General features: G+C 42.7%; 1 protein-coding gene across 1 annotated transcript; it reads left to right on the forward strand.

Annotated features, from left to right (window-relative positions):
• Positions 1-10,390: 10,390 nt before the first annotated feature.
• On the forward strand, positions 10,391-49,502 carry GDF10 (growth differentiation factor 10). Its single transcript, XM_029609650.1, has 3 exons — positions 10,391-10,757; positions 32,894-33,798; positions 48,735-49,502. Exons 1-3 carry the CDS (start codon positions 10,526-10,528, stop codon positions 48,924-48,926), a joined length of 1,329 nt encoding a protein of 442 aa, XP_029465510.1. The 5' UTR covers positions 10,391-10,525; the 3' UTR covers positions 48,927-49,502.
• Positions 49,503-72,089: the final 22,587 nt, after the last annotated feature.

The following is a 72,089-nucleotide window of genomic DNA, read 5'->3' on the forward strand; positions in this document are numbered from 1 at the left end:
AACAAATAATGCTGAAAGTATTAGGCTGAGACTTACAGACCGATACAGTAAAATTTGCGGGAGAGTGGGCGAGCGCCTGCTCTCCCGGCACGCGCACAGGCCAGTCTCCTGTGCGAGCAATTCACTAAAAAAAATTATTCAAATTAGGGCCCGCATCCCTAGCACCTCTTTTTTGACAGGAGCGGTGGCTGTCAGTGAGTTTGACAGCCGACGCTCAATTTTGCCAGCGTCGGTTCTCAAACCCGCTGACAGCCACGGGTTCGGAAACCGGACGCCGGCATAATTGAGCGTCCCTTACTGAATAAGGGGTAAAGCTAGCGCGTCGAAAATGCGCATCCAAACAGTGTGCTCACCTATTAAAATATCCAGCATCAACTGCCAGAAAAGCATAAAATAAATTATTTCCTCACCTCGCTGTGCATTTGCCATTATCTGGAGAGGGATTTTCAGAATTTGCTTTTGAAATCACAACCCAATGTTCAATGTCAACCAAACTTGAACAGTCAAATGTAAATCTGACACTATAATATAATATTTTTACTTCCAAAAATATGGTTCATATGTGGCCCCCGACTCGGTCAGCTCATGGACACGGGAGCACTCGGGGAGGGCCATGGACTAGTAAGCCCCCAGAACCTCCTGAGGTTCCTGCACATGTCCGAAAAGCTCAGTCTTTTCAAGGCCCCTAGTGTTTTGTTCTCGCTGGGGCTCTTCTGCACACCAGTCAGTCACACAAAAATCCCCTCTTCAGTTCCGATATATTGTTCAAAATAAAATCTTTACTGCAAGCTGGTGGCAGGAAAAAGAACAAAGTCCAACAGGACACACTAATTGAACAGCAATGAAACATCCAATCATATCATAGTCACTTTTCACACTCCCTCCCAAACAGGTCAGCTCTTAGAGAAGGCATCCATCCACCCTAGACCTTCCCAGTACCTTTTGTGTGGCATAAACCTCTTTTCTTCTCTGTTCATTTCTTGTCTCTTAGCAAGCTTTGGCAGATTTTCTTGATCAGCCAGCACTCTGTGGATTTTCCAAGGCAGGTTACTCCTGAAACCTCCCAGTGCAGTCATCCCACAAACTCTAAGGAGTCCTTTTCACCTCAGAGCTCCTCAGACTCAGATTTTCTTCAGAACAATTCTTCTTGTGGAACTTTCCAGAACTCCCAGGATTTCTCCTCTCCTGGAACTCCTTCCTCTCACTAAGGCACAGCCAGAAGCTCCCTCAGATCCCCTCACTATTTATTGGATTGATTTATTGATTTGATTTAAATTCTGCCTTTCTAAGCAGGAACTCTTGCCCTCCAACCTTCCCTGTGGAGAGACAGGCCCACTGGCACCACTCTGTGAAGAGATGGCACCCAAGCAGAACTCTGAAATCCCTTCTCTTTCCTCCTCAGTACTCCCACTGCCTTGCATCATCACATGGGTGCAGGGAATTTATACATCCTCAAACCCCTACACAATAGGGCCTGGTCCCACCTCCTTAACACACTGATATAATTTGGGGCAAGATCTAGCAAGACCTCTAGCACATACTGAGGGCACTCAGACCAGCTGAAGCCACAGATGCATATTTGTTAGGGGCAGACTACTTTTAAGGAGCATAAAGGGACATATTTATTTATTTTAAAGCATTTATCACCTGCCTCTCCAAATGATCAAGGCAAGTTCCAATATTATAAATATACATAATCAGTTAAGACATACCTAAACATAAAATAAAATCACAACAATAACATAAATTCTAGGACAAGTCCTTTGTTTTGAACTAAAAATTGTATAAATGAGATATATGGCCAGATTATGAGATATATTTGCACTCATCTGCTGTTGACATGCCAATAGCAATACTGGTGGCATCACTACTCTCGGTGTAACGAAGTCTTTGGATCTGTGTGATATTCCTCTGATCTTCTGCTCTGCATGCCTAGTTAGAGTCCCAAAAACAAAAATCAATATGCCCTTCTCCTCCTGCCTCTTGCTAAATTTATTTATTTATTTATTTATTTATTTATTTATTTATTTATTTATTTATTTATTTTCTATACCGACATTCCTGTAAAATATACAAATCATATCGGTTTACAATCTGTATTTGGTCTCGATCCTAGGTCTCCCTTCTTTTTAACCCTATGCATTTACACTTTTTGGAGTACATCACCATAGTTGCTATTCAAAAACTATGTCCCTCCCAGCCAAGCCTACGTTTTTTTTGTCCATGCCATCTTCGTCCTTTACATATGTCAGTGTAATGTCTACATCAGACTCAGAGCAGTACAGTTGCAGCTCAGTTTATCCAGATTCACAATGAAGGAGAGACTAAGCAGATAGCTCTTCAGGAACTATATATATAAATGAGAATCAAAAGAGAGAACTTATTGTAGGGCCAATGTAATAAGGTGTTGTTTAAAAGCACATGATTTGGGAAGACACGTGATGTGATGAGATGGTAAGGACATGTTCCTTGCTGACTCCAGGGCCCCACTCCCATATCCACTCCAGGGTGCCAGCATGGTCATTGGCTTGGGCCTACAATGTTCAAGGGGCCTACTTTTGTTGGGCAAAATTTAAAAAAAAAAAAAAAGCTAAATATATCTATTTCTAACATGATTAAATAAAATTGTAATTGTAATTGAAGAATTTGCTAACAAAAAAGCTCGTAAAGCCTTCTTAAATAAATACAAATTATTTGGGAAATTTAGAAAATGATTTCTCTTATTAAGTATCTCACATCAGAACCTTACATAGGGGCCTACTTTTCTTAGCTGGCACGGGCCTAATTCCTGCTCTCTCTGGCCCTGCCCGTATCACTAAAAGTGTAACTAATTTGGACTTTTGAGAAATAGTAGGGCAAATCAGCAGATGGATAACAAGAGTGGGAACCGCATGAGGGATTGCTGATGTTGCAGTAAGCTCACATGGCTTCAAAAACATTGCAAAAAGAAAAAGGCAAGGAGAAACTGATGTCAGAGAAAATGGCAGACGCAGTGAGTAACCCGCCCTCCCCCATGACATCCGAGATGAACATAAGCAAGGTGGCAAGCTCGAGCGCTATCAATTGCGGGCCCTAAATACTGGAATGAAATGCCCACTGAGCTGAGATTACAGCAAGACAAGAAGAAATTTAGGAAAGATCTGAAAACATGGTTATTCCATCGAGCATTTGATGCGGAATAAATGGAAGTGTTCCCATGTAAGCAATTGGAATCTCTTTAAGGGCTTCACCTTTTATCTTATCTATCTTTACTTTTTAATTTGTTTTTAGCTTTATCTGTAATTTATAATTTTATATACTTTTGGGATTTTTATAATTCATATTTAGATGGTAATTTTAGAAGTTTTATTTCTATTATAAATAATTATTGTTTTTAGTGATTTTTATATTTATGAGAAACTGTAATTTTTTCCTTTCTCTTTATGTTAATTGATGTATAGAATGTGAACCATAGAGATGGACTTTTTGTCTAATCAACGGTATATAAAAACTGTTTAAATAAATAAAATAAATAAATAAACACAATGGGTGTTTAGAACTTGAAGATAAATTTTGTGAAAACAGATGCTAGATTTGATGAAACTTACGCTTTACTCACAGAATCTAGCAAAAATATGCAAGACATGGAATCCAAAGAAGTGGACAACCACATGGTAAAGCTGGAAATAGAGGTGACAGCACTGAGGTCCAGGGGTGGATTGGCCTATCGGGGGATCGGGCATCCCCCAGTGGGCTGGTCGCTCTGGTCACGTGGTCTGCCGAGCGTGGCCGCGACAGAGCCGCACTCGGCAGACCACGGGGTATGTCCTGGGCCGGCCTGGGCGGAAAGTCCCCGGGCCGATCTTTACCCGGAATCCGCCCCTGCTGAGGTCTCCTGCCGAGAAACAGTTGGAGAAAGTGGAAGACCTCGAAAACAGGTCCCAGAGAAGCAATTTAAGCTTTATTGGCTTCCCAGAGACTTAGCACATGTCTTGGAAACGTGACTCCCCTGGGCCCTCTCTCTATGGGAGCAGCATGGTAAAGTGAGAGTGGAAAGGGCACACTGCTGGGATTCCAAGCTGCACATAAAAATAAACATTGCCTGTCCTAGACAAATTTCTAAGTTATGCGCACAGACAGAAAATATACCAGGCATACAGAAGAAATCACGATATCGTCCACAATCCTAATATTTCAAGATTTCTCGGCAGGTGTGGCGGTGCAAAGAAAGGGAGTCTCCTCAGCCTGGGTGAAGCTAACCAAGCTGTAGACTGTATTCTTATTAATATATTCAGCCAAACTTCGTGTGACCCACGACAATAAAACAATGTTTTATATCAATTGGCTGAAACCACAGATGGGTTCGTTAAGAACCTGGGATCAGATGGCCTGCGGAGGCTGACGACAACCTGGGCATCGCAAGGATATATGATGGAGAGGAAGCAGCTGTGTTTATCGTTTGTGTGATATTTTGCTTGCTGGAGAAGAGGAGACGCAGCGTTTGCTGACAAAGCAAATTTGTTTGTTTGTGGATTTACAATTCTGAGCACAAAATGATGGGCAGAGTTAGAGTGGGTGCAAGCTGTGCCGCATGTCGAAAAGGCCACAAGCAGCCGTAAAGCACAGAGAGGGAAGCTAATCCCTCTCTGTGCTTTCTAAATGACTTTTGTACTATGCTTTCTGTCAAGTGAGGATTACACCCAATACTGACTTTACTGCTTTATGGCTGTTTTTTTTTTTCTTGGTCTCTCTCTCTCTCTCTTTCTCTCTCTTTATGCAGCATTATGCTTTTACTCTGGCTCGCATGGTTTGGCACGACGGGGATTGGGGTCCCTTCACAATAATAAAAGTAATATGAGAGATGTCAACTAGCACACATTAAATAGGTACATTAATTCTCTTAGCTAACCTACTGTGGAATTGGGTAGGGGGTAAGAGGGGAAGGAGGGTACAGCGAGGCTTGTAGGGTTTCTTTTTCTGCAAGTTGATTAGCTGGAATACATGCTAATTGTGGTACATTGTAACTGCAAGGGACACATAGTGGTGAGCAGAGTAAACCACCACTGTGTGCATCAGACTGTTCTTTTCGTACCTGCTGTATCTTTGCTGAAATCAAGATTTGAAACTGAAAGCACATAATTTTTTAACGCACCCACTAAATAATTTATCTCCCGATGCAAAAGCTAATAACATGCTAATGAATCAGGAATTTCAGAAAGCGCACTAACCCCAAAATGTACACAGAAGATATGCTTAACTTCCAAAATATATGATTTTCTGCATAGAACATATTTTGTGTGCACACAGTGTCTTCTGCACATTAAACATGATTTATACGTACAAAACATGGTTTAGGCACAGAAACATTGTTTTGCATGCATACATCAAGGTTAATGTTCACAAAACATGATGTAGGAGCATAAACCATGATTTATACTATAAAAGTTGTGCTCCTACAAATTGTGTGCCCAAAATATGAGTTAGGAGCATAAATTGTGTGCACAAAATACATCAAGATCTATAGTGAGACACAGTCCAATAAACTTATTTGGCTAACTTTGGAGGTATAATCAATACTACAGCCGCACTATTTGAATAAACTTAGGGGGTCATTTTCAAAAGTGATCACACACACGTGCGATCACTAAAAAGGGGCGGCGTCAAGACTGGAACAGGAACAGGAGGAATCGGGGCGGATGCCGCGAAGACATCGCGAACAGAGAAAACGTAAGAACCCTTTTCGCTGCCAATTTCGCGCCCAATAGCGCCACCTTTTATGATGGTGTGAAAGCAGGACCGCTATTGGGTGCTTTTGCAGGCCCGCCCCCCGCTTTGCCCCCCTGTACCGCGCGATTCAAAGAGCCCGGCGGTATTAGAGAATCCAGGCCTTAGTCAGCTAACTATAGCCAGATAACTTTGTGACTGGTCTGTGGCCCGACCAGACTTATCCGGCTAAATTATCCGGCTAACTTTGAATATCAGAATTAGCCAGCTAATTCAACTTCTCTCAGTTATGCCTCCGGCATGCCCCTAACTTAACCGCCGAGAATTTAGCTGGCTATCTTATCAGCTGACTAGAATTTAGCCAGATAAATGCCAAAATTTTCATTTAGCTGGTTAATTTCTCAGTTAGCCAGCCAAATGCTTTTGAGTATGAACCTCATCATGTTATGTATGCAAAAATGACAAGTACAGGGCCCCACAGCACTTACAAACTCCAAGTTCAGTCCCACAAACTAATACTAATCCCAGAAATGTTACACCACTGCTGACCAGAAGTTATATTTCTACCGTTAAGAAAACTTGAATAAAACAGCATATGCACCTCTCTGCACTTGGGATTAATAGCTAATGCCTGGATTAACATGGGATTTGCATGGACGGGCGCTAATCTGTGCACACATTTGTAATTAGGGAGGTGCACATATATTTGGTGTGTAAAACTCCTTGCTAAGCTGGAATTATAGGTGGTACGCACAAAAATGTATGCCAAACCGTGCTCTGACGTGTGCACAGCCTAGGCCACCTTATTACATCCGGGCCTGTGTTTGCTCGTTTAAACTACAAGCTGAATTATTTAACAAACAGTTTTGTCAGTATTGCAGCTTTAAATGTAAATCTCTTCATTGATATTCATAAATCCTGCCATCCTAATACACTATTCATATTTTCATTCATTTTTCTTTTGGTTTTTCTCTATTTGAAACGTCTAAAAAGCTTACTGTTCACTTTTACAAGCAACAATTATACCAGTTACAAAATGGAAGCTAAGACCTCCTAAAGCCAACACACAGTAAAGCTGCTAAGCATGTTACAAGCCTGCTGCCCACTCCTAACTCAGCACTCCTTTTGTGAGAGAGAAATGAATGGCGTAGCCCGTTGCAGGTAGCAACCAGAAGTTTGGGTCAAAGCCAGAACTCTCATATAATTTGTTTCAGCAATTTCCCTTGAGTTTTAATGTCCATTTCAAAGCCACTGACTTAACTGCTCAAAAGACATAAAACAGCAACAAGGAATCCACCACAGCACAAATGTAACGCTCTCTTGGTTCGGTTGAATTTTATTCCTTCCTTTTGCTAAAGTCACAAATAGGTAACAACAAATTTATAAAATCTCCCCCCCTACGGTGTGCAGAACTTACTGGCCAGTAACAATGAATTCTTTCAATAGGTCTCTGATGCTATAAGGAAACCTTTTTTCTTTTATATATACACAAACGTTTATTAATGGTGTTTAACACATTATTTATAGATTATGCCTGGGGGATATGAAGATTTTAACAGGAAACAGCATGAAACATTAGATCTGTTGTTTGTTATCTTGAATAGCAGCTTTAGATAGATGGGACCTAGATAGATTTTGCTCCAAGCTGCAGCTTGAGCTATTTAAAAAAAAAACCAAAAAAAAAAAACCTCTATACTTGTCAAGGCCTTTAATTAGCAGAAATTTCCATGCTAGGAATACAGTTCTGCATGAGCAGAGATTGCATAGCTCTTGCTTGTAGGTACCTTAGAGATGCCATTGATTGGCCATATTCAGAATTAAGGAATGATGTGACCCAATGTTAATTTGAATTCCTTCACCAAACACATTTTATTTCATCGTCTGAGTAGCATAAAAGAGTCAAAGTACTACAGCTTAAAGACTTTTGAATTCCTGCTGTTTGACAATAAAATAAGGCAAGAAATATTAGCTAACCCTGGTTGATTCTTTAATTCTTTACTAACAATGTCAAAGTATCAGTGTCCTACAGGTTTTAGTGCAGGTTAGAGACTGATACAAAGTGTTGGCCTGAATAGAAGATTGGAGTGAGCTAAAGGGGAGAGTGAGTTTAATGGGACACTGGACCAAATAGCCCAGCTTGCTGCTCCCTCCTGCTGGCTCTTCCTCCCTTTCACAGGACCCTGATTGTATAGAAACACTACAGACAAAAACAAAACTGACAAAAGGTTAGATCCCGCCCCAAATGGAGGTCATGAGCATGCTGCCATGAAAAAGCATCAAAAGATGGCCTTGATTATTTATAAGCAAAAGATTAATTAATTGGCATCTTTGATACTTTGCAATCATAAATTTTAACAAATTTGTATCAGCCAGTTATTCACCCAATAAAGATATATTTGTGGTGTACTGGATGATCCTATTTTAAGATAAATATGTATCGTATTTAATTTTATCTTCCACACGGTTTCCAGGTTTGTGGCTTAGAGAAAAAATTGTTAATTAAAATGTGATATACTACACCAGTCCCAAAAGTTCATAAGCATGCGGTGAGACTTTTCTGTAATTTATTTGTTTAATGTATTAAATTGTGTGGTGTACACGAACATGATCCTTTCTAACTTGTAAAAACTAAATATCTAAAAATTACAAATACGAATGTTTGACTCAATAGTTTTTCTTTTAATTTAATTTAGAGTTTAGGGGTTATGCTGGGCAAACATTGTTCAAATTTAAGCTCTTTTATCCCTGAACATGAATACAGATTAAAATATTTTATGATAACAGATAACAGGTGACGCTGCACTGACAGGCATATAGTCTCTGATTCAATTTATATATATTTATTTATTTGGACTTATTACCCACTTTTTTGAATAAGAAATTTGCCCAAGACAGGCTACATAATATTGCATGGCGGTTTTCAGTCTGCAGTGTTCTTCAAGCATATTGTGTTTGTCCTGCTTTTGAAAGGAGGATAATCATGTAAAACATGTATTTTTCATTATTTCATGAAACTGTGTAGCTGCATTGAAATGTACCCTAAAATCTTAAATTCCATCTTTTCTGGAAATACCAATCCCTGCTACCTGGGTTTTCATTTAGTAGTTAAAATGTAACCTAATTTGGGCTATTAGGAAATACGATTGTTTTATGGGAAGATCATGTAAGTCATTTCTACGGGGAGCCGACAGAGAAAATTAAAAGTGTTCTTCAGCACTTTGCATTCTTCGCATGTTAATGTAACCAGCCCCTTTTTTCTACCTCAAACAACCTCCAACTCTACATAAAACCACAGGATAATTCCTCACTTTAATTTATGGATCTAAGTAATGAAATGTCCCCAAACCATGATTTATTTCTAATTAATTTAGATTTTTAGCATTTTTATGAGACAATCCATAGAGATGCACATACTTATTGAAACTTATAATTTATGAAATTTATTAAGGAAAATTCTAAAAACAACTTTTTGATGGTGTGAATTTATTTTTTAATAGGGTTGGTACTTTGGATCTGTGACTATGGGTCTGATTTGCTAAACTTTTTTTCCCCATAGACAGAAAAACCCTCTATATGGAGTACTAATTCGTTGATTTATTTTTTCAGCTATGTGAAGTCACTTTTGAACAGTGTAAAGTGGCACTCATTTCAGGTACATTTCCTGAAAATCCTGAAAAAAAAAAAAAGGTTTATATATACCTACGTCATTGCACACTGAGGTGTCTGGTATTCCTCCTGTGGCAGGATGTCTGATATTTTCTGTCTCAGTGCATCTCTGTCAGTGACTTTCCACTTTCATGAGCATGTGAAGCTGAAGAAAGAGAGAAAGAAAAACTTCCACCACTGCACTGACGTAAGGGTATGTAAGATATTCAAAGGAACATAAAATCGTTTGTGATATGATTAGCACATTTATATGTAAATACACATAGTCTTGAATTAGCAATGACACGTTTATTCCCTTTTTTTTTCCTGCACCTTATGTAAACTAAAGCTCATAAAGTATTACTATACATATTGTATCACATTCCCTTACATTAAACATATTTTAGGACCTTTGTTTTCAATTATTTTATTTTTCATGGGAATTTCAATGTTGTAACAAAAATACATTAGTGGAAAAATGACTTTTTCACCGATTTGTCTTCTGTTTGTTATTTTTAAAAAGTCATTTTTCCACTGATGGTTTTTTTTTTTTTTTTTGTTAGAACACTGAAATTCCCAGGGGAAATAAAAACTGAAATCGAAGGTCTCTAAACATACTGTTGCTATGAATGCCAAACTCACTTTATAGAAAACAAAGCATTATTTCCAACATATTTCACAGAATGCTCCATATTGTATACTAGTTTTACAATACTCTTATCATTAGATTCTATTGACTGGGACATGACCCATTGCACTAAACGAGGCAGTGCATTCGTGTTATCTCCTCCCGGGTATTACTGGTCAATGCCCGCGGCGTCCCACAGCCCATCACAACCCCCGGCCCCAACCTCACCGCAGCCCCAATTCTCTTACTCTCAGCCCAAGACGGAGAGCAGAGGCTGCTCGCGCCCATTGGCTGAGGCCACAAGGCTGGAGGGCTGTGATTGGCGGAGGCGTCTGGGCGTCATCGGAGCAGCTTCTCAGACGAGCAACCTTCTTCTGGTGGCTCTGCTGGTGTGGCGGCCACAGACCCGGCGGAGCTGAGCTTGGGAGGAGCGCGCCAGTCCGGGCCCCGCCTCTCTCTCTCTCCGGTGTGCGCTCGCGGTTCCCGCGTGCAGACGGTGCCGGCTCTGCGGCGACGCCCCCCCCCCTGGTCCTCCGGTAGCGCTCCTCGATGGCTGTGGCCGCCTTGCCACCGCCTCAGCAGCTCCTGCTGCTCTGCCTGACGCTGCTCCGCGGCTGCAGCCCGACGCGCGATGCCGCGTCCAGCGCGGGGTCTCCGCCGGCCAGCGCCTCGGACCGGGACATCGTCTCCCTGCACATGCTGAAACTGTACGAGAAGTACAACCGGGGGGGCAGCCGGCCCCGGGACGGCAACACCGTGCGCAGCTTCCGAGCGCAGCCAGGTAGGAGAGGGGAGCTGCTGCGCTCTCCTTGCTGACATAGGGGCGCAGATGATTAATTATCCTGCATGTATCACTTGCATGCAGAGTAAACGTGTCGTGCACATGGCAGATTGTATGTATATAGGCAGTTGAGTACATTTGATAACTGTCACTAGTACATTGGGCAAAGGTGCGTGCTGTCACTGATGTGCATTGATCCTTGCGGACAAACTACTAGTGCATTAGTTCATTCATTCCGACTGTGCTGTTTCTCTGCATTACATGTGTAACATGGACTAAATTTAAGAAATACGGGTGCGAAAGCGGGAGCACTTTATGGTCTGTAATAGGCTTTCAGCACATTCATGTAAAACGTGGATTGAGTAGGATATGGGAAGAATGGCAGAAGCAGTTTACATAGCAACTGAAGGTTATTACAAGGATATCAAAATATATTGCGCACTGCAGAGAAATCTAAATTGACAGCAGCATGCTTGGTCTGTGTCTTGTACCAACCTTTTCATTAAGGACGTGTATGCCCCAGGCGGTGAGAGCACGCTTATTTCAAACGTTGCTTCAGTCCCTGTACAAAAAGTCAACACGTGGCTTGCTTTTGGGCGATGTTTCAAGTGATCTATGAAGGTCTTCTAATGAAACCGATTTCACCGAATCGGTTTTCCCTTTTCGCTCGAGTAGCCTTGCTACCTGCACGTGCAGGCGCGCGCCCGTCAAAAACTGAAGATTTTGTGTTAGAAAGAGCGCCATCTGCAGATTTCGTGGAGAACGTGTCTCCACCTTTCGGCCCAGTTTATTTCTGCTACTGGTTCTTCAAGCATCCATTGCAAAATGACACGGAAAGATGTTGCCTTCGCCATTGCAGTAACTTACACCCTTACTGTCTTTTACAAAGTACATTTTCTCACAGCGGCTGTACAAATTCAAGTTTACGCAATACACATCGATTAAGAGCTTGTTCTACTAAAGAGGTGAAACAACAAATACAGGGTTTGTTTTTTTTTTTGTGCTGTAAAGATACAAAACGAATGACTGTGGCACAACAGTGATGATGGGCAGAGCATCTTTATTTATTTATTTATTTATTTATTTGATTTACATGAATAAACATACCCTCACCTCCTCCACTAACAAGTCCTGATTGCTTCTAAGATGTCTATTAGTGTAGCTTGTTCCACTTGGAGTTAAAAATCCATACAAAGGACAACGTTTAAATAGCCCTCGTGCCGCAGAAGTAGGCAGCTACTTGTTACCACGTCTACCTGCAAGAAATTCTCAAAGAGAAACTTCCTGGATAGTTTAGCTTTGAAAGTGATCTGAGGTAAAGCAGGCATGCAAAAGCGCTCACATACAGTACTTGTCACTAGAAGGGGAGGAGGTAGAATATTGTTTTTGGAAATTCCTTATAGGGGTATTGCTTTCCTGCCCTGACCTAAACAAATCAGCTTTTGCACACCCAGCTGAAAGTCTGCATGCTTTGAAAGCCCACACCTTCTTTCTTTCTTTCTTTGGACCTGCCTGTTTTCTTCCTGCTCCTTTGGGGCATCCAATTCCATTGCATCCAGGGTTGAGGTCCAGCACCAGGAGTTTTCATTCACAACTACCATTATTTTATATCCCTTCCCAGCTTCCTTTGGTCCAGTCATTGCATCAGTAGCCCTCAGCGGGAGGGCCATGCACTAGAGCAGTGTTTCCCAATCTTCTCCTGGATGCACACCAGGCCAGTTGGATATTCAAGACTGCCACAATGAATATGCATGAGATAGATTTGCGTACCCTGGGTCTCCAATGTATGCAAATCTATCTCGTGTATATTCATTAAGGATATCCTGAAAACCTGACTAGTTAGGTGGGTGCCCCCCCCCCCCTCCCCCCACAAGAGGGTTGGGAAACACTGAGCTAGAACTCTTTCCAAAACATTGCAATAGTGGCCTTAAATCCAACCACTAGGTGGCGCCACGGCCTGTGTGTACTCGCTGGGTGAAGAAAGGCAAGTTCAGACAGGTTGGTATAGTCGGGTAAATCACTGTTTACCTTGTTAAATGGTTTTGAAAATTACACACACATTGGATATTGTATGCAGTTCTGGTGCCCTATCTAAAAAATAAAACATAGCAGAGCCAGAAAAAAATGCCAGAGAAAGGCAACAAAAATGATAAAGGGGTTGGAATGACTCATATGATGAGAGGCTACACAGGCTAGGGCTCTTCAACTTGGAAAAGAGACGGCTGAAATGGGACATGATAGAAGATTATAAAATCATGAGTGGGGTGGAATGGGTAAGTAAATGATGGTTATTTACCCTTTCAAATAACACATTCTGTGCTTAATAAAGCTATAGAATCTGTTGCCAGAGAATGTGACTAGCATAGCTGTATTTAAAAGAGGCTTGGACAAGTTTTTTCGTGAAAAAGTCCATAAACAATTATGAGCCAGATGGAAAGCCATCGCTATCCCTGGAAGTGAACAACAAGGAACTGGATTTACTCTTTTGGATCTGCTAGTTACTTCCTAATGACTTGGATTGTATACACAAGACTTGTGATTAACCAAGTACCCAATAAACATGAACACTGTTGGAGACAGGATGCTGGACTTGATGGACTTTTGGTCTGCCTCGGCATGACAATTCCTGTTAATATGAGAAGTTTGTAAATTCCAGAGGAGCAGAAAGGGGAAGATCCAGTTAAAATGTAGGAAAACATTTTTGCCAGAGCTACTGGCAAGTCAATTTAGAAAAGAGCCTTGAGACTGAAAGAGCATATAGAGTAACTTCCCATACACCAGCAAGAAATTTCTACCCAAAACCTATGGTGATTTGTAACTTGAGATACTCTCAGTTATTGGAAATCCTGAAAAAAACAAGTTGCATGCACCTGTACTGTGGGAAGGAAAGAACATTTTGATTGTCATGGGTCTCAGCACAGAAAAGGAAGAAGTTTCCGGTAATGTGAGAGCAACTAAATAATAGGAAAGCAAGGTTTCAATTTGTATTTATTTAATTTAAACTTAACTCATGCCTTTTTGGTAGTAGCTCAATAGGTTCAGGGACGGATTGCAGGAAAATATCAGCCTAGGGGATTTTTTTCAAAACTGGCCCATGGGGTATCTGACTCCCCCCATGCACCGTCCCTGCAGCACTCCAAGTCAACCCTGGAACCTGGCAGAAATATATATTTAAACACAGAAATAATGGCAGAAAAGGACCAAATGGTCCATCTAGTCTGCCCAGCAAGCTTATGGTAGCATATCTTATGCCATACAAATCTCCCTCATACTTATCAGTTTCCCAGACCAAGTCAGGGCCCTTGCTGGTTGATATTTGAGTCCAATTTTCCTTCACCTCTTGCCATTGAAGCAGAGAGCCGTGTTGGAATTGGATCAAAAGTTTCAGGTTTATTGGTTAAGGGTAGCAACAGCCACATCAGGAAGTTACCCCCATGCTTATATGTTTTCCCAGACCGAAAAATTCAATGTCCTAGTTGATTGCTGTTTGAGTCTAATTTCTCTGTTCCTTTTTTTTCCCCTGCCTTTGAAGCCAAGAGCATTGATGGAGTTCCTTCAACAATATGAAGGCTTATTGGTTAAGGGTAGTAACCACCATATCAGCAAGTTATCCCCATGTGCTCTTTTCTTCATTTCTGTCCACTAGCCTTTAGGGATCCACAGTGTTTATCCCATGCTCTTTTGGTTCTGAGTCTTCCTCCCTGGAGTTTCATTTCATGACCCCTAGTTCTACTGATTTCTTTCCAACAGAAAAGGTTTGTTGTTGATTGTGCATTATTAAAACCTTTCAGGTATGTGAAGGTCTGTATCATATCTCCCCTGTACCTCCTTTCCTCCAGGGTGTACATATTTAGGTCCTTCAACCTCTCCTCATAAGTCAATTGATGAAGTCCACCCACCCTTTTGGTCACTCTACTCTGGACCACTTCCATCCTGTCTCTATCCCTTTTGAGATTCGGTCTCCAGAACTGAACACAGTACTCCAGGTGAGGCCTCACCAAGGACCTGTACAAGGGGATTATCACCTCCTTCTTACTAGTAATTCATCGCTCTATGGAGCCCAGCATTCCTCTGGCTTTTGCTATCACCTTTTCACATTGCTTTGCCATCTTCAGATCGCTAGACACTATCACCCCAAGGTCCCTTTCATGCTCCGTGCACATCAGCCCTTTTCCCCAAGCACATATAGCTCTTTTGGATTACCACACCCCAGACGCATGACTCTGAACTTCTTGGCATTGAATTGCAGCTGCCATGTCTTCGACCACTGTTCAAGCGTCCGTAAATCACATCTCATTCTCTCTACCCCTTCCAGCATGTCCACTCTGTTGCAGATCTAAGTATCATCCACAAATAGTCAAACTTTACATTCTATCCCTTCCGCAATGTCGCTCACAAAGATATTGAACAGAACTGGTCCCAACACCAATCCTTGTGGCACTCCGCTTAGCACTGTTCTCTCTTCGGAGAAGGTTCCATTTACCATCACACGTTGTCTTCTCATTTTATTCACAAGCCTCCTATGTGGGACCAAATCAAAAGCTTTGCTGAAATCCAAGTAGATCATATCAAGCGTTCTTCCTCAATCCAGTTCTTTAGTCACCCAATCAAAAAAGGCAATCAGGTTTATCTGACGAGACTTTCCCTAGTGAATCCATGTTGCCTCGGGTCCAGCAATCCTCCCGACTATAGATAATTCACTATCCTTTCCTTTAGGAGAGTCTCCATTAATTTTCCCACCACCGAGGTGAGGCTAACTGGCCTGTAATTTCCAGTGTCCTCTCTGCTCCCACTCTTGTGGAATGGGACCACCGCTCTTCTCCAGTCACTCGGCACCACTCCCGTTTCCAGGGATCTATTGAACAGGTCATGCAGAGGACTCACCAGCACATCTCTGAGCTCCCTCAGTATCCTGGGATGTACCTCATCCGGCCCCATGGACTTGTCCACATTCAGTTTCCTAGCTCTTCCCCTACATTCTCTTCTGTAAATGGAGTTTCATCTACGGCCTTGTCAACTAGCAAAGGTCCTTCTCCAGGGTCTTCTTTAATGAACACAGAGCTGAAGAATTTATTTAATATTTCTGCCATTTCCTTGTCTGTCTCGGCACATTGCTCCTTGTCACCTTTCAATTTCACTATACCACAGGGCTTTCCTTCTTTCCCTTATGCATCTGACAAATGAATTGTCACCTCTCTTTATGTCCTGGGCAGTCTTTTCTTCCGCTTCACCTTTTGCTTTTCTGATTTCTTTCTTCATCTCCCTCATTTCTACCAGGTATTCTTCCCTGTGTTCCACTTTTTGGGATCCTTCATACTTCTCAAACGCTGATCTTTTTGCCTTTATTTTTGCAGCCATCTCCTTTGAAAACGAAATAGGTTTCTTTTTCCTTTAACTTTTGTTTACTTTTCTGACATATAGATTTGTAGCCTTTGTAATAGCTCCTTTTAATTTAGCCCACTGTTGTTCCACCTCTCCCATTTTCTCCCAGTCTTGTAGTTCATTCTCGAGTCAAAACATCTCCAAAATAAATTTCACATTTTTCCTAAATAACTATGAAGTGGAGCACACTCTAGACCAGAGGTGAACAAACAGAGATGCAATCCCACTTCCATCCATGCAAATCAGTCAAGTCTATTTATCTATCTATCCATCTATAGACATACATACATACATATGCACGCACACACTCAATCGCACAGAGTTTTAGATTGCAGAAACTTTATTGATACATACACATTGACACACACTTTCTCACAGACACACGCACAATCTCTGTCTGACACTAAGATACACCGAGAACAAGTATGTGTGTGTCTGTGTCAGAGAGAAAAACACCCACGCACACAGTCTCTCTCAGATACAGACAAAATATGTGTATGAGTGTGTTTCTCTCTCTCTTTCTCTCTGACATGCTGCTGTTGTGCTGCTGCTTAATTGCTCATACAGTGAGTGTCCCTATCCTAGCGCTGCCGCATCATGGTGTAAAGTTCTTGCATGCTGCCAGTCCCTTCCCGTTCTGCAACAGCTCTCTCCCTTGTCTGATCCCACCCTCCAGGAGACTTGCTGGTTTCATAGCCAGCTGCACCTCTCTGAGCTCAGTCCAGTCACCTCAGACAGAAGCCTCCCCAACAATGCCAGGCACTTTCTCCTGGTTCACCCTCCCTGTGCCTGTAGTTTGCCTCCACGTTTCTGCCCCACTCCCATTACTCCACTGCATTGCCGTTGACTGCACTACATGGTCTGCTGCTTTTATGGTTCCCTAGGCTCTGCTTTGCTTACCTATTCCAGGGGACCAGAAGTGATCCATGCTGTTCCCCGGGCAAGAGAAAATGAAGGATTCCTGGGTTGGCCGCTGGGTGAGCTTTGTACAAATAAAATCATCCTGGGAGCTCCATCCAGATGCCTGAATAATGGACACCTACCTATAGAGAAAGTCATTCATGTATCACAGAAACTTCACTATATATGGACAAATGGACTTCTGTTTAATTATTATCAATTTGGTAAACTTTAGCCAAGCCTGGTCCTGTCGATTTGTCCCTGCACCTCTCACCTCATGGGATTCACCTCATGGGATGCAACTGTACTCTAAACCCTGAAAGTGAGACACCATGATCTGGGCCATAAAAGGAACCCCCTCCAGGATTAAGAGTTAAGCATGGGATGTAAATTGCCTGCCGGAACAGCCCCGAAGAAATAAATATGTTTGTGTGCCCTTTAGATTAAAAACCCCACTAAGAGTTACATTCCTTTTCTAAAAAAAAAAAGCATAACTTAAAAAAATATACTTCACTTCTGAATACAATTAGCAATACAATATTCTTTTTGGTTAAGTATCAGCAAGGGGAGATGGTGTCTGACAAAACCATGGAAAGCTTTGCAGGGGTGCTCCAATCTCTCCAATTTTGGATTTTAGGTCGGGATTATTTATGGCATAAACTCAGCCCCTTATGCCACCACACAACAAGTGGTTGCTGCCTCCATCTCCCCACCCACCAGGCCTGGCTACCAAGAAACGGAAACGGGACAGATTCTGCCAGCAGCAGCCGCCGACGGGCTCCTGTCGGCACCTGGCAGTCTCAGGAGTCTGAGCCGAGAAGGGCTGCTCGGGAGGCAGGAAGGGAAGGGAGCTGGAGCCCGGGCGGGTGGGCCTGCGGCCTGTCTTAAAGAGTTTTGCACAGAAGCAGCGGCAGCCGCGGCGGCATGTCTCACCTCGCTCTTCAGCACTCCCTGGAGCTTGTGCAACATGTGCCAGCTTTGACTGCCAGCCTCTTGCGGCTGTTGCTGTCCTGCCAGCGCCACGAGGCTACAGCACTGGCTCCCTTGCTTCTCTCTGCCCTGCCTGCAGTTACCACTGCAACTGTGTGCTCCCTGAGCTCCTTGAGCGCTGCCACCTTTCTCCATCTCTGTGTACCTCTGCAGTGGCTCTGCCAAGCCTTTCTTTAGGCCACGGCGGACCCTCTTTTATTTTTTTTTTCCTTTGGCCCCGGGTGGGCCATCTGAGGCCAGAATACCACGTGACCAAAGTGACTGGCCCACCGGGCGATGCCTGATTCCCCCCCGATGGATCAGTCCGCCCCTGAGGTATTTATTTATTTATTTTAAAATATTTGTTACCCTCCCTTCCTACGTTCAGGGCGAGGTACAAAGTACATACATAATGTAAAATATCAGTGATACAATAAAAACATCATATAGTCACTTCATTAAAACATAGCAAAGACAAAGGCGTAGCATACAGGAATATCAAGGTGAAATAGTTATCAAGAATAGGCTCTTTGGCATAGAAATGATTTTAATGCCTTTTTGAATAATTTTGGGCTCTTTTAGTAATCTGATTTCAATTGGAAGGGAGTTTTAGAATAAGGGTCCTGCTATCCAGAAAGCTTGTTCTCTAGTTTCCTCCAAATGTGCTGTTTTAGGGGAAGAAATATCCAGTAGGTCCTGACTAGATGATTTTAATAATCTTGCTGGGTTATATATTTTTATTTAATTTTATATTTATTGAATTTTTCATATTATAAGATACATTCCACAATATTTAAAAAGAAAAGAGTTATATAACTAACATATTCTGTTATCTTAATCATAACAATCGTAGGAAAATGAGATATCTAGAGGAAAGAATAAAACAAAAGGAGCAGATAACACATCAAGAAATCTTACAAAGGGGGGCAACATTTATATTAAGATATCCGTGTCGATGTATTATTGTTAATCAGGATGCCAAATATGTTTTTGACCAACCAGAACAGTTAAGATCATATCTTGATAACCAGTCCTAAAATCTTCATTGAGCTGGTATTGTAGTAAATAGTTGAGGGTTTCTGACACAAATCTTGTATTTGTTTTCTTGATGTGGTATCTGCTCCTTTTGTTTTATATTTTTAAAACAGCAGTGATACATGGAGAGGTGATATTATAGAGGAGGTTGTAAATGGGGATTGCTAGTTTGTAGTGGATACGGAATGGGATAGGTAACTAATGAAGCGACTGTAATACCGGTGTTATATGATTATGGACGGGTGAACCAGTCAGTCTGACTGCTGAATTTTGAATAATTTGAAGGGCCCAAGTTGTGTAGACTGGAAGACCCAGGAATAGAGAATTACAATAGGCTATACTGGAAAAGAGAAGAGGCTGAAGGACAGTGTGAAAGTCGGCAGGGTATAACAGAGGTTTCAGGTGACATAGTAATCGAAATTTATAGAATCCATTGAGGATAAATGTGACTGTCAATAATCAAACCAAAACATTTGAGGATCCTGGAAGTCCTAAAAGGTTGTACTGATTCTGTTTCAAAAAGCAAAATAGAGGCTCGGTGATTCATATGTGCAGAAGGAGATAAACAGCAAATACCCAAGAGACAAATGATTTTTCTGTATCGTAACCTGGCTTAAGAGACTATGGGGCCAATAAACTTGTTAAGGCTTATTTTGTTTTCCCACTCTTTTAAATAATTTCATTTTTGTTATTATATTTGACTACTGCTAATGAAACGTAATTCTTGTTTTTCATTATTTATATTGTTTTTTAATTTTAAATTGTAGTTTTGATTCATGTTTAGGTATGTTTGTTCTTTGATGTATTTTTTGTTGTAAGAAATACTGTGTTGCAACATTGGCAATTCATGTGTGTAAACGTGTTTACTGTGCATGCTAAGGTCCGACGTTAATAATATGCAAATAAGCAAGACTGAAAGCACACAAATACAGATGGTATTGTGTTAATGAATCTGTGAAGCAGTTTGAGCTCATACTTTTTCACTGTGCTAATAGGTAATCAGCTATTTTGCATAGCTTTGAATCTCATTGCATTATTTTATATAATGTGCCATAGTGTTTGCGTTAGTGTACGTAAGCTAGCTTGCAGTACTTATAAACAATGCTGTTACAATACATAAACTAGCTTGCATGTACTAACAGCATTTCTAACACAATAATCAGTTGTGATAGTGTTAATGCATTTTAATGTATCGGCCAATAAGTGCTGATTTTGGATTTGCACAATTATAATTGCAAACAACAGTCTATATATGGATTGGGAGTTTATGCAAAGATCTTGATTGCTAGTGGATGAACTAGGATAATCTTTGAATATCTGAGAGTCTTAGAAAATTGACTATGAATTGGTTAATGTGTAGACTATTTAGTTGAGAATTTTGTGACTTCAGGCAGATTTGTTACTGTGAATTCTAACTGTGACAATTTACCATAAAACCTAAATAGAGTCTTCAAGTGCAATGTGAAACATTTTTCCAGAAATTCTCTCCAAATGGGCATGCGGAGACTGTAACACAGAAATCTATAATTCAGACACATACCGAGACATCATTTCACTTTAAATGTAAACCAATTAATTTTACCAGCGGCTTAGGACTTAAATACATGACAAAATATGGAGATGGGGCTATGAGAACTTTTGAAGAAATGGATATGGACTATGAGAGCACGGTTTTGCTGTATAAGAAGTTTGAGAACATGGGTACTGACTTAAAAATGGAAGGCAAATTTCAACACAATTCCATTCAAAAAAATTCTTATTTCTTTTTTTAAGCACAATAATACTTTTAAGGAAATTAATATGAACCATCATAACTCCTGTGTATATTCATTCTTCTAGTACTATGGGTAACCATTTAATCAACTGGTTCACTGTTCCTGTTTTTTAAGCATTTTGTAGTATAAATAAAATGGTGACTTTCCTTAAATCTTGCAACAGCCCAACATGATATCACTTTTCACTAATGCTGCATCAGGGGGCCCTTCTTACTGTTACTGGAAAACGCCGCTCCTAAATGTTTTCCGTTTGATACATCTGAGGCGCACAGATGGGACGTAATATCATCCCTATCACTGCCACCAGAACATTTTATTTTGAACAGCTAGATGTTAACCTTCTTAATGGGACCTAATGCTTAGCTTCAGCATTCTCACTTTGCGGCTGCCTTGTCAGAGAATGTCGTGATGGCAACCCAGTTAAATAGATGCATGAATAAGGATGCGGAACGTAGACAGGACGTACTTTCTAAACAGGGGATCCATTCCTGTTCGCTATCATGTTGGGCTGTAAAAGATTTAAGGAACGTCACCATTTGATTTATTTTACTTGCATGACAAAATGCTTAACAAATATGAATCGTGAACCACTTGTTTAATGGTGGCCAGTAGCACGGGAAGAATGAACATATCCAAATATACACAGGTGCTATGATGGTTCTTATTCATGTTCTTAAAAGATTATTTTGCTGCTAATGAGTATTCTTTAAAAAGGAAATACAAGGTTTTTGAATGCTATTGTTTTCACATTTGAGTCTTTTTGCATTCAGCTATTAAGACTTGTTATTTGTTGATTTAAAAACATGAGAGTCAGCCATTATAGAAGCTGGATATTTTACAAGTACAGGAAAAGGAGGCCTAGTAGGGGGAGGGTTGGAAGCCTAGAGTAGTGGGTACTTTTAGTGGGTAAGTGGATTATAGTGGGGGGGCTTGAATAAGGGGTGTATTAGTGGGTGGGGAGCCCGTAGAGAGGGAGTAGGTTATAGGGTGAGGGGGGTCCTGGGGGTCTCATGAGTGCGGGGGCCCTGCATTGGGGCTTTCTCCTGCAATAGCACCAGCCTAGATCTGGGTTTCCTGCCGCAACAGCACCTGCTCTGACAGACAGATGCAGCTGTCCTCAAATGTATTATATGTAGATATTATGCAGACATCTCATCTGTTCCTTCCAGGAGATACAGTTTTGTGCAAAACATTATGCAGCCCTCGTCAAATTGTACATTTTAATGAATCTCCACGTGAACAGAAGCTGACAACCTAATCAAGGTACAAAATAACTCGGACGTTATCCAGCTAAATCAAGATTTGGGCACTTAACTGGCTACATTTTAGCACTGATTATTATAACTCACTATATCTTGCGTACCTGCTACTCACATCTGACCTTCACAAGTTGTCCAGAACTCTGCAGTCAGGATCCTCACCAGCGTATGACAGCATGAACATATCTCTCCAGTCTTGCACTCCCTGGCTTCCAATGAGTTCAGGATCAAATATAAAGTCATCTTACTAATTTATAAACTCTTGCAGAATGATTCTTCAGTATGGCTGTATTCTACTCTCCCTCTTTACATTCCCACCAGTAAGAACCTCCTTAAGATTGCAAACCTTAAGCTGGTAAGACTTTATAGTACAAGAAACCGTACCTTTTCTGTGGCTGGCCCCTGCATCTGGAATGATATTCCAGACCAGCTAAGAGACATTTTGTCTTGGAAAGAATTTTTAAAAAGCCCTGAAGACATATTTTTTTCACATTAGTGTTTTCCTAAAAATTTGTAGAACCAGAGCCAGCTGATTTTCTCTATATTTGGTCTCATGTTTATTGGACTGTACTGTTGTATGTCTATAATTGATAAATTTAAAAAAAATGATGTAATTTTTATATTGTTAGCCATTTTGAGCTATTGTAGAGTGCGGGATACAAAATGTATAAAATAAATTTAAATTTAGCCGGTTAAGTTAGGGGCATTAGGGAGGTGCACCTGGGAGGAGTTGAGTTAGGCAGCTAACGGCCTAATTTTAAAAGGCCGCCGCTCGGAAGAGATGGCAAAGTAAAAATGGACCAGGTCAGGGGATGGGTGGGGCGGGGGGGTCTGGGCGAGCCTGAAGCACACGCCGGCAGCCGGCCGGCCCTCGCAACTTACTACTGCTCGGTAAGTTTGGAAACGAAAGAAAAAACAAAAAAAAAACATAGTTAGAGGTTGGGGAGGAGAAGGGAAAAGGCAGGCAGGGGGTAGGTAGGGGGTTTAAGAAGTTCCCTCCCAGTCCGCTCCTTCATTAGAGCAGACTGGGAGGGAACTGGGGAAAGCCCTAATGCGTCACCGCACACTTCTCGGAAATTCTCCCCCCAGCCTTGCACGCGCGGGTAGTGGATGTTATAACAGATTTTTTTTTAACACAGGCAGATGTCAAATCGTCTAATGCTTAGTACGATCTAATACTTATGTTTTACTATTTATTAGTGTGTCTGATTTTAGTTATTTTTAATAATACCTTGAGGAATAGTTTTATCTTAAATTTTAAACTCTTAGGGGTAGATTTTCAAACACGGCGCGTCCGTGTACTTTTGCTGGCGCATCAGGCGCCAGCAAAAGTACGCGGGATTTTAGTAGATACGCGCGTAGTCGCGCGTATCTACTAAAATCCTGGATCGGCGCGCACAAGGCTATCGATTACGTATAGCCGGCGCGCGCCGAGCCGCGCAGCCTACCCCCGTTCCCTCCAAGGCCGCTCCGAAATCGGAGCAGCCTTGGAGGGAATCCTCTAACGCCCTCCCCTCACCTTCCCCTCCCTTCCTCTACCTAACCCACCCCCCCTTACCTTTGTCGGGGGATTTACGCCTCCTGGAGGGAGACGTAAATCCCCGCGCGCCAGCGGGCCCCTAGCGCGCCGGGACGCGACCTGGGGGCGGGTATGGAGGGCGCGGCCACGCCCCCAGGCCCGCCCCCAAAACGCTGCCAACACGCTCCGAAAACGGCGCGGCACTCGGCCCCGCCCCCGACACGCCCCCCTCCGAAAACCTCGGGACTTACGCGAGTCCCGGGGCTCTGCGCGCACCGGTAGGCCTATGTAAAATAGGCCTACCGGCGCGCAGGGCCCTGCTCGCCTAAATCCGCCCGGTTTTGGGCGGATTTAGACGAGCAGGGCTCTTAAAATCCGCCCCTTAACTTTTAACAGCTAAACTTTATTATTGTGCTTTTAAACTTTTGGCTGTTATCTCATATTATTGAATGTATTTATTGTATTTCATTATTGTTTTAGACTGTAAACTGCTGTGAAGGCCGAGGCTGATGTGGTGGTATATAATAAACTATAAATACTTGCGTCGGCGCGCGCAGGTTATAAAATCGGCACGTCCATATGCGCGCGCCAGAAACCGCCCACGTGCCGGTTTAAAAATTCACCTTTAAGTTATCGGGCTAGCTCCCATATTCAGAGTAGGCTGGATAACTTAAGGCCTGATTTACTCGGCTTTTTCTCGTAGACACAGAATGGTGGAAAAAGGCTTAGTAAATCAGGCCCTCAGCCAGCTAAGTCTGAGAGCCGGTGCGCGCATGTTATAAAATTGGCACATCCATGGGTGCGCGCAGGCGTATGTTTTAAAATCTACCCCGAAGTGAATTAAACATCTCGTCTAAAACACAGAAATTGGAAAAAAAAAAAAAAAAGCTCTCAGTGAAAAACAGTACTTCACATGGCTGTACAATTGTACACAGATAGATGTGAAGCACAGATGATTCTTTGAGGTTATGTAGCTTCCATGACTGCACCTGTCCCTGAAAAACTGGAACCCTGTGCTAATGCATGGTGCGCAGAGTGGGCTGTACCAACCCTAACAATTCCCTTAATTCAAAATGCCCACAAAAAAAAAATCCTTCAATTTAGTACGACTGAAAGAACAATATTTTATAGCAAAAATCAGAAAGAAGGAACATCATGCATTCTGTGCTGCTGCAGCCAGATTTCCTTCAGCATGCTTCGAACACTCCCAGTTACAGGCATGTCACCTCAGGGTGATAACGTTATTGTTGCTGAACTTTGCACAGTCTACCCTGCTGTGAAGCATGTCCAGCCGTATAGAAGTTTGGCCTGTAGTGTAGAAGATGATGATGATGAAGTCTACAATGATTCCACCATTGTGTAAAAAAAAAAAAAAAAAAAATTAACGCGTGAAAACCAAAGCATCATCTGAGAACTTTCTAGCATCATATTCTGTTCTAAAACATTTGAATTACCTCATAGCAAATGACCTTCAGTTTTTCTTTGGCAACCTTTGCCTCAAGCAAGAGTGCAGCAATGTGTTTCTACTTAATTTTGAGCTATTTTAATTTTGAGACGGGTATATAGCATGCATGTCTGATTTTTTTTTTCTTTTTTTTACAGTGATAATTAAGAAACCTCTGAATCAATTGTAATATAACTATTATCCAAACTTTAATTTCTTGGTCTTGGCTTGGCTAAACTTTCTGCTTATACAGTTGACAATGCAAGTGCTAGCTATGGAAAGCACAACGGTGTTTATTAAAGAGCTGAGCAAGGGTCCATTGTTGCGGCCAACTCGTCTGGCTCTTGTTTTGCAGAATGCAACAAGGCACGCGGTGGGGGAAACTTTGAGATTATGCAGAAAAGATCGTGCTCCAGGGTGTTTGCTCATTTCTGCAGTTGAAGAAGTTTTGTGACTGCTGAGCGGTGGTGCGGTCTAGGGCGGCATGTCATGGCCAGATGGCTTACGACTTCCAGAGTCAGGGTGAGGACGAGTGCCCCAAAATCCCATGGAAGAGCTTCAGCAGTGAGGGAAGTGCCATCGAGCTGGCCGAGGGCTGATTTCCCTACCTCACACATGCTCTAAAATCATTCATATACTGTCCTGAAGCTTTAGCAAGTCGTTTAGCCTCTGTATATGAACTTGTGACTGAAATCTATGGGAAACTTGAAAGAAAAGAATTCGAGACAAGGTGGGGGTTTTTTTTTTTTAAGTTTATTGTGGATACCAGACCGAAGCAATTAACGCAAGTTGTGGCTGAGAAATATAAGAGTGAATATCTACTGTTTAATGAAACAGTAAAAAAATACTTCTCTGAAAACAGCTTTCATAGCAACAATTAACCCTTGCAAGTACTGTGCCCCTGGAAGAATTTTGTGACACTGGCTAGTTTGCAGTCTTAAAGAGATTAACTACAATACACTGTACTGAGAATCTGGCACTGTGGAAAGTGTTATCTGTGCTCCTGAAATGAAAGACTGTCAGACAAGGGAGGCGAGGGATCTAAAATATTTCAGTAAAACCCAGACACAGTTCAAGAACATGAAGATAGATAATCAGCTCTTATATAAATTTATCTAAGGAACCACTGGTTTCCCTACCAGAAGGAATATACTATAACTGTGGAGGTTGAGAGCCATTCAGTAAAAAGAGCTGCAGATGGTGTGTGCTAGGTGCCTATCACCACCAAGCACCATCTTAAGATTTAGGATTTTTAGTTAGCCTTTCAGTGGGACAGAAGCTCTCTGTCGCCTGCCTTTTAATTTTTCCTAATTATTGAAAGGAGCCGTTTTCCCTTGAGGGTCTACCTGCCAGTTTGACCCATGTATGGTGGTGTTATACTCTGGTAATCCTATTTTTGGAGACTTCCTTTGGGAGACTCTGGTGTGGATGGTGAGATCAAGGGAAGGGAAGATTCTGACAGAGTTATATCACTCCTCCAGGAGAGAGACCCGTTAGTGATCCAATGTAGAGCAGTTTCAACTTTAAAGGATCTGTTTTCTGCTATAATCCTCAGTTGTGAGGCAAGGAAGCTTTTCCACCCTTCCTCTCTGTAAAAGACTAGTTTTGTTTCACCTGGATCAGAGCACCCTCGGTACCAGGAAATCTGTTTCCATTCTTTTGGGAAGAGGCATAGTTCACCTAGGAAGAGCCTGAGAAGTGAAGTCCTGTCCCTTAGCTAGAGGAAAGGAGCTGAGAGTATTCAAGGTTTGTGTTTGCTGCTGACTCAGCTGTGCTACACTTGAGAGGAGAGTTCCCTTCTAGTACTTCATAAGAAGAGCTAAAGTATTTATGAAGATTTCAGGAAAGGTATGAAAATTGGAACTCATGTTCTGATAAAGTATTGGGACTTTATTCTGACCACTCCAGCGGTGCGTAGAAGATATGATAATATTGGGAATTGAAAGGAGGATTGAACTATCTTCAGTCTGTGTAAAACTGAGTAATTAGAGAAGAGGTTTTGGATTTCTAAGGAATTGGCTTCCTGTAAATTTAAAGCCTTTACTAGAAGAGTGAAGTCACAAGTTTATTAATCTTTCTACTGAGCTATTATTTATTGGTTTTTATTTGAAACTAAGTTGATTGCTGTAAAAATTCTTCAGTCATCTAATAAACTATCAGTAAAAAAGATGGAAACTACATTGCTTCTCAGTGTGGATTTTGGTTGCAAAAGACTGTGATCATTATCAGTGCTGTTTACAAAAGAGGAAAAGGGCTTTGAATCTACGTTTCCTCCCACAGGGAGCCCTAGAACTCAGATTTAAGTTCTATCTGGGGAAAGACTGAGAGAAATTGAGAGCAGTTAGGGTTCATCTCTCGTTCCATGTCTTGCCCAGGAGTTACACTTAATATGATGCAACAGTACTCACACAAAATGTTTTTTTTCCAATGATTATTATTGCTTGGAGAAAGTAGAGGAACAGACTGGAAGTGAACAGTGTGAAATCAGAGCCCCAGGTCTACATACATTTTTGAGAGGAATGCAAAGACATGTTCATTCACTTCCTGGGGAATACAAAAATTTGAATGATTCAGCATTAGTTGCTCCCAGAATTGTGAGTTTAGCCCGTTTTCTGGACAGTCTGATAAGGTAGGGGTCATACTCAGTTCCGGAGCTAAGTCCTTGCAAATTCCAGCAGCCCTGGGGCGTGGATTCTCCAGTGGGAGGAGAGGATAGACCTCCGGGGCCCCAAGGTGTAGGAAGTGATTTTTGTTGTGGATGCCGGCTCGCTAGGTATAAGCGTTGGATGGGTGTAAGTGCAGGTCAGTCTGGCTGAGTGTTCCAACTTGCAAACCTTCCTTACACACTTGATTCTGGTTACATCCATGTCCTAAAACTATCCTCAGTTGTGCCTCTCTCTGTTTCTTTTCTGTAACTGTGTCCCTCAGTATGGAAGTCTTGACATGGTCTCACCCTTAAGGATACAGAATGGTAAGCCTTTCAAATGGGCCAGGCATCTCCTGTCACTTTGAGGACCACGTTCCCTACAACACCTGAGATCCAGACGTACTTCAGATTCTCCAGTTCTCGCTTTTTCTCAGGATGAAGACACCTCTCGGGGTCTCCAGATGAACAGCTCTTACAGTTCTCCTGTTTAGACGGTAAACAGGGGATCTTCCAGAATGAAAGGGCCAGGCAGCAAGAAAAAATAACTCTTCTCTCTTCTCCACTCTTGAGCAGAAAGGATGACAGCAGATTTCCTCCTGAAACAACAATACAATAATCTCCATAAAAAAAATATTCAGCTGCTCAAAACAGAATTACCACTATCTATATCTACTGGCTGTGACATCTTTTTTTCATCATAATCCTTCCCAATGGCAGGAGGAGTTTTCCTTTCTTGAGACGAGATAAGACCAGGGGATCTAGGGGAAAAAAAATACCAAAAGGTAAAATCCCAGAATTTTTTTACACGCAAAATTTATAAAACAACCTTGGTAAAACTGCGCCTTGCTGAGTGCACCTTTGTTACATTGGGCCCAAAGATTAGGGACCAAAGAATATTACGGTGCTTCTTCTTTTGAGTCCAACTAAAAATGCCCCATTGAACTTGCACTCTGCTGCCTTTTGAGCAGACAGGAAATAGTACACTCCTCTCCTTAACTCCTAACCCAGATCCTAGGCTAGTGCCAACTAGTGGAGATCCCGAGAGGGGTCACTATATGAGTAAACATTTAGCTATTTGCTAGTCTTTATAGATGTGGTTATTTATGAATTAGTACTAAATGTAGTTAATAAATAAATAATATATGCTTTTCAATTTCTGGGCCTGATTTTCAAAAGCATTTAAACGTGTAAAACTGGGATTTACACGTGTAAATATACTTTACCCATGAAAGTGGGTTTTGAAAATTGCTACAATATATGCCATTTGTCTATAGGATTTGCTCACAAAAGTGCAATTTACGTGCATAAATAGCTTTTGAAAATTGCTATGATAGTATGTCCATAACTCCTTTGAAAATTCACCTGTAAACACGCAGCTGGGCTTTTGAAAATCACTACAGTAGTACGTTACATTTATATGATTAACTCCTTTGAAACTAACTCCATTGTGTACATTTAAAATTGGTATGTGCATACACTGTTACCTAAACCCACTTAAAACAGAAACTCCTGGGAACACATCCCTTTCACATGCCTGCTACGGGAAACCCAGCCCCTGCTTTTAGCTGGGTTAAGTGTGGGCAATTTCCTGATGGTCCTTTTTCCCCGGGAAAATTATTATTTACACAGGTAAATAGCTTTTGAAAATTGTTTTCATGAGGGGGGCCTTAATTTTATAACTGCCTGGATTAGTGCAAAGTCTGTGGATACCTTTCCTTTGAAAATTATCCTCAAAAAAATTATCTTTTGAAAATTATCAGCATTTACACCTGCTGATTGTGTGAGTAGTTTTCCCAAGGAAAAAAATTACACTCATATTCATTCATTTATATTCTGCTTTTCAGCAGATTACATTCAGGTACCGTGGGTACTTTTGATTTTTCAGAAGTATGTGCATAAGTGAGCACCTCTGCCTAAGCCAGCCCATGCCGCTGGTGAGTTTATGCCTGTAGTGGTGCTATGTACACCCAGAGAGGACATGTTTTTCTAAAAGCCCGTTTCCACGGGGGAAGCGTTGCGTTTTACGTGCAGAAATGACTCTTAAAATTGCCCTTAAGAAGGGTAACTTTATAACCGTGCGGCTGGAGCAAGTCTGCATGCGACTTGCACGCACAAACTTCAGTCAACTGTTTCGAAGCGAACTTATGTGCGTAGTTAAAATGGTCAGGTAGTTGGCACAGATCACCTCACAAAAAGTTACAGCTACTCTCCACAGGATGTAACTTAGGCACGGTAACCGAATTAAAAATATCAAAGAGAGTGTATAAGTCTCCATATAGCTGCTACTCCACATCCTCCCCCCCCTACCCTCAGATGCTTTTTTCCCAGTGCGTGTAAAAATACTCGAGAATCTGGGTTATGCACACACCAAGCCCTGGCAAATTATTTAACAGCCATCTATTCATATAATGCCATGTTATATGCTTCTAAAGGCATTTGAAAATTCAGCTCAAACATGGATAAAAAGATTCTCATTATCTAATGCATATTGGATATTCTGTAAACAAAGAGAAAGAAACAGATCTAATATTTATTGTATGGCAAAAACTCTTTTCTGGTATATGTTTGCTACAGTTTGGGTCAGTCACTGTTTTCTGATGCTGTTACTGTTCCTGTTGTCATTAGTAACTCTACATAGAAATGTTATTCTACTCTTCAAAAGATAAAAAAGGCTTATGATATCCCCATGTGTACGTCAATGTGTCCCTCCCACCCTGCCAGTAGCCTGAGGGGCAAATTTTCAAAGGGTTATGGGTGTAACATACGCGCGTAACCCTCGAAAAGCTGCCCCTGCGCGCACCGAATCTATCTTGCATAGGCTCAGCGGTGCGCGCAAGCCCCGGGACGCGCATATGTCCCGGGGCTTCGAAAAAGGGGCGGGTCCGGGGGCGTGGCGGGGGTTCAGAGGCGGTCCGGGGGTGGGACTGAGGCCTCCTTCGTTGCGGCCATGCCGGGGAATAGCGCGCCGGCAGCTGGCCAGCGCATGCAAGTTAAAACTTCTGCAACAAAGGTCAGGATGGGAGTTTAGGTAGGGCTGGGGGCGGGTTAGGTAGGGGAAGGGAGGGGAAGGTGGGGGGTGGCAGAAGGAAAGTTCCCTCCGAGGCCACTCCAATTTCGGAGCGGCCTCGGAGGGATCTGGGAAAGCCATCGGGGCTCCCTTAGGGCTCGGCACGCGCAAGGTGCACAAGTGTGCACCCCCTTGCGCGTGCCGACCCTGGATTTTATAACATGCGCGCGCATGTTATAAAATCGGGCGCAGATTTGTTTGCGCTGGGTTGCGTGGTCCTTTGTGTTTAGTATCCTGTCCACACCAGATTTTCAGTGCATTCCAGGGGGTTACAAAGGGATCCTGACAGGTTTTGTTTTTTTTCTTTAGAGGGGAGGGAGTTTTCACATATGCCCATGGACACATGCATGTGTGCATCCCGGAAAGTAGTCTTGTATAGAATTTCTTGTTTCTCCGAGGACAAGCAGGATGGCAGTTCTCACACATGGGTGTCATCACCTGATGGACCCTGGCACGGAAAACATGTCAAAGTTTTTAGAACTTTGCCTGAGCCTCTCTGAGCATGTTCAGGCATGCAATATACCACGTGTCCACACGGGGTCCCTTCCGTCTCTTCTATACCAAGGAAGATAACAGTTCTTACACATGGGTGAACGCCTAGCTACAGGTGCCCACCTACAACAGAAAAGGGGGCCATCAAAACAGGCAGCAGCGGGCACAACAACAACAATGCTTTGTTGCTAACAGGAGGGAGCAGTTTAAACAGAAAGAATGGGCACAAGGCAGGAACAGAGTTGGGTTCTAAACCTCAAACAAGTTCTGAAGGACAGATTGATCTAACCTGCTGTTTGGCCAATCATCATTATAATAAACACTGATAAATTCCTGTGTAAAAATTAAAACTGAACACAAAGATCCCGACTTATCGTGTGCAAAGGGGAAGAATGATATTAACCTTCAAAATGCATTTTTGCTTTGCTAATCACAACAGGCATAAAAAGATTGAAGAGTTAAGAGTGTGATCATTATATTGAAATACAAATATTTGGAATCTACATGTTTTATATATGTTTCATAATGAATGTGAATGTGAATTATCAGGTTAATTGTTCATACACTTGGTCTGCAATGTATGCAACATTCATTGTGGCTGTACTGAAAAGGAAACTAGGTGTGAGGTCCCTGGACAGCTCTAGGAAGCCCTGCCATAGACTTCTGCGCTCTGAAGCTTAGTGACATATTAAATGTTTAAAAATCTAATTTAAAAAAATAGTCTCTTCTAGACACAAAACCAAGCTAAGCCTCTATAAATCAGACCCCCTGGCATGGGCTTTGGCACATGATTTGTTAAATAAAAGTAATGCTTAAAATATTCTGAAATATGATGCAGTAAGTGTGATCAGATATGACTTGTAAGAATCTCATAAAACAAATCAGAAGGAAGAGGCCAATAATTCAAAAATAAGCTTGTCTTATATTGGCCCCTGGCTATCATAATATATAATTTTATATTAATTTTCTGCTGGCATTTTGGTTATAACTAATAATCCATACAGAGCTACATTTAAATATTGTTACAAGTGATATTTTGTATTCTGTTCTTATTCAATGAGCCTTATGCTTCTATTAAAATTAAGTAATAACTTGAAAATACTTTTTTAATATAGTGTAAGGCAGAGTTTCCCAAATGAACCTGGTTCCTAGGCCAGATGTGTACATAAACACATGTCTCAGGAATGTTCATCGTTGATGTCCTACAAACCAGACTATGGCAAGAGTTCCCGAGACTAAGTTTAGGAAACCTTGGTGTAGGACAAGGGTAGGCAATGTCGATCCTAGAATGCAACAACCAGGTCTGATTTTCAGGATATCCACAATGTATATGCATGAGGTATGTTTGCATGCACTGCTTCCATTGTATGCACATATTTCTTATGCATATTCATTCTGGATGTCCTGAAAAGCAGACTTGGTTGTTGCATTCCAGGACCAGAGTTACCTACCTCTAGTGTAGGGTAACTGATATTGTGTAAGGAGCACAGTATATTGGGCCTTTGCAACCCAATAAATGATCTGCTTCACTGAATATTTGCGTGATAGTGCCTATGAAGTAGGGCTCCGTTGCCCAAGTCATTTAAAACAGGATAAGTAGTTTTCCTCCATATACTAACCTGTTTGTTTTTTTAATTTCTCTTACAGAGATAATTGACCAGAAGCCTTTGTATCGCTTTAATTTAACGTCTATTCAAGAATCGGAAATGATCTTGGCAGCAACGTTTCATTTTTATTCTGACAAACGTCCCAGGCACCGAGATGTATTCTGCAAACGCTCCAAGAACTCATCCTGCCGCCTTCTCCATTTCCCACAGATACCGAGGCTCAGCCTCATCTTCCGAAGCATCACACAGGATTCTGATGTAGGGTTTGTTAAGGACAATATTACTATTTCTCCTCAGCGTAGAGGCACCTGGCACATGAAAGATATATCGCACATCATAAAAGAGTCCAAAAACCAAGGAGAGCACTTGATTCTAGCTGAAATTGAATATGGAAAGAAATCTGAGAGCGTCAATGAGCAGGACTTGTATAAAAATTTACCATACATTCTGGTCTTTGCTAATGACCTTGCAATTTCAGAACCCAACAGCGTTGCTTTAACCCTACAGAGATATGATCCATTGCTGGCCAGCAGCGGTGATCCAAGCCATTCTCCCAATGCTTCTTCAGACACTCGTGTGAAGAGGGACACCTACATCAAAAGCACCATTCAAAACAATGAATTACCAGATGCAGAATATAATAACTACAATAAGCATGAATTGTGGGAAAGCTCCTACAAGTCTTTGAAGCCTAAAACATCCCGAAAAGTGAGGAGGAAAAAAGGGCCGGAAAACCCTGATCCATTAAGTAAATCTCAGGTTTTACATTTTGATGAGAAAACCATGAAAAAGGCAAGGAGGAGACAGTGGAACGAGCCCCGAATTTGTTCCCGAAGGTATCTGAAAGTTGACTTTGCTGACATTGGTTGGAGTGAATGGATCATATCGCCAAAATCATTTGATGCATATTATTGTGCTGGGGCTTGCGAGTTTCCAATGCCTAAGGTACGCTGCTCTTTGATTTGCCGCTGATACAATGATTGAAACTGAAACCTATGAGAGATGCCTGTCATGATCTCTGGTTATACGATCTATATATATATATAAAAACCTTTATCCCTTCAATCCCCAAGAAAAGCTTATCTTGCAATGTAACTTGATCTCCCAAGGGAATCCCCAAGCATTTAGAAATGTTGTAAATCCCCCAGAAGGGGAGGGGTGTCCAGCCATTACTCGACAGCTACACTTACTGGCCAGAGTTGAAATTCACACATTCTGAGTTCTAGAGCGTGGCCCCCTGGCTAAGGATTACTGTTGAGGTGGATGGGGGAGGGTTACCACTAAGGGAGATAATAGTAAATTACAACTCAGTAGAGACTTGTTGCAATGTGAGCCAAAACACAAAGAAGCAGGAAGAAACTGCTGGGTAAAATTAAAAAGATACATTTTGTAAAAAAAAATAATTGAGAACATTTAAAATTAATTTAAGCAAGAACTATGTATTAACATCGGGCCAAAAACATAAACAAACCATGATTTACCATACATGGAATGGAAGGACCCTAATTCTATTTTTCAGTAGGGAAATAAGAAATTCCGGAAGTGGATGACAGGAGCTGTCTGATGAGAAAAAACTTGGCTGGCAAAATTGAAAATTTACGGAGAGACTGCAGAACATGCTGGCCAGACTCTCCATGAAAAGATATTGGAAAGGTATTGATTAATAGTAACAGTAAATAATGGCAGATAAAGAGCAAAATGGCTCGCCCAGTTGAGATTTTATCCTCTTTTGATAGATGTGCATATAAAATTCATGCAACACTAACTCCTCACGTGGGTCTTCCATCTGATCTCTCAACCCTCCTTTCATATCTGTCCCAAGAATGGCCACGTTCATCCCAGACATCATGCTGTTGGCCTCCCCATGCTGTCTTTGAGATCTAATGAGATCGTACCACTGCTGTTTAAGATTGTAACTGCCACTCCGTGAAGGTTACCTCCATGCATGTGTATCACTGCTGTTTAAGGTTGTATGCCACTCCTTGCAGGTTATCCCAGTGTACTTCTTTTCCATCCTCTTGCCACTATGGATCCTAGTGTTTTTTCCTTGCATTTTTTAATTTCACTGCCGTTTTTGTCTCCACCCTCTCTTCTGGAAGGGCATTCCAGACATTCACCACCCTTTCTTTGAAAAAATATTTTCTGACATTGTTCCTGAGTCTTCCCTTTTGAAGCTTCACATCATAACCCATAGTTCTACAACTTCCTTTCTGTTGAAAAAGGTTTGTCTCTTTTGCACCATTAATATCCTGTATGTATTTAAATGTCTGTTATATTCTGCTTGTCTCTCCTCTCCTTTTGGGTATACTTATTTAGGTCCTTCATTCTTAGCTCGTATGGGTTTTGGTACAGACCCCACAACATTTTGTTTGCCTTTCTTTGACTCATCTCTAGCCTCTCTCTGCCCTTTTCGAGAAACAGCCCCCAGAAGTGAACACAGTATGCCATGTGAGGCCTCACCAGTGACCTGCACAGAGGTAGTATCACCTTGTTTTTTCTGCTGATTATACCTCTCTATAAAACCAAGCACCCTCCTGGCTCACACAATTTCACCAACTTGAGATTGTCATGCACTGCCATCCTGAGGTCTTTTTTCTGGTCAGTGCATATCAGCTCTTGACCTCCAAACATGCACCACTCCCTCAGATTTCTACACTGTAAATGCATGACTTTGCATTTTTTTCACATTGAATTTTAACTGCAAGCATTTGACCACGTCTCAAGCTTTTATAGTCACTTCTCATTCTATCTACTCCTTCAGGGATCTCCACTCTGTTGCCGATCTTTGTATCATCTGCAAAAAGGCAAACTTCTTCTTCTAAACCTTTTGCATTCTCACGTAAAACCATACCCAGAACCAATCTCTGACTCTCTTCACTAATCATCTTTTTCTCCTCAGAATGAATTCCATTTACCACTACTCACTCAACCAGTTTTGAATCCATTCACCAACTTGGGACCCATTCCCAGGCTGCTGATTGTATTTATGAGTCTCCTATGGGGGACCGAATCAAAAGCTTCGCTGAAATCCAAGTAAACCACATCCAGCGCATGCCCTCAGTCTTATTCTCTGGTCACCCAATCACAAATGCAAATTAGATTCATTTGACATAATCTCCCTCTGGTATAACCGTGCTGCATCCAGCAAGCTGCTGGCTTGTAGATACCCCACTGTCCTTTCTTTAAGTAAAGGCTCCATTAATTTTCCCACCACTGAGGTCAGATTAACTGGCCTATAGTTTCCAGCATTCTCTCTGTTACCACTTTAATGAAGTCGGACAACATCTGTCTGTCTCCAAAGATTATTGAACACATCCTTCAATGGACCCGCCAGAACCTCTTTGAGCTCCCTTAATATTCTTGGATGCATTCCATCAGGTCCCATGACTTTGCATTCAGGTTTGCTAATTCCAGCCAAACATTCTGTTCTGCAAATGGTGTAGCATCTACCTCACTCTCACCTCCAAATCAATCCTTTTCCATTCCCTTCTTCTGTGAACACTGAACAGAAGTATTTGTTAATCATTTCTGGTTTTGCCTTGTCTATCTGTACCCATTTTTCCTCTTCTGCTCTCAGACTTACAATTCCATCTTTTGTCTTCCTTCTTTCACTGATATACCTGGGAAAAAAAGTCTTTTCACTTCAATTTACCTTATTAGCTATTTTTTTCTCCCATATGTGCTTTTGCCATCATGACTTCATTCCCTTCCTCTTTCAGTTTTACCATGTGTTCTTGTTCTTGAGATCTTTTGTACTCTTTTGAATGCTAATACTTTTGCCTTTACTTTTTCAACCAACTCTTTGGTAAACCATGCTGGTTTCTTTTTTTTTCCTTCCTTCCTTCTACTATCCTTTCGGATAGTAGAAGGACTGGGGGGCACTCCATGAAGTTAGCATGGGGCACATTTAGAACTAATTGGAGAAAGTTCTTTTTTACTCAATGCAAAATTGGACTCTGGAATTTGTTGCCAGAGGATGTGGTTAGTGCAGTTAGTATAGCTGTGTTTAAAAAAGGATTGGATAAGTTCTTGGAGGAGAAGTCCATTAACTGCTATTAAGTTCACTTAGAGAATAGCCACTGCCATTAGCAATGGTAACATGGAATAGACTTAGTTTTTGGGTACTTGCCAGGTTCTTATGGCCTGGATTGGCCTCTGTTGGAAACAGGATGCTGGGCTTGATGGACCCTTGGTCTGACCCAGTATGGCATTTTCTTATGTTCTTATGTTCTTTTTATTTACTTTCCTGAAATATGTTGCTCTTACTATATAGCTGCTTTTAGTTTAGTTTACTGTTCTTCCACTTCATCTGCCTCCTGCCACCCTGTCGTAGCCTCCATAAAGTAGTCACCCATTTTATCAAAGTCTGTATTCTTGAAATTCAGGACTTTGAGGTTTGTGTGACTTCTCTCCATCTAGGCCATTATATCAAATGAGTCTAATCACTGATGCTTAGGTGGATACCTAACTCTAAAATTAGAGCCCTCGTGAGCTCCATTACCACCTTGAAAAGAGTCTAGGATCTCTCTACTTCTTATCAGGCTTGTCGACGGGATATGCCAGTTTACATCTGGCAGGTTAAAATTTCCCTCCTCTCATTGCCATCTTGTATATGTCTTCAACTAGTTGTCTGTCCATTTCTTCTTCCTGAGTGGGAGATCTGTAGACTACACCAGTGTAGAGGGACCTGCCTGTTTCCCTTTCCAAGACACCTCCTCCTTTACCTGGAAACCCTGTATTTCCATTGCCTTGTTATTACTTTTAATAAAAAGAGCTATTCCATCCCCTTTTCTGCCAGCTCTGTCTTTCCTAAATAACCTGATATGGCCACATCTCATTCATGGGACTCAAACCAAATCTCAGTGATAGCATAGCCCATGAGCATTTATACTTGCAGAGGGCAATATTCAGAAAGACAAAAAACAGGTAACTTATCCGGCTAACTTTAACCGGATAAGTTATCAGGGACATTCTGTGGGATAAATATCCCCAAATAAAGTTATCTGGTTAACTTTAGTCAGTTAAATTTAAACCTAATCAGCTATCTTTGAATATCCTTGGTTAGGTTTAAAGTTGTCCAGGTAAGTGTACTCAAAAGATAGGACCCTTCGTTCTTGGTTTTTATTGTTTTGTTATTTTCCTGGGACTTTATCAGAGTTTATTATAACAAGAACAAAAACAAGGAGAAAATCAGTGGGAAAAAATGACCATTTTTCCGGGAAAATATCAGAATTTATATTGTGGGCCAGAAGCTAGGACAGTAAAACAATAGTAAGCAGATTTCCCACGCACCCAGTCAGCAGCTTATCCTACTCTACCCCCATCCTCTGCCTAGCATTTCCCCCTTTCTCCCTGCCCCCACCAAGAATCTCCCTCTCTTCGCCCCCCCTCCCCCCATTGCAAGATCATTCATCCTTTTTGGTGGTGTTCCAGGCTCCTTCTCCCTCCTTCTCTGGTAACATGCTTGCTGAGGCTTCTGCGCTCTGCACTTCTGCTTTTGTGCGTGGCCAGGAAGCCTGCTGGGAATGGGTTCCGGGGAGGGGGGAGCGGCTTCAAATGAGGCATTGGACAGCAGGAACTTTTTCTTATTGGTGAGGGGAAGTGGGACTTGAAAACATCGCATCAGCAAGCACTTTCACAGATGGGGGGGAGGAGTGGCGGGACTTGAAATGCAGCACTTGTGTTTTCCAGTAATTGCAGGAGGCCTTGAATGCTGCATCCACAGCTCTGGAGCTGCTCTTAATCAGCCTAAATTTAGGGTAAAAATCGATTTAAACTGAAAATGAAAGACCCTATCAAAAAAATATATAGCTGGTTTAGAGGCGATCTCTTCTATTTAAAAAAAAAAAAAAAGTGCTTTGCTGGCATAGCGGCCTAATTCCCCAACCCCAACCCAATTACAGAAAAATGTGCCTGCTGTCGAGGACCCCTCCCACCAGAACCCCTCCAAACAAACTTTTAAAAATGGAATAGGTTTGGGTCCGGTCGCCAACCCATCTCCCCGGTTTTTCAAAATAAGATTGCTATAGCCATTTTTCCTCTTCCCACCCACACAGCACTTTACGAAACCCCTTTTCTTCTGCTAGGATCTCAATATGCTAGAACCACTCCTGGCGGCTTCCAGCGTTGCTCTTACCAATATTTAGTTGTTTAATGTACTTACAGTCCACTCCATCCAATTACAAATTGATCAATGCGGATTACAAAGTAAAGACTCATAAACATACCAGAACAGTACAAAGTGTGTCACATAGGAAAAACACATCATACTTAAAATCAGCTTACAAATCAAAAGAATAAACTTGCCTAAAAAGATAGACTTAAGTTGGTTTCTAAATTTTCTGTAATCCTCATATACTCCAAAACCAGGAAGCTCTTCATTCCAGAGCACTGGGCCAATTTGAGAAACGGCTCTTGATCTAGTTTGTTGTGTTCTACAACTCCCAGTTTGAGGTATCTGGAGTAAACTTTGATCTTCAGAACGTAACGACCTGGCTGGGACATAAAGCCCAGTACAGTCAGATAGTTCTCATGATACAAGAATTTAAAGACTAAAGTTAACAACTTAAATTTAATACTTTTTCGATTGGAAGTCAATGCAATGATCTTAAAACCGGCATGATATGATCACTGTATTTGCCCCTCTTAAAACCCTGGCTGCCCCATTTTGTATCGACTGTAAAACACGAAGTAGCTTCTTAGGGAGCTCAATAAATTTATGAATAACAATAATCTGTTTTTGAAAGCACAAGAGGCTGAACCACTAAATGAAAGTCCGAAGAGGGCAGCAAGGGCTTTAAAGGACGAATTATTCATAATTTTACAAATGCAGCCCTTGCCACTGACTTAATATGTGGTTTCATAGCCATGTCAGAGTCCAATTATATTCCCATATGTTTTGCTTCTATAACTGTGGGAGTTATTACATCTCCAAATTTAATCTCTTGAGCACTCCCATGTGCTTACGATTTGTTTGAAACAATTAAGACCAATTTATGCTGATTTAGCCAAGACTGAATCACGGTCATGCAGTCCATAAACCTACGTTTTGGTGTAAACGGTAGTATAAATTGCACATCATCTGCATCAGTTTAGTAAGGTACTCCAAGGTCTCGAAACAGGAGACCAATTGGTTGCAAATAGACATCAGAGAGTACTGAGGATAATGAGGAGCCCTGCTGAACTCCTGAAGACACCATCTGCCAAGAGGAGGCATTTTGATCCTTAATAATCTGAGTCTGGCCCGATTAAAAAAAAAAAAAAAAAAAAGAGCCAAACCAGGCCTGGACAGTAGACTTAAGACCAATGACGTGCAGCTGGGTAAAATTACTCATGATGTAGAACAACACAGCCAACAATGAGGGTGGGCAATAATGAAAAAAAAACCCCATTTCCTTGAGTATAACATTGTTTTACCTGCAGAAATGCCTTTTGATCATTGCTCTCTCCTTGTCTATGAGAAAAATGTCAGTTCACAGGGACCCTTGAACAGGGTCTAGCCATAGTTTGCTGAGACTAGCATTGTTCACTAAGTTTCACAGAGTGCTTTGTTGTATAGAAGCTCAACTTTAGGTCAGAATTGTTAACCACGTTCACTAAAGAAAAAATAGGATCTACCACAGCCATTGTAAGAACTCATGTTTCTTGATATTCTGAATGACATGTGTGTCTTATGAAATACCAACTGATGAAATACACATCTGCCGACCCTTTTGGGTTTTTGTTTTTTACATATAGTAAATGTGAAGCTTGATCAATATTTATTGTAATACTCTTTCAACTCTGAAATACCTAAAACAGTTGTCTGACTGGTGTTTCAGAAATCTCAGATGTTGGATGTTAAGACAATTCTACCAGTTGGGTCTGTTTATTTTTGTGACTGAGTATAAGTGTGCCCTAGAGTAGTGAAGTCCTTGCTCATGAGTACGTATGGGACTGGGCGCGGCTGGCCTAAATAGCTTGCTTTCATCACAGCAGCTTCTTCCACTGAATGGAACATAATAGAATTTTCAAAAAATGTTGATACAACAGAAATTTTCATACAGAATGGTATGAAGTGGAATTCTGAACAATACATATATTGAAAGAGAGAGCAAATTTTTATAATCACAAAAATATTTTAAATTACCAAACAAGTGTGTCATAAAATACACTCATGCACTCACACATTCACTCAATTAAAATCACAAATTAAAGCATAGTGAAGTATCTAACCAGAATATCTGATATTACATGTACAGAATGTAAAGAGATATTTAAAATGAAGTGGAATTCACCAAACGGTACATGATCTGCTGAAATCTATCACATTAAATACCCTTAGCTGCAAGGCTGGAAAAAATATTTAGAGAACTTGGGTAGCGGCCCACATTGTTAAGATCCAGGGAAAATGAAATTCTCATTATAATTTAGCCTTGTTGCTCTGCCTTTTTTTGTATGTGTTGTCTATGATTTGAGGTTTCTGTTTTGGTGAGGAAAGGAGTGTAACTTTTTGGGTTTTTTGGGGTTTTTTTGCTTTCCCTGTTATCCAGCTTCTTCCTTCCTATGCCTCAATCCAGTCTCTCTTACTTTCCTTTTTTGGTTCCTGTAGCCTCTTTCTCGCTTCTCTCTTCCTCCAATCAATTTCTTCAATCTCTCTTCCTCACGCCCTTCTCCTCCTCCCCAAGCAACCCCTCTTCTTGTGGGGGGGGGGGGTGCTATCTTAGGCATAGCAGTGGGTGCCAAGTGGCAAATTGTAGGCACCCTGGCACCCAGAAGTTTTCCATCCCCATATGGCTGCATTGAAATGTGTCCTTTATACTTCTGATTTTAAAGACGCTTTGCTACCCTTTATATGAGTTATTTCGCTATAAGTATAATATGCTGATGTGCCTCATTGAAGTTAATTTAATTTGTATGCAGTTTTGCTTTATTTTAAGTTGCAGACAGTAGCAAGGCAAAGAATTTGAAGAGGGAAAGCCATGTTTAATTTAAGGAACAATCTTTAAAATGTGGAAATATGGCCTAGGAAGTTCTGACATTTAGAGTGATACACAGTGGAAGGGGCTTACACCCAGAAGTAAAGATGAATGAACATAACATATGAACATAAGATATGCCATACTGGGTCAGACCAAGGGTCCATCAAGCCCAGAATCCTGTGTCCAACAGTGGCCAATCCAAGTCACAAGTACCTAGCAAGTAGCCAAACATTAAATAGATCGCAAGCTACTATTCCTTATTGATTAGTAGCAGGTTGTGGACTTCTCCTTTAGGATCATAGCCAAAGCTTTTTTAAAACCATTTAAACTAATTCCTGTAACCACATCCTCTGACAATGAATTCTAGAGCTGAACTATGTGTTCAGTGAAAAAGAATGTTCTCCGATTTGTTTTAAATGAGCTACTTGCTAACTTCATGCAGTGTCCCCTAGTTCTTCCATTTTCTGAGAGTAAATAACCAATTTACCTTAACTTGTTCAAATCCTTTCATGATTTTGTAGACCTCTATCATATCCCCCCCCCCACCCCCAGCTGTCTCTTCTGTAAGCTGAACAGCCCTAAGCTCTTTAGCCTTTCCTCATAGGGGAGCCGTTCCATGCCCCTTATCATTTTGGTCGCCCTTCTCTGCACTTTCTCCGGTGCACCTATTTCTTTTTTGAGATGTGGCGATGAGAACTACACAGAGTATTCAAGGTGCGGTCTCACCAAGGAGTGACACAGAGGCATTATGACATCCACCGTTTTATTTGCCATTCCCTTCCTAATAATTCCTAACACCCTGTTTAGTTTTTTGACCGCCACAGCACACTGAGCTGATGGTTTCCACATTATGACGCCTAGATCTCTTTCCTGGGTGGTAACTCCTAAGATAGAACCTAACATTATGTAACTATAGCAAGGGTTATTTTTCCCTATATGCATCACTTTGCACTTGTCCATGTTAAATTTCATCTGCCATTTGGAAGCCCAATCTTCCAGTCTCACAAGGTCCTCCTGCAATTCATCACAATCTGCTTGAGATTTAACTACTCTGCATAATTTTGTGTCATCCACAAATTTGATGACCTCACTCGTACCCCTTTCCAGATCATTTATAAATATATTAAAAAGCACCAGTCTAAGAACAGATCCCTGAGGCACTCAACTGTTTACCTTTTTCCAATGTGAAAACAGACCAGTTAATCCTACTTTTAGTTTCCTGTCTTTTAACCTGTTTGCGATCCACAAAAGAGCATCACCTCCTATCCCATGACTTTTTAGTTTTCTAAGAAGCCTCTCATGAAGTACTTTGTCGAACGCCTTCTGAAAATCCAAATACCACATCCACTGGTTCCTCTTTGTTTCTCATGAAGTACTTTGTCGAACGCCTTCTGAAAATCCAAATACCACATCTACTGGTTCCTCTTTGTCCACATGTTTATTTACCCCTTCAAAAAAATGTAGGAGATTTGTGAGGCAAGTCTTCCTTCAGGTGAATCCATGCTGGCTTTGTCCCATTAAAACATGTCTATCTAAATGTTTTGTCATTTTATTCTTTATAACAATTTCCAGGATTTTTCCCAGCATTGAAGTCAGGCTCACTGGTCTATAGAACCTTTTTAAATATCGAGGTTAGATTGGCCACCTTCTAGTCTTCAGGTACAATGGATAATTTTAATGATAGGTTAAATATTAATTGTAATAGGTATCAAATTTCATTTTTTAGTTCTTTCAGAATCCTAGGTTGTATACCATCTGGTCCAGGTGATTTACTACTCTTCAGTTTGTCAGTCTGGCCTACTTCCAGCTTTGCCGTGATTTCGTTCAGTTTATCTGAATCGTCACCCTTGAAAACTGTCTCCGGAACGGGTATCTCCCCAACATCCTCCTCAGTAAATATCGAACCAAAAAATTTGTTTAGTCTTTCCATGGTGGCCTTATCTTCCTTAAGTTTCCCTTTAACACCTCCATCATCTAACGGTCCAACTCCCTTGCAGGCTTTCTGTTTCTGATGTATTTAAAAAAAAATTTATTATGAGTTTTTGCCTCTATGGCCAACTTCTTTTCAAACTCTTTCTTAGCCTGTCTTATCATTTAACTTGACAGTGCTTATGCTTTAGCCTATTTTCTTCTAATGGATCCTTCTTCCAATTTTTGAATGAAAATCTTTTGGTTAAAATAGCCTCTTTCATTTCACCTTTTAACCATGCCGGTAATCATTTGGCCTTCCTTCCACCTTTCTTAATGCATGGAATACTGAGCTTCTAAGATGGTATTTTTTAACAGTGTCCATACCAGTTGCACATCTTAACCTTTGTAGCTGCACCTTTCAGGTTTTTTTAAACTATTTTTCTCCTTTTATCAAAGTTTCTTTTTTGAAAGTTTAGAGCTAGAGCTGTGGATTTACTTACTGTCCCCCTTCCAGTCAATTCAAATTTGATCATATTATGATTACTATTGCCAAGTAGCCCCACCACTGTTACCTCTCGCCAAATCCTGCACTCTACTGAAAATTTGATCTAAATTTGCTCCCTCTCTCGTTGGTTCCTGAACCAGTTGCTCCATAAAACTGTCATTTATTCCATCCAAGAGCTTTATTTCACTAGCATATCCTAATGTTACACTTACCCAGTCAATATTGGGTTATTATTACTCCACTACCAATTTGGTTAGCATCCCTAATTTCTCTTAGCATTTCACTGTCTGTCTCATCCTTTTGACCAGTATTGCTATCCTCTTTCCCAACACACAAAGGATTTCTACCCATAAAGATTTGATTGTGCATTTAGTCTCTTGTAGGATCTTTATCCTGTTGAACTCTATGCCATGCCGGACATAAAGCACCACCCTATCACCAAGTTGACCTCTCTATCATTGCACTATAATTTGTACCCTGGTATAGCATTATCCCATTGGTTATCCTCTTTCCACCATGTTTCTGAGATGCCATTTAAGTCTATGTCATCATTCACTGCTATACATTCTAATTCTCCCATCTTATTTCTTAGACTTCTGATATTAGCATACAAACATTTCAAAGGGGCCGATGCAATACAGTGCGCTCAGCCGAGCGCACTGTATAACCCGCACTTGGACACGGGTTAAATAGGCGCTAATCCACCCCCTAATGCAATAGGAGGATTAGCGTCTATTTAACGAGCGTCCGATTCGGAGTGAATGCAATAACGCTCATCATATGCAAATGTATGTGAATGAGGCTATTACTCATTCACTCCACATTAAAAAAAAAAAAGTGTGTGTCTCAGACACACATTTTGCTCTCATAGAAATGATAGCAGAAGAAGACCAAATGGACCATCCAGTCTGCCCGGCAAGCTTTCACACTTATTTTTCTCATACTTATCTGTTACTCTTGGCCCTTATTGGTAACATTTTGGTTACAATTTCCTTCCCCCCTGCCATTGTTGCAGAGAGCAGTGCTGGAGCCGCATCAAAGTAAAATATCTAACTTAATTGGTTAGGGGTAGTAACCACCACAATAAGCAAGCTACTCCCACTCTTATTTGTTTACCCAGCCTGTGCAATTCAGTCCTTGTTAGTTGTCTGAATATAAATCATCTTTTCTTCATTCCCCCTGCCATTGAAGCAGTGAGCTGCGCTGGATATGTATTCCAAGTGAAGTATCAGGCTTATTTGGTTTGGGGTAGTAACCGCCACAACAAGCAAGCTACTCCCCCACTTATTTGTGAATGCAAATCCTTTTTTCCACATTTTCTCTTTCCGTTGAAGCATAGAGCAATGTTGGAGTCGCATTAACCGTGTGTGTGTTTATTGAATGAGGGTATTAATCACCAGGTAGTAGCCATCATTCCCACAAGCCACCCCCATGCCTCTTCTCCTCATTCACATCCTCTAGATTTTATGGATCCACAATGTTTATCCCACGCCCCTTTGAAATCCTTCACAGTTTTGGTGTTCACCACTTCCTCCAGAAGGGCGTTCCAGGTGTCTACCACCCTCTCCGTGAAGAAATACCTCCTGACATTGGTTCTGAGTCTTCCTCCCTGGAGTTTTAAATCGTGACCCCTGGTTCTGCTGATTTTTTTTCTGATGGAAAAGGTTTGTCGTTGACTTTGGATCATTAAAATCTTTCAAGTATCTGAAAGTCTGTATCATATCACCCCCTTCTCCTCTTTTCCTCCAGGGTATACATATGGAGCAGGCGCTGAGCGCATGTAAAAGAAATTCAGAAAAGCAGAAAAAACTGCTTTTCTGTACTTTTTTTTTTTAAGTAAAAAAAAAAAAAAAAAAAACCCACCTCAGCGGGCCACAGAGTTATGAAGACCGAGTTTATCGGCGTCCGTTTTCATTACTGGCAGATGGCTGGTTATGAAAACCGATGCCAAGTTTACCGGTGTCAGTTTTCATAACTGGCAGCTGCGGCGACCCCCTAATTTGGGTATAGCATGGAGCCCCCCTTGTGGGCGCCCATGCGCACATTAAGAAAGCAAACGCTGACTTTTCAGCGTCCGCTTTCCATGCTTTTTATTGCATCGGCCCAGGGTCGCGTTAGCAAGGAGGGGTTAAGGTTGCACAAGCGACCCTAGCACCTACTTCCTAGAGCGACCCCCTAATTTCCATATTGCATGGCGCCTCCCTTGCGGGCGCCATGCATGTGTTAAAAAAGTCAGCGCCTACTTTCAGCGCACATAATTGCATCTGCCCCTAAGAGCCTAAATTTGGCTTCCAGAACCTCCCTCCCACATTTTCCTATGTCGTCTCAGCAGGTGGGCATGTTACCAGGCGATCTTCACGCCCACCAGCCACCCAGCTATCTACATTCCCAATAATTGAATCCGCAATTATCTTGGCCAACCTAGCCCTTCCCTGCTGGGCAGTAGCTCTGGGCGACATATCCTCCGTGCGTGAAGACAATGCATCACCTGGAGAGCAGGTCCTTGCCACAGGATCATTTCCAGCTATACCAGGTTGATGCCGTCTGACCAGGAGACCTTGCGCTTTTTGGCAGCACCAGGGCTGCGAGACTGGAAGTGGGACTTGGCTACTATGTCCCTGAAGGTCTCATCTATATATCTCACTGTCTGCCTTAGCTCTTCCAGATCTGCCACTCTAGCCTCCAGAGATCGGACTCGTTCTCTGAGCGACAGGAGCTCTTTGCACCAGGTACACACATACAACCTCTCATCAGCGGGTAAAAAAAATCATATATGTGACACTCAGTGCAAAAGTCTAGTGGCCCCCCGCTTGCTGCTGAACTGCTGACTTCATCTTAATTTTGATCAGTTCCTAGTTAAGTGTAGGTTGCAGTGAGAATAGGAATGCATACAATTAGGGTCCTTTAAAATTTATCTTTATCTGGTAGTGACCTACGAGGGGATGATTACACTCTTGATAATTCTTGGGGCAATCCTGAATTTAAATTAAAAGGCTGATTAATTTTTCTTTTTTTAATGAGAAAGTGTCACCTGCCTATAAATTAAAGGATGAGCTAGGTGTGGGTGGGAGGGAAATAAAGACAAACACACAAGCTCCTGTTTTTTTGCCTGCTTTCTGACTAGCTATTTAATACAAACATACAAACTCACTAAAGAATATTTATTTATTTATTTAACATTTTTTATATACCGAAATTCTAGCAACAATGTTGCTAATCATTTTGGTTTACATATAACATTGGAGTGACTTAACATGCGAGTCTTACATGGAACAGGAATATACCCCAATAGTTCACTTCTCCCCAAAACTTTTAAGTTCTAAAATTTCCCCAAGCAGTACTTGCCAATTCTTTTCAGCCACCAGCAAGGTGATCCTCTCTTCTCAGTGCTCCCACTGGATTATGGGTTACTGAGTTCTTCCCCTGCAATATATCATTTAAAAGTTAATTGTTTAAATTGCTGAAATTGAAATGATTAATTGTTTACATATTAAGGGTGAAAGCAGCAGATCAACATCCCATTTCCACCTTCTCTGGAAATACCAACATGCACGTGTGCTCCACTGGGACGGCTAATAATGTCCCTGCCTGCCCCAACATGGGAGCTGTGCAGCCAGCTTGGAGGAAATGCTGAAGTGAGCCGCAGTGATACTCACTCCCTCAGCCAGGGCCCGACTCACTTCCTCCTGTCCCAGCAGCTAATATTAAATAGCTACATGAACTAACCACTGGTAAGATTTTACTTACTGATTAACCATTTAACTGTTAAAGCTGTCACAGGAACATGCAGAAGGACATGCTTATAAGAAGCTCTGACATAAATGGCCATACACAAAGAAGAATCCTATACTTGACTCTGTCACAGTGATATATTTCTAATTGGCATAGAATCACCATTGCTGTTGCCATTAATTGGCATCTTTATTGTCAGTTTCAGCAGAAAAACAAAGTACTGAAGAAGCTCACAAGTTTGTGATCGCTCAAAGCAGAGGTGAAGCATGCTGGCAGGTTGCTGTAGGAAAATTTACATTACCTCTGCTTGCATTGTTCTGTGAATATAGAGTACTAGTATTCTGGTATTTTTCTGTTCATTAAAGGGTCCCTATTCAGCTGCTGAGTGGCTCAGTAAGTTAGCTGACGACACTTATCTGAGCCACTGAATATTCCCGGCTATCTTAAACTTAGCTAGATATGTCTATCCAGGTAACTTTATGACAGCCCTATGGCATGACCAGAGTAAGCCGCTTAGGTTATCCGGCTAACTCCTAATATCCACTCCTCCCCAGATTGCTTTTCACCTGCCCAAGAAACACCCCCGACTTATCCGACCATATTCATTCCTGGTTAATGTTTTATTTAGTAGGAATAAAGACTGTTGCTTTGTTTACGTTACACGTAATTTGCAAATAAAACAATTGAGTAGGGCATTATTTCCTTATTATTATTATTTCCTTATTATTGGAAAAAGTGAGTAAATAATAAATCAGGACTGCATTTTATTCCAGGTTGTTCGACCATCAAATCATGCTACAATTCAAAGCATTGTAAAGGCTGTAGGAATAGTTCCTGGCATCCCCGAACCCTGCTGTGTTCCGGACCGAATGAACTCCCTCAGCGTGCTTTTCTTGGATGAGAACAGAAACGTGGTTTTAAAAATATATCCCAACATGTCGGTGGAAACCTGCGCCTGCCGATGAGTCTGTGCACTCAGAAAAGCAGCTGCACTATCCCGTTTCCTGTTGCACGGGTGGAGGAATGCTGTGAATAGGAAAAGAGCAGTGGCCAGCTGTGAGAATATCTCGGCATGAACTGTAAAGAGATTTGAATCATGCCCTTTCCTCCTTACTAGTGCTTCTTAGTTCAGGCAGCTTATAACCTTTTTCCTGATGTCTGTTTTGTTACATGAAAATAGGTGTTTTCAGATCTGCCTTCTCCTGTAAAACTAAGAAATGACATTTAAATTACGGGGGTGTGAGGTTTTTCCCCCCCCCCAGTTCAATATAGTAATGAGTCAGGAAGCAGTGTTGTGACTTCAGTTTTATGGTGTTCATGTTTTCACAGAAATGCAACAATTTTTCTCCAAGGTACCACTACCTTTTTACCATATATTGTGTTTTTAATGTTTTTACTATAAAATAATACAGTGCTAAAGGGCTTAAAATGTATATTTTTTTATACAGTACACTTTTATATAACCACGTTGGTTGCAATTTTTAAACATATATGTTGTATCACAAAATAATGAGGTAATTGTCTTAGTTAAATGTTGCTGGTTAATTTCAGGTTGTTAAACTTACTTTTATATCATCTAAATAACACAATTTAGAGTAATAGGGTGAATTCCCACAATACAGTAACAAAGAATTTATATTTTTATAATTTAAACTTTATAGACTCTAGGCTGATGAGGTGTAATTTCCATAATATCCAATAATTGGGCCAGGTGTAGTAAGCATATTCCTCATGAACACAAAATGGGAAAAACTCTTTTTAGTACATCTGTCCCAAAGTGAGGTAGCATCTAAAAGAGTTGGGTTTCTAAATAAAAACTGCTTTGGAGAGCCCTCATTCCCTATTTGTCGAGATAGCCAGCGTATCATCAGGACATTTGTAAAGCAATTTCTGTGGGTCAAAAGTGTTTTACCTGCATTAATAGGCTGTATAAAAATTGCCCTCAGTGTGGCTAAAATATGCACATGGTTCCACAACACACGTAATTTTATCCTCATTGAGAAAAAGGCATTCCTGGGGTGGAGATTTAGGTCGGGGGAGGAAAATACACATAGGAGGTAATTATTAAAGGAATTACACGTGTAAATGTAACATACTATCGTAGCGATTTTCAAGAGCCCATTTACATGCTTAGGGGGTAATTTTCAAAAGAATTTACATGCTTAAAACTGGGTATGCACTTTATCCGTGTAAGTGGACTTTGGAAAATTCCTCCAGTATATGCCTTTGAATTGTCACTAGGTCGTACGCACGCAAGTGCACTTTACGAGGTGAATTTTAAAAGGGAAGCACGCGCCAAAATTGGGAAATGTGCATTCATGCAGCACATGCGCGGGTCCACCCAATTTTAAAAGCTGCCTACATGCGCGCACGTCTCCTGATCCGCGAATTTCTGACTTTGAATGAAAAAGGGGGCATGATGTGGGCAAGGAATGGGTGGGGCCTGGACATTCCAGGGAGGAGCCAAGAGATGTGTGCGCAAGTATCTACATGCCCGGGCGTGTGCCCAGGTCCAGTGCGACATAACTTTATTTCTGTTATGGAGGAGGTGTAACAGGCATCCCTAAAGGGTTTAAGGTAGTCTAGGGTAACTGAGGGGAGTACAGGCTAAAGAACCAGGGAAGTTTGGCGGATCTAGCTCTACAATGCCGAACTGATGGATGAACTGGAGCAACTGGTCATGGCGTGGACGCATACCTATATAAAATTCCCCCATTTGCACAGCTCATATCCGGTTGAGTGTGGCTGTGAGCGTCCACTTGCAAAATTGGGTGCACACATCCGTATGCCCAGCCTACTTTAGAACATATGCACGTATTTGAGCATAAGTTATAAAATTGCTGCGTCCTCTGGCGTACGCCGACGTACATGCGTATATGTGCACCTGTGCGCCCGTTTGAAAGTTACCATCCCTGCGCTTAAATGGGCTTTTGAAAATTGCTGTGATTCTATGTTGCATTTACACGCGTAACGCCTTTGAAAATTACCTCCCCCTAAGTGCTTGACAATTCAGTGTAGCAGTTTTAAAAAGCCCATAGTCCCTTTACATGTGCAAAAAAAGTTTTAAGCATGTAAATCCTTTTGAAAATTACCTACTGTATATTTCATTTTCAACTCTCCACGTGTTATTTTTAATGCAAAAGTACCGTATAAAAATCAGACGTGAATATCCAAGGATACTTTGTACCCACGGCAAGTTTCAGAGGGAAAGTACACACTTTTGAATCTTGGTGCAAAGTCTGCAAGTTTATAGTATCCATGCACTTTGTCCCAATGCAGACAGTCTGAAAATTGCCTCCACCCCTCATAAACTCAATAGTATATATCCTTGACAATCTGATTGGCTGGGAAATGGGGCATTACCTGCTGAGGAATGCCCCATTAATGCATCCATTAAAAAAAAAAAAATGTTGAAACAGTGAAACTTATTTTTTTTTAAGCAGTCAGCTAATTGAATTGTCCTTCCATGCCCTGTGTAGGTTTAAAGGCCTTTTTTGTCTTGGTGCTAGACGTGTAAGTGCCCCTACCAGCAAAGTTCTTGCGAAAACGTTGGATGTTCCAGTTGTATGCCTTGACTGCAAGTTAATTGTTAATGGAAGTGGAAGAGACGGAGCTCTACATTTCTGCACGGAATTGAGTTAAGAGTCCCTGCCAGTCTGAGATCGAATGCCATTGGCAATGGAACTGAACATGAAAGGGATCTTGTGTTTCAAGAGCACTGTGTGCAGTTGAAATTATTGTTACCAAAAAAAAAATCTTCCTTGAGGTTTTAGTAAAACACTGATGTATTGTTCAAAATGTTGTCATTCACTTGTTTTGGGTCTTTTTTTTTTTCTGTTTTATATCTGGTTTCAAACCCTCTATTTCTTATGGTTGTTAATAATTTTAATATGAATATTTATATATTTTACATTCTAATTCTTTTTTTAAAGTGTTGCTCAAAGTAAAATTATGTAAAACAATATTTATATTGTAGTACTTGATAAAAAAAAAAACTGTATAAAATATTGCATTCCTTCTATTTGTGGTGATGTTAATGCTTATTTTCATTTACATTCCTTGGGTTCTTATGCTGACTGTGCAAGTTTTTGTGTGCTCTTACAGGCAGAGCTTCTGGTTTCCTATGTTTCCGCTATTCTAGCAAATGCTGCAGAATGGGCACTGTGCTGTAGAATTGGCAGATCAGACTGACACATGGGATCACATGAACTCCCATTACCTGGGTCGGAGGCCCCCACCAGACTGTCAACCATTGAAAATTCAAAACCCACTCCTACGACCAATGCTTAAATGCCTGCAGCCACTGCCTCCCTCCCTCCCTCCCTCCCTCCATCCTGGTACTCCAGACCCACCACTATCATCTCCACCCTCTCTCTCCCACTCCCTTCTCCCTCTTCCCTGGCATCTCCAAATCTGCTGCCATCTCCAAGCTCTTTCCTTGCTCCAAACCTTGCATCACAGACAGTTCGCTGTCATCTTCATTTTCTTCCCATCTAGCACCTCAGTCATTTTGCCACTGCTTCTCCCTGCCTTGTCTTCCATCTCAGCTGGACCAGAGGAGTAGCCTAGTGGTTAGAGCAGCAGGCTGTGAACTGAGGAAACCAGTGTTCCAATCCCACTTGTTTCTCCTTGTAGGTAAGTCACTTTATCCTCCATTGCTTTAGGTACAAAATTAGATTATAAGCCCTCTGGGGATAGGGAAATACCTATAGTACCTGTTATGTTATCCACTTTGAAGTTCCACAGAGCACAATATAGAAAGCTAAAATAAAATAAGTACACAACAGCTGCTACTTCTCTTCCACCTACCTGTTGTGCAGTTCAAGCATGCCCCCACCACCTCCACCCAACCACTTGTCTCCAAGCAGGACACCTCTTTTTATCCCTGTCATTCTCTGTTGACAAGCAGGGTATTATCCTGCAGTGCCAACACAGACCCAGCTTTTGGAGCTCACTAAAAATTTTACTGAGCTTGCACGGGAGTTCCCGAGCATGCACGCTGCCTTGTGAGCTCATCAGTCTTACTTTGAGCTACCGCTCAGATGCCTTCCCAATTGTTCTATTAATTTGGACTGATTCTTGGGTTGATTATGTCTTGTTTGCATCTTTTTTTTGTTTTTGAGGCTTCCTGGGCAGCCCCTCAACAAGACTTTTCAGCTCTACAAAAAAAAAAACAAGTATGGAAAAACCCACAGTCGAGAAGATTGCAATCCGCAGTTTTAAGACCCATATTTGTGGTCACCAGATATCCATACCAGATACCAATTCTGCTTGCTATTGCTGCCTGAGCCCAGCTCATGATCCATCCAACTGCTTCAGTTTTGGTAGTTTGTCCCGAAGGGCATAACAATATGGTGTCTGGAAAATGGAGGTCCTGTTAAAAGGCTCTGTCACTGGAGCTTAAAGCCATGATACAAGGTAGAGCAGAAGAGCTGCTCTTATTGATTTGTTTATTTATTTTAGCCTGCACATTTCAAGGAGATTTTCGTAGTGGTTTACAAGCATTACAGACATTAAATATATAATATATTCTTCCCAGGGTCAGGCTTCAATGGAATCTTGTTGAGACTAGATTATTTTCCCTCTCTTTGCCACAAGCCTGGGAAGGCCCCTCACCCCCTCCATCGTGCTGGCTCCTGGCTCCAGCAACAGGTCAAGGGCTGAGCATGGCGCAGAAAATTAAGGTGCTGGCTGAGCACAGAGAAAAGCAGCATAGAGGCACAAGAAATCCCCTTTAGGGCTGTCTCCCTCAGCACCAAAGAAGCCAGTGCCTCTATCCTCAACCCTGATGCAGGAGGTTGCCTCCTCAGGGCAGATGCTATCATTTATGGCCTGGAAGATCCCACATGGCACTAAGCCATCTGTTCTATCCAGATCTGATGTAGACCAGGGAGTTGTTTCATTGGCACAGCCTCCTATGGCGGCTTCCTTGTCGGTGTGGAGTATTTTGGTATATAAACACAGTAGTCCCACTATTGCACAGAAAGGTTTTACCAGCACAACTCACTAGACCTGGCTGTAGCCAGTGAGAGTTACTGATGCAGTTGGTGCAGAGCATTTCTAAGCCACTACTTCTACTATTAAAATTGTGACCCCCAAGTTTCCACTCGGTACCACCAGTGTCAGCAACCCATAGTAAGGATGAACCAATCTGCGTTTCTGAGGAGGAAGTCCTTCCTCCAACTCCATTGCAAAGAATCTGTCAACTTGTTGGAGATGGTGAAGAATTTATTTGCTTTCTTAAGTCCTGAAAACTAGAGAGGGAGGTTGGAGCCTCTCCTGTCCAAGATGGAGGAAATATTCCCACATGATGTGGCTGCTCAAAGTCCCCTAGAGATTCATTCTGTGCTCCAGGAGCTTCTGGTAGTGGGAGTAAGTCCCCTCACTAAAGTAGTAGATTCACTTCTTCTAGGGGAGTCCCTTCATGGATTGGAAGAAGTAGTGGGGTCGTTTCATTCTTTCAGAAATTACAAACACTAGGGGACAGGAAATGAAGTTACTAAGTAACATTTTAAACAAATAAAAGTAAATATTTTTTCACTCAACGCATAATTAAGCTCTGGAATTCATTGCCGGAGGACATGTTGAAAGCTATTTGTACAGCTGGATTTAAAAAAGATTGGACAAATTGCTGGAAGAAAAGTCCATAAACCATTATTAAGGTGGACCAGGGGAAAGACACTGCTTATCCCTAGGATAAGCCACATGGAATCTAGTTACCTTATGGGATTCTGTCAGATACTTGTGACCTGGATTAACTACTGTTGGCAACAGAATACTGGGCTTGATGCACCTTTGGCTGACCCAATAAGGCAAACCTTATTTTCTTATGTCATTTCCCTCCATATAGTCTGGTGCAGCAGAAGATGTTGTCAATAGACTTTTTTCTAAGCTATGCCTGTATTGTAACTAAAACTTCTGCTTAAAAAAAAAATTAAATGAACAGCAGGTCCTCCTCTCTCTGGAAACTGGCCTTCCAATCTGTTCTGTAGACTACCATTTGGGTAAACATCCATTTTTTTTTAATTCCCCTCTATGGCTTCAAGGTAGGTACTGAGCTGGTCTGCCTGGACTCAAGAAAAGGAAATTAACAGGTACATTTAAATTTCACTAGACCTGGGGGAGGAGGGGGGGAACCTTACATGATGCTGTAGAGCGAGAAAAATGTGTGTGCGCTGAGCTCCACATGGGGGTAACATTCACCCATTTCTCATATAGTCAGTGACCAAAAGTATCTGTAATGGATAAAGAGCAACCTAAAAATAATTTGACAGCTTTTTGGGGAGATCCAGTGAGTAAATTGCAAAGGGAAGAAAAAAATCCTTGGATGCAACCAGAGGTGAGAGAGAGCAGGCTGCAGAAGATGAATGGCCCGAGCTGTCCACACCATGAGGGCGATTAACGAGATGTTTGAGTCATTCTCTGAAAGACTGTCTGTGGACATAACGACAAAACTAGGAGTCCTGGTAAATAAAATAGTGGATTTGGTCACCTCCATGAAAGCAAATACTAAATGGATGGATGAAGCCAAGAATTGCATGCCTGGAGGATTCAGTGACTGATGCAGGGTGGAAAGTTGTGGCCCTTGAGAAAAGTCTTGCTGAAGCCACTTACAAGTTGGATGACCTTGAGAATCAGGAATGGCAGAGACATTTGTGAGTAGTCTGCTTTCCAGAGGGAGCAGACCCAATGGCTTTCTTCTTGCAGTGACTTCCTGATGCTCTGGAGTTGGAGGTTAAGGATAACCACGTAAAAACTGAGCGAGTCTCTTGGGTGCTTGCACCTCTGCCTGGTCACGGGGGTCACCCCAGAGCTTGCTTCATGAAGCTCCATCACTCATGGACAAAATGAAGATTCTTGAGGCTGCCTGGGCTAAGGGTGAGGTCCAGTATCAGCAGAGCAGGATCTCTTCATGATTTTTTGGTGGCCTTTCATAAGAAATGTGAAGGTTTTGCACCAATCAAGAGATCTTTGTGACAGCACAGTTCTAAGTATATGCCACTTTACCCAGTGAAGCTTAAGGTGCTGATCGGGACACATCAAAGATTTTTTATTTCATCAGTGGAAGCAAAAGAATTTATGGTGCAGCTAGACCAGGCATCAGCAGAAGAACATGACAATGACAGCACTGAGGTTGCTTGAGGGCTCCTTATACCTTGTGGTTGCAGCAGTGAATCTGGGTTCTCCTGCCAAACAGCTCAGCCACTGTTTTAGGTGCAACTCCTGATGTTTTGGGGTTCTTTTTTATATTTGTTTTTCTTTACAGAGTTTACACTGTTAGATGTTCCTGTTAGATGTTTCCCCCTCATAGTAGTGGAGGACCCCTCCTCGGTTGTATTGGGATCATGGCTAAGCATACCCCAGTGGTAGGGAAAGGAGGAAGATTCCACAGGGATTCTTTCAGATCCCCTTTCAGACTTGCCTCAGTGTACTTCTCCAGAAGAGCTCTGCTACTCATGTTTTTTGGATACGATAGTGATGATGCTGTCCATCAGTGTCAGGAAGGAGTAAGACCCAAGAACAGATGACTTCAGGTTTCTTCTGTTTCTTCATCTTCCAGCAGCCTCTGCATCCATTCCAGTGCATAGACTCCTCAGTACCCTACAAAAGACGATGTGGAAGACACTGACATCATGCCTTCTGGTGGCCCAAAACTATGACTCTAATGAATAGATTCCAAGCTTCCTTAGGTTTTGGGGGAGTTCAGCTACCATACCACTCTGTGATGGTGGAGTCGCATCGAAGCATGCAAAACACACTTCTGATCACTCTAACACACCTCTTGGGAAGAATCCAAAGGCTTTGGATGCTTTTGTAAAATAGATCTTCCAAGGATCCATGTTTAGCACTCAGATTGCAACTTATCAGCTGTACTTTGTGCAATATTTGCACGAATGAATGCAAAAGCTGAAGCCTTTGACTGAATCATCAGACTTGGGACAGGTGGACTTGCATTGAGCAGTGAAAGACATAAAGGATTGTAAAAAGCATCTGATCTGCTTCACCTATTAAACTTTTGACACTACAGCCAGGACATTGGCTGCTTACATAGAAGCTCACAGGCTGATGTTACAAGCGAATGATCTTTGTAAAGATGTAAATGGTCATTGAGTAGATGTACCCTGTACAAGGAACAATTTTTGGGTGACAAGATGAAGGAGATAGTTTCTCTGATTTAAGGAGCATCAATTTTTCATTATCAGCAGCAATGAGGGACTAGCTAACCCCAGTCCAAGTGCAGTATTTCTGCAAGCATTTCAAAGACATCCCCTTTTACACCTCAATCATCTAACGGTCGAACTGACTCCCTCGCATGCTTTCCAAAGACATCCTTTCCACTCTTTTCATTATCAAGTTCCTTCCAATCTTCAATAGCAGTAGCTGCCTGATAGAGGTAGAGGGAAAGGTGTCAGCCAAAGGCCCACTAGCAGTACAGCCTAAGCCTAGGACCAGTTTTTGACATCCTTGAGCGCTGCTTCCCCACCTACTGTGGTGGGGGGAAGGATCCTTTCCTTCCTTCTGGAATGGATCCATGTCATCAAGGACCAGCGAGTTACTGAAAATTGTGGAGTATTACTACTGTTTATGTTTTTCTTGCCTTTTCTGACCTAATGGATTTCAATTTTCAGCTCCATCTCCTGTCAATCTGCTTACCTACAGTTGGAAGTAGGGTCGCTCCTTTGACATAAGGCAGTCAAGTTTGACCCTTCACAGGAGCATGGCCAGGGTTCCTATTCCCAGTGTTTTCTAGTCCCTGGGAAGTCATGGGGATTAAGACTTATTCTGGACATCTGGAGGTTGAACAAATTATTGTTCGGAAGTAGATCATGATGAATTTTCTCCAGATAATTCTTCCCTTCATTCAACCAAGAGATTGGATGTGCGCTGTGGACCAAAAAAACCCCACTTTTGCACACATTGGGGTAGATTTTACAAATCTACGCGCATGCGTACTTTTGTTCGCGCACCAGGCGCGAACAAAAGTATGCGGGATTTTATAAGATATGCGCGTAGCCACGCATATCTTATAAAATCCGGGGTCGGCGCGCATAAGGGGGTGCACATTTGTGCACCTTGTGCTCGCCGAGTCCTGCGCACGCTGCCCGTTCCCTCCGAGGCCGCTCCGAAATCGGAGCGGCCTCGGAGGGAACTTTCCATTCACCTTCCCCTCCCTTCCCCTACCTAACCCACCCCCCCCCCCCCGCCCCCCCTGGCCCTATCTAAACCCCCTCCCTACCTTTATCTGAAAAGTTACTACTGTCTCCAGGCAGTAGTAACATACGCGCGCCGGCGCGGCAGGCCCCTACACAGGCCGCTGTGTCGGGGCACTCAGCCACGTCCCCAAGCCAGAAAAACGCACCAGACACGCCCCGAAAACGCTGCGTCACTCCCGACACGCCCCTCAAGGCACAATTAAGCTTTGGAATTCATTGCCAGAGGATGTGGTTAAGGAAGTTAGCTTAGCAGGATTTAAAAAAGGTTTGGTCAAGTTCCTGGAGAAGTCCATAAACTGCTTTTAAGTCAAGTTGACTTAAGGAATAGCCACTGCTTATAACCGGCATTAGTAGCAAGGGAAATGTTTGGGTACATGCCAGGTACTTGTTGGAAACAGGATAATGGGCTTGATGGACCCTCAGTTTGACCCAGTATGGCGACTTCTTATGTTCTTAAGTCCAACTTGGTCCCATCTCAAAGAATTCAGTTCATTGGAGCCTAGAGAGACTCACTTCAGGAGAAGGTGTTATTTCCCATTAAAAGAGCCTCATTGTTCATGGGCCTATTAAAGTCTTCTACAGCAGAACTGAGCATCAATGTGATTGATCCAGGTTCTTTTTGGATAAATGGCCGTAGAGATGCCTGTATTTCCTCCGACTCATCTGCACATGTTGGGTCTTCAGTGGATCCTCTGAAGCCAGTGGAATCAGCTCCCTCAATTGTTATCCTACCAAATCTCAGTAACCTTTCAGTGGTGGATGAACCTGGAGGTGCTCGTGGTGGGCTTTCACTATGCGTCCCACTGTTTCAAAAAACTCTGTCCACCAATGCCTCCACTAAGGAGTGGGGAGCGCACACTGGTGTGGTGTAGACCCAAGGGTAATGGCACTGTAATGGGATTTACATCCCCTTCCGGTTTGGAATCCCTGCAAAAGGGAAAAAAAAGACACATTCAGCAAAATCACTCCCATCCCCCTAAAGAGCAGGCCGAAAGAGACAAAAAAGAAACTTTACGGTGAAGTTGGAGGGCAGCAGAGAGTATCTCCCACAGCTGGGGATGGGAAAGGCCAGGTGGCATGGCTGGGGGTTCTGGAGCCACCGTTTCCTGTGGGTTGAGCCCTTGGGTGCAGGTGGCTGCCAGGACTTCCGGGTGAAATCAGGAACCAGGAAAAAAACAAGAAGCAGAAGCATACCAAAGGCTAAGACAGGAGCCAGAAGCAGGAAACAGGAATCAGGAACATGACCAGGCAACAGGTTAATACAGAACAGACTCTGTATTGACTGTTGGACCAGCAAAGATGTGACAGACTGGAGCTGCTTATTTACAGCTGCTTATTTGGACCACCCCTAAAGCTGGTGCAATAGGGAGCTTCTGGAGGCGGGTTTCCCTGACTTTGCTTCACTTGATATTTACTAGGGATGTGCATTCGTTTTGAACTTAAATGTAAAACGCAACTTTTTTTTTTTTTTAACTTAAAAAAGTGATGAGGCGAAAACGATCGGATTTCCAACTTATTCAACATAGCTATGTTGAATACGTTGGAAATCGCGATTGTTGATCCTAAATAAAAATTTAAACCCCTCACCCTCCTTAATCCCCCCCCCCCAAGACTTACCAAAACTCCCTGGTGGTACAGCGGGGAGTCAGGACGCCATTTCTGAACTCCTTTGCGAGGAGCACGTGACGTCGGCGTCACGTGATTCCCCGCGCGTTCGCTCCGGGACCCTCGTTGGACCCAAAAGGGTGTTGATGAAGTCATCAGAGGAGACCCTAGCTACTGGCCTAATTTTAAAAGGCTGGCGTGCGACGATACCGGGAGATATGTGCGTGGTCGGGCTGTGCGCGCACTGCGGGCTTTTTCAAAGGCCCGCGGCCACGCCCGTGTCTCCCGGATTGTGCGGAAGAGCCGGCAAAGTAAAAAGGGGAGGGCCGGGGTGGGGTCTGGATGGGTGATGGGTGGGCTGGGACAGTGCCATTAGGCGCTGTCTAGTTGAAGCACGCACCGGCAGCCGGCCAGCCCACGCAACTTACTACTGCTCGGGAGAGCAGGTAAGTTTGGAGATATGAAAAATAAATTAAGATGGAGGGGTTTTAGGGGTCGGGGCGGAGAGGGGAAAAGGGAGGCAGGGTAGGTAGGGGGTTAAGGAAGCTTTCTCCCAGTCCACTCTTTTATTGTAGCGGATTGGGAGGGAACTGGGGAAAGGTCCTATCGCATCGCCGCACACTTCTAAGAAAATTCACCCCCTTGCGCGTGCACCTATAAAATCGGGCGCGCATGTGTGCGCAGGTAGCAGATTTTATAACGTGCACGCGTCAACGTGTATGTTATAAAATCGGAGTGTCCATGTGCAAGCTCTGGTTTAAAAATCTACCATTAAGAGAACAGCAGACTAGCATTTGAAAAGGACTACCTGAGGTAGGCAAGAGACTGATTTGTTTGCCCTGCTGAACTGCGGGGAGGGAAGCCCTCAAAGGTACAACTACATACATAAGTATGTGAAGGAAAAAGAGTTTGAGACAATTGTGTGGGGTTTTTTTTCCTTTCTTTCTCTTGTACTGCCCTGACATCTGAACTGGGCTACTGAGAGCCTGGCACCAGACCACTCTGTGAGAGAACAGCTGGTCAGGGCCTGCTTTCCTGCCCTAAGGGGGCCCAGGGCATCAGGAAACCATGAGTGCTAGTTCCCTCCTCCATGCACTCTTCTGAGGGCTTTGTTTGTGGCTAACTGGGAGACTTGGCTTAGGTGTCTCCAACCCTTCTCCAAAATAGTCACTAGGGGCTAAGCCCCCCCAGAAGACCATAAAAGAATCACCTCACTGCCTAACCACTACCAGTAGTTAACTTCTGTGTTCCCAAGAAACACCAGGCCGATACAGTAAAGCGCGCTCAGCAGAGCACACTGTTTAACTCGCAGTTGGACACATGTTTTGGATGCGTGTCCACTATCCCTTATACAATAAGGGGTTAAGCGCATCCAAAATGCGCATTCAAACTCCCTCCCGAACCTAAAAGTGCTCATCACATGCAAACGCATATTGATGAGGCTATTAGCTATTTGCCCCAGATACAAAAAAAAATGTGCGCCAGATCCTCACATTTTACTCTCAGAAAAGTGGACAGAAAAGCAGAAAATAGTGTTTTTTTGTACAATTCTCCGACTTACTATCGTGGCGATATTAAATCGGAGGAACCAAAAGGTAAAAAAAATTATTTTTTTTTAAGTGTGTTGGCTGTCAGGTTAGGGAAACGGGCGCTCGTAAACATGACCGTCCGTTTTCCAAACCCGCTGACAGCCACCTCTCCTGGGCTTCCACTGCTAAGGAGGTGCTAGGGGCATGCTATTGTCCTTAGCGCCTCCTTTTTAGCATGACCCCTCATTTAAATACTGTATTGCAGGCCCAGGAGAGGTGGCTGGCTGCTCATTAGGAAAGCGAGCGCTCAACACTGAGCGCCCATTTTTTGTGCAACCTTACTGAATCGGCCTGGGAGATTGTTACTGTTATTTAGATTTATCTAATGCCTTTTCATTGGTAGCTCAAGGCAATTTTCCAGAGTAAGGAAAAGCGAGTTGACTCTGCAGGATCCAGGCTCGTGCCCCAACCCCAAGAGGGCATTCTCTTACAGATACCAAATGGAGAGTCATCTGCCAACTTTCTGGAGGTGCGAGCCATCTGATAGGATCTAAGGGCTTTTCCTCGCATACTCTTGGAAAACAGAATCTTGATTCAGATAGATAGCCAAGTGGCCATGTTCTAAATAAACAGGCTCAAGCACCCTCTGCGAGGAGGCCCTGAAAATCCAATCATAGGTCAGTCATCATAACACTCATCTTCAAGCATCCTAGGAATCCAGAATATATTGGTGGACTGCCTCAGCAGCATGCTACAACTAGAGGAGTGGTTCTTGGATCAAAGTGTCATAAACAACTTGTATAGTCACCAGTGATCCACCTGTTTGCCTCAAAGGGCAACAGAAAGGTCATAAGAACATAAGAATTGCCATACTTGATCATTCAGAGGGACGATCAAGTCAAGTATCCTGCTTCCAAGAGTGGCCAATCCAGGTTGGAAGTACCTGGCAGGATCCCAAATAGTTGATATTTCACAGGGATAAATAGTGGCTTTCCCCAAGGCTATTTGGTTAGAAATGGTTTATGGACTTTTCCTTCAAGAATTTGTCCAAACCTTTATTAAACCCATCTACACTAACTGCCTTTGCCATATTCTCTGGCAATGAGTTCCAGAGCTTATTAGGAGTTGAATGAAAAAATATTTTCTCCAATTTATTTTAAATGTGCAACTGACTAACTTCATAAAGTGCCCCTGGGTCTGTATTTTTTGAAAGGCTAAAAACTGATTCACATTTACCCTTTCTACTCCACTCATGATTTTATAGACCTATATACTTCACCCCATTCTAGACCTGAGGGCTTTGAACAAATTTCTAAAAAGAGAAAAGTTCAAGATAGTTTCCCTGGGCACCTTGATCCCCTTTTTGCAAAAAGGGGACTGGCTATGTTCCCTTGACCTCCAGGATGCATATAACCACACTGAGATATTCCATGGTCACAGGAAGTATCTCCGATTTGTGGTGAGGGTATAGCACTTCCACTATCGGGTGTTGCCTTTCGGGCTCGCATCCACCCAATGGATGTTCACAAAATACCTAGCCATGGTGGCAGCACACCTTCACAGACTGAGAGTGTATAGTTTTCCCTATCTGGACGATTAGCTGATCTAGAGCACATCTCAGGCAGGGGCAGCCAGGTCCATGCTTTACCATTCCGGTGTTGATGTCACTAGAGTTCATTCTCAACTACCCAGAGTCCCATCTCAGTCTGTAACTCAATTGGACTTCATCAGAGCCCTTCTAGACATGGCTCAGGCCAAGGCCTTATGCCCTGCCAGAGGGCTATCACAATAACCGCCACTGCGGCAGAAGTTCAACAGAGCCAGCAGGTATTGGTTTGGCACATGTTGAGGTTGTTGGGCCACATGGCCATGACCATTCATGTTACTCCCTTGGCATGATTGCACATGCGCAGAGTCCAATGGACCTTGAGGTCTCAGTGGCGGCAGGCCACACAGAGCCTCCAAGATCTCATCCAAGTCCCCAGTCCTTCCGGGATTCCTTGTCCTGGTAGCGAGTACTTTCCAATCTGGAACAGGGAATCTCCTTTCGAAGTCTTCCCACTCAAATTGTGTTAACCACAGATACTAGGGATGTGAATCGTGTGCCTGATCGTCTTAACGATTGGGTTCGGCTGGAGGGAGAAAAAAATCTGATCGGTGGAGATGTGAATCGGAATCGGTTCCGATTCACATTGTTAATTTTTTTTTAGTGAGGCCCAACCCTTTAAAATTGACCCCTTACCTTCCCCCACCCTCCCGAACCGGGAGGGTGGGTTGGGCCTTACGAGTACCTGGTGGTCCAGTGGGTGCGCGGGGACTGATCTCCCACTCTCGGGCCACTCCCACTCTCGGGCCATCGGCGCCATTTTGGCTGCCACTCAAAAATGGTGCCGATGGCCAGAAAAAAAAAAAAACCCACCTGACTCTTTAAAAATGACCCTTTAGCTTCCCCCACCCTCCCGATCCCCCCAAAACATTTTAAAATTACCTGGTGGTCCAGTGGTGGTCCTGGGAGTGATCTCCTGTTCTCGGGCCGTCGGCTGCCACTCATAAAGATTTATTTTTTTTTTTATTTATTTGTATTTTTCTATACCGGCATTCACGGAGTTCGTATCATGTCGGTTTACATAAAACAAGGGGTGGTGCCGATGGCCCTTTGCCCTTACCATGTGACAGGGTATCCGTGCCATTGGCCAGCCCCTGTCACATGGTAGGAGCACTGGCTGGCCAGCGCCATCTTTACGTGGCCATCTTTAAAGATGGCGCCGGCCAGCCAGTGCTCCTACCATGTGACAGGGGCCGGCCAATGGCACGGATACTGGCGCCGGCCAGCCAGTGCTCCTACCATGTGACAGGAGCCGGCCAATGGCACGGATACCCTGTCATATGGTAAGGTCAAAGGGCCATCAGCGCCATCTTTATGAGTGGCAGCCGATGGCCTGAGAACGGGAGATCGCTCCTGGGACCACCACTAGACCACCAGATATGTTTTGGGGGGCTCAGGAGGGTGGGGGAAGCTAAGGGGTCGTTTTTAAAGGGTCGGGTGGGTTGTTTTTTTTTATCGGGCCATGGGCGCCATTTTTGAGTGGCAGCCAAAATAGCGCCAATGTCCCGAGAGCAGGAGATCGGTCCCCGTGCCCCCACTGGACCACCAGGTAATCATAAAACGTTTTGGGGGCATTCAGGAGGGTGGGGGAAGGTAAGGGGTTAATTTTAAAGGGTCGGGCCTCACTACAAAAAAAATAACGATGTGAATCAGAACCAATTCCGATTCACATCACCCACGATCAGATTTTTTCCCCCCTCTAGCCGAACCCGATCGTTAAGACGATCGGGCACATGATTCACATCTCTAATCTGTACCACTCGTTTGGATGGCCTTCCTTCCCAGTATGAACAATTCATCGATGTTTTCTCTAAAAAGGCTGCAGATACGTTGCCTCTGCACCGGGAATTTGATTGTACCATTAACTTGGTTCCTAGAACTTCCCTGCCGCGTGGTAGGGTTTATCTGCTATCCGCATTGGAGACTCATGCTATGACTGAATATGTCCAAGAAAATCTACAGAAAGGATTCATTCGACGATCCCAATCTCCAGCAGGGGCTGGGTTTTTCTTTGTTCCTTGTATTGATTACCGTGGACTCAATGTGATTACCATCAAGGACTGATACCCTCTACCGCTGATAGCGGAGCTTTTTGACCACCTACAGGGAGCTAGAGTGTTCTCTAAACTGGATCTACGAGGAGCATATAATCTAATCAGGATTTGGGAGGGTGATGAATGGAAAACCGCTTTTAACACCAGAGATGGTCATTATGAATACCTTGTTATGCCCTTCGGATTGACTAATGCTCCTGCAGTGTTTCAACATCTTATTAATGAAATTTTCTGAGACCTACTTTATGTATGCGTGGTAGTCTACCTCGATGACATTTAGATTTTTTCCTCCAATCTACAGACACATCGGCAACATGTTGTTCAGGTGTTACAACGCTTAAGAGAGAACCGTTTATACGCCAAGATTGAAAAATGCATCTTTGAACAGGAATCCTTACCCTTCCTGGGGTATATTATTTCCAAACATGGTTTCCAGATGGATCCTTCCAAATTAAGATGTATCCAAGAGTGGCCCCAGCCTAAAGGATTACGTGCACTTCAGCGTTTCCTTGGATTCGCAAACTACTAACGTAGTTTTATTAAGAACTTTTCCAAACTGGCCGCACCCCTTACTGCTCTTACCCGTAAAGGGTCAAACATCAAGGAATGGCCTATTGAGGCTGAACAGGCCTTTCAAGCGCTTAAAAGCTCTTTTCTCCAACAACCCTGTCTTCGACATCCCGATCCTAAATGTCCATTTATTGTGGAGGTGGACGCTTCTCCTGAAGGAGTAGGAGCTGTTTTAAGCCAGGATGACATCTCGGGGACCTCCCATCCTTGCTCCTATTTTTCTAAGAAATTTTCATCAGCAGAATGTAATTACTCCATCGGGGACAAAGAATCGCTTTCCATAAAACTGGCTTTTGAGGAGTGGCGGCAATGGCTGGAAGGAGCTCAACACCGCATAACAGTATATACAGATCATAAAAATTTGGTATATCTTCAACAGGCTCAACGTTTGAACCTGCGCCAAGCTTGTTGGGCACTCTTTTTTACACGTTTTCACTTCGAACTGCGATATCGCCCAGCTAACAAGAATGTTAAGGCTGATGCCTTATCCCGATCGTTTTCCACTGAAGACACAGAAGAACCCATTCAGCATATTATAGATCCGGCCTGCATCACCCTAGCTGCTACCTTCATGGTCCCACCTGGTAAAATGGTGGTACCCAAGAGACTGCGGAATAAAGTGTTGGCCTGGGGACACGATTCTCAGCTAGCAGGACACCCAGGACGAGCCCGGACTCAGACACTTCTACAACAGTACTATTGGTGGCCTGGAATTTGTGAGGACATAAAAGCTTATGTGGCTTCCTGTCCAACTTGTGCTCAACATAAGATTCCTAATGGGAAAACACAAGGACTGTTACAGCCATTACCAGTACCCTTGAAACCTTGGACACACATCTCCACAGATTTCATTTTGGAACTTCCGCCCTCGGAGGGCAATACTATTATATGGGTGGTAGTGGACCGTTTTTCAAAAATGGCCCACTTTATCCCACTACCATCCCTCTCGTCTGCTCCTCAGTTGGCTCAACTGTTTATGCGCCATATCTTCAGACATCACGCTCTGCCGCAGCACATTGTTTCTGACCGCAGTTCTCAGTTCACAGCACGTTACTGGTGCAATCTCTGTAAAAAATGTCACATTTCTTTGGACTTTACTACCGCGTTTCACCCGCAAGCCAATGGACAGGCTGAACGTACGAATCGTATGTTAAAACAATTTCTACGAATATATGTCAATTCTCACCAAGATGACTGGGCAAATCTTCTCTCTTGGGCTGAATTTTCCCATAATTCTCATGCCTGTACTGCTACAGATGCTTCGCCTTTTCGGATCATATTTGGACGCCAACCCAGACCACCCTTGCCTTTGCCATTACCGGTTCCATCCCCAGCAGCCCAGCTCACTGCTGCACAATTAAAATGGCTATGGGTCCATACTCAACAAATGCTATGTAAAACAGCTCTCTCCGCCAAAAACTTTGCCGATAGGCAACATCAACCAGGTCCTTGGTTCTGCCTAGGTGAAAAAATGTGGCTGAGCACCCGGCACATCCGACTGAGAGTTCCGTCCATGTGATTAGCTCCTCGTTATATTGGGCCCTTTCTGGTGCTTCGACAACTAGGTCCCGTGACCTATCAACTTCTTCTGCCAGCGACATTACGAATCCATAACTCCTTTCACACGTCTCTGCTGAAGCCGTTGGTCCTCACTTGGCCTACTCGCAAGGTTCCTGAAGCTTCACCGCCTAGGGCAAAAGAAGAGATGATTTATCAGGTGCATGAGGCATTTGATGTCCGTAAACGAGGTCGCACATGGGAGTACTTGCTGTCTTGGGAAGGATTCGGACTGGAAGAGAATTCCTGGGAGCCGGCAAAAAACATCCTAGATAAGACTCTTCTACAGATCTTTCACACTAGTGCACATCCAGAAAAACCCAAGGGGGGGAGGCCTAAAGGAGGGGGTACTGTTATGGTCACCGGCCGCGGCGCCCCGACTGTCATGGCCGCAAGTCGTGGGGCAAGTACCTACCCGCGGGGGCCGACGATCCCCCAGGCTCCGGCAGATGCGGGCAGCCCTTCCCCGCATTATCTTTGCAGCCGTTGCCGCTGGCGGCATCCAGCCGCATGGCTCCTCATCGGCCGGGTTGGCTCCGCCCCCTTGGAGGATGACTAGGGCCGCACGCGCGGCTGGCTGCTAAATTTAAAGGAACCGCAACAGGAAGCTGTTGTGGTTCCTCCCTTGGACTTCCACCTGTTTCTGTGTATTTAGGGCAAGGTCTGCTCCTCAGACCTTGCCTTGGTATTGAGGCTTCTGGTTCAGGATTCTGTGCTGGTGTTCCTGGTCTCCGTTCCTGGTCTCCGTTCCTGGTCTTTGTCCTGCGTCTGTTCTCCTTCCTCGTTGGATTGATTCCTGGCTTCTGACCCTTGGACCAGCTGTCGTTCTTCGCTTGGCTTGACCTTGGACTGGCTGCGGACCCTTCTCCTGGCTTTGACCCTCGGAACGGTTTTCGATCACTCTTCGGCTTCTGCTCCTGGACTGACTCGACCTGCTGGAGATGCCAGCCATCTGGAATCAATGACCTGCAGGAGGCGCCTGCATCCAGACCAATCTTCAGCCTTGAGGGAGTCTCCTAAGACCCAGTGGCCGGGTTCCTACGAGCTCCTCCTGGGGGAACCGCGAGCTTCCAGGGCGAAGTCTTTACTCGACTGTCGAATCTTCAAGCCTTGCCCTCCAATGGTAGGGACCAGAGAGGGTTGACTTCCTCTTTGGCAGCGCTAACCTTACCTCGGAACAGGGGTTCACTTCCGGATTCATAACAATGTGTACGTATTTAGCACAGCTTTTGCACGGAGGCAGGTATTTTATAAAGTATACACATGCTTCGCTTATGAAAATACTTGTATGTGTACTTTTTAATCACCAGCTTGCTGACACCTCCACCATTTCTCCCACACTTACACCAGTTCCATTAGATCCTCCATTACTTCAGTCTGACCCCTCAACACCACCACCAGAACTTAACCCAGACCTCCCATCCAAAAACTGCATCCAAAAAGACAAAAGGGAATTTCATTTCTGTGACTCAATTTGCAGGTATAAAAGAGTGCTTATAAGTTTGGTAATGTATGCACATAAACTTATAAAATATTAACTTTATGCAAACTACCAAACCCCACTCTGGAACACTCCTAAAATGCCCCTTTTTTCACTTATGTTTATGCACGACATTTCCAATACAGGCAAATTGCCACGTGTGTGTGCACATGCTACACACGCGCAACTTCCAATTTATGTGCTGAAACCTTTTCAGAAATTACTCCCTATGTGTAAATTATAAAACCCCACAAATGCATGCAGCACCGAAAAAGCACTCACTGGTACACAGAAGTGCAAATTAACATCTTACAAAAAAAATGTATTCTGGAGAACCCATTCAGAAAATTTCAGTTTTAAATATAAGAAGTGTTGAAACTATACTCAGCAGCGCCTTTAATGAAAGAACAGTTCAGCAGCAAAGGATTTGGCTAAAATACAAACTTTCATTAAACCATTTCAATTAAATTTGCACAATGCAAGAGCTTAGCACTGCAGCTAGCAATTACTAGAACAGCCCCAGTGCTGCACACTTTCTGAAGGGTTTTCTCAGTTTCAACACCCTAAGGAACCCTTAAGCATTGTAATAGCTTATTACTTTCAATAAAAATAGCCTAGTCATCTTTCCTTGTAAAGTCAATAAACATACAAAGAAAGCTATAATAGTAAAATGCAACTGTATTATTTAGAATAGGATTAAATACTTTCTCAAATGTAGAGGCCACATTAATTATATTTGTCTAGCAAACTTGTAACACATATTAATGTAAACTTAGTACATAGCTCTTCCAACAATGTGTTTTAATGAAATTAATATTCTTCAAGTTAAAGTAATCAAATCGCTATTATAACCTTGGCATAATTCTTCCTCAATAAGTCATTATTAATTCATCCAGCATTTAATAAAAACTGAGAAATTGTCCTGCTTGTTCAATACCCCCTGGAGCTGTTGAATTTAATTAAATTATCCAGGCTCACTTCCAAATATGTAATTGATGTGGTCTATTTCCTCTTTTAACAGATAGTGTTATTCTTTCCTATCCATGAAATTGTTATCCCCTGAGGTTACTTATGGCAAATCATAAAGTGTTGCACTGTAGCATATTTAAGATTCCTTTTCCAACTTGTGATAAGGTTCTCCCTAATCCTGATCTTCAGTCTTCTTCTTGTGCAGCCTGTGTAACAGAAACCACATGGGTGCAGAAATCTGTAAATAAAAAAAAACTGCTATTGCAATTGATAATAATGTTTAATGAAAATACTTTTACCTTCAATATTGCTCAAAACTACTTTCTTCGTCATCCTTTAGGCCTTAATTCTGTCAGATCTGTTGATTATTGGAAGATATTGGGGGTTTGGAAGATCTTTCAATTTCTACTTGTTATATTTCACTTCATTTTCCATCACAGACACTTTGTAAAACTCTTCTCCCATGTCACCCCCCAATGTATAGACCAGATTCCTGGCACTCACTTGCATGCTTCATGGAGGCTTCCGAAGTGAACGTAATTACTCCTTCTTCAGGCATATGCACATGTCCATTGCAGAGCATGAGAGCTGTATTTGTGCATTCCATTTTTCTGCACCTACTTTCTTGGATTTTCTTCCTCCCCTTTTCTTCCCAATCTAATTTTACCCAATTATTTCATTTTCATTTAATTTCATATTTATAGACCACCTTATTTGTTAAAAAAAAAAAAAAAAGAGGTGAAAGATGAGAAAAGACTTGCAGGAGAGGAAAACAAGATAAAAAACATATGCCTCCAGAGTTTGCCAAGGAGGTAGAGGACATGCAGGAAGCAGAAGAAGGTGTAGAGAGTGGAAGAGTGGAGTAAACCACTTACTACTGTATCGTGGCAGTGTTGATAGGGCTCCAGGGGCAGGGGCAGGGGCAGGCTGTGTCGGGCTTCAGCGTGGCATTTTTAATTAGCAATGAAAGGAGAAGGAACTGTTTTTTTTTTAATCCTGGTTTCACTATCATTGCTGAGCTAGGAGCCCTGGCTACCCAAGATAGGGAGAGAGAAGACCTGCTGTTCCATCTCATAACTAGTGTGTGGACTGTGATGACTCTGTTTTGTTTTTTTTATAGAGTCTTTTTTAAACCATTTTTTGCCTTTTGGTTCAGGAGGACATTTTTTCTGCCACCCTTCCTGCCCAGGAATGGGGAAGAGAGAGGTTTTACCTGCTCTTCTATGAGGGACCTTTCATTCCAAACATCCTGGTATGTCTGGAAAGGAGAACAGTGAATACGAGTTGATTTTTTTTTTTTTTTTAAATCTGGAGACCCCCCACCAGAGTCTTCACCCCAGGAAAAGAGAAGCTGGATTATCTGGAGAACATGTTTTTAGGAAGAGAATTCCACTTACAGTATCTTGGAGGTGTATAGATATAGGGGCAGATTTTAAATACTTGCGTGCGCTGCCTGTTCCCTCCGAGGCCGCTCCGATTTCGGAGCGGTCTCAGAGGGAACTTTCCTTCGCCCTCCCCCCACCTTCCCCTCCCTTCCCCTACCTAACCCACCCCCCGGCCCTATCTAAACCCCCCCCTTACCTTTGTCGGCAAAGTTACGCCTGCTGAAAGCAGGCGTAACTTTGCGCGCGTCGGCCGGCTGCCCCGCTCCGTGGTCCGGTCCCGGGGGCTGTTCCGGAGGCCGCGGCCATGCCCCCGGAATGCCCCCGGGCCGAAACCACGCCCACGTTGCCGCCCCCGAAACGCCGCGCCCCGCCCCCTAAACACCACGTCATCCTGCCACGCCCCGACACGCCCCCCGACAGGAAGCCCCGGGACTTACGCGCGTCCCGGGGCTCTGTGCGCACCGGTGGCCTATGCAAAATAGGTGCGCCGGCGAGCGAGGGCCCTGCGCGCGTAAATCTGGAAGGATTTACGCGCGCAGGGGTTTTAAAATCCGCCCCATAGAGCATTTACCATCTAAAAGGTAAAGGCTTATCCAAACCCTAGGCCCTAAAGTTTGACCCAAATCCCTCTCCCAACTAGCTACATGTGATGGTGGGGCATTGCTAGGGGCTGTAAGAAAAAGACTATAAACTTTAGAAATGATACCCTTTAAAGAATCGCTATTCGAAAAATAATTTTCAAATAGGGATATGCTGGACTTGCGCATAAGCCAGAAAACTGCTTGGCCCAGTAGCATAAGATTGCTCCAGCTCTTCCTTCGATAGAACCCAGCCTAGTTTAATTATGTGCCCAATCATAAGCACCCTTGCTGCTTTCCAGGAGTTGAACAGTAAGGAGCTATGTTCAGAGAAATTTATATTAGAGAATAGCACGGATTGATAAAAATAAGGAGAACTTTCCACCAATTGTTTTTTTCCAATGGTCCCAGACTTTAAGGGTAGTGCAAAAGGTCGAAGGAATGCTACATATGGGAAGCCAAGTTGACCTGGGCTGCCAAGGCATATCTCTCAAGGGCATATCCCCAACTATGTATTCTCTGTTTATTTTCATATTGTTATATGTAAACCGACGTGATGGCATTAGCTGAATCTCGGTATA

This window comes from Rhinatrema bivittatum, chromosome 7 (genome assembly GCF_901001135.1).
Source record: "Rhinatrema bivittatum chromosome 7, aRhiBiv1.1, whole genome shotgun sequence".
Taxonomy (NCBI): Eukaryota; Metazoa; Chordata; class Amphibia; order Gymnophiona; family Rhinatrematidae; genus Rhinatrema; species Rhinatrema bivittatum.

Coding starts and splice junctions, on each gene's coding strand:
- GDF10 (XM_029609650.1), top strand. CDS start 10,526: ATGGCTGTGGCCGCCTTGCCACCGCCTCAGCAGCTCCTGCTGCTCTGC. Junction 10,758..32,893: donor CAGCTTCCGAGCGCAGCCAG/GTAGGAGAGGGG, acceptor TTTCTCTTACAG/AGATAATTGACCAGAAGCCT. Junction 33,799..48,734: donor GCGAGTTTCCAATGCCTAAG/GTACGCTGCTCT, acceptor ATTTTATTCCAG/GTTGTTCGACCATCAAATCA.